The sequence below is a fragment of the Thalia democratica genome, chromosome 4, assembly GCF_965202585.1.
Source record: "Thalia democratica chromosome 4, ktThaDemo2.hap1.1, whole genome shotgun sequence".
Taxonomy (NCBI): Eukaryota; Metazoa; Chordata; class Thaliacea; order Salpida; family Salpidae; genus Thalia; species Thalia democratica.
Genome location: NC_139168.1, coordinates 60,094,839 through 60,166,927, shown reverse-complemented (window position 1 = coordinate 60,166,927; position 72,089 = coordinate 60,094,839). Strand labels below are relative to the sequence as shown.

Below are 72,089 nucleotides of genomic sequence, written 5' to 3'. Positions count from 1 at the left end.
CTAAGCATATCTCGAAAAATGCATATATTTTTTACTAAGATTTTAATATTCTTTAGTGAATTAACTTAAATAGCCAGTTTCTTTGTTTTTTTATATTAACTTAATATTTTTTTTGATATTGGCCATTTTCAATATTTTCTTAAGTTTTGGTCTTTTATTTAGGTCTTCTTGCTTAATAATATTTTATAACCTAAATTTACTGACAAAAAACAATATTTTTGTTAAAAAAAAAAAGTTATTTATTTTTTAATTTGTTAAGCAAACTAAAAACTACAAAAAGGTCTATAAATGTTTCTTAGTTTGCGTAGCTTAAAAAAAACATAGCATTTTATTTTTATTTTTAATGTTTACCAAAATATCTTTATTCGTCAGTGAATTTAGATTTTCTTAAAGAAAATATGTTTTACTCAATAAGAAGACCCTAATTAAAAACCAAAACCGAAAAAAACAAAAATGGCCAATAGTTCAAAAAAAAAGTTTGTATAAAAACAATAATACTGACTCACTAGTTAACTCACTTTAAAATATTAAAAAGAAAAATAGTAAAATATTATATGTATTTTTCGATATATGCTATGCAAACTAAAAAAAAAAGGCCAAAATATCCAATTTCTTATGGGCACTAGCACTGACCCAATAAACCCAAGCTCAAAAAGAAAAAAAATCATTACGCATTTTAGCTGTACGATTTAGCTTTCAAGTTCTGTAAAAAATGTTCTATACAAAAAATAAATTGTTGTGTATTAAGATTTTTAAGCCAAGATAAATGATTTAACTCTCTGCTTATTTTTGAATGATTTTAATCTTTACTAAACTGTTTAAGAACTTTTTAAAATTCTGCTAGGTAGGATTTTTAAAGTAAGCTGTTATAACAATTTCTAAGTTAATTTTTTTTTCTTATTTACGTAGTTAGAACATTCTTAGTGTGAAACGTATTTTTTTTTAAGTAAGCCTTTAAAAATACGATATTCAGACACAAAAATTTTCATACAACAGTTTTTAAGCTAGTGCTAGGCTGTAGGTCTAGCACAAGCGTTGTACAGTTGTTTACTAATATATTACTACTTTAAGTCGGTTAGTTTCCATTTTCAACATAAAAACTTGCACAGATTGTTTTATAAATTACACAGACCTACCTAGATAATGGAATAAAAGTAAACATTAGCTGAACTTGAATACTTTTCTTTATTTATAAAAAGATCATAATTTTCAGATATAACATTATAAAATAAAATGGTTATGTTATTCAACAAACCGCAAAAGCATGTAATTTCGACTGACTGCTTAACTTTAATTTTATTAATAAATTTCTACCTAGAGTAAAAAGATAAATGACAGTTAAACAGACTTGTTTGTTAATACAACAAATGTAAGGATGTTCAAATATCTTTCAGTTATTCTTTTTTTTTAATTTTCAGTTTAATAAATTTATATAATACATGAAAAGTATTATAATTTGATGATTTTTTCTGAACAACCAAATAAAAATTTATGTTGATATATATATATATATAATTTATCAAAATGACGATTTTAAAAATTTTGGAACATATGTTTTATAAAGACAAAAAAGATTGTCTCTAATTTTCAGGCAGTTCAAATTTAAAATAAAAAGCAATTTGGTAAACAAAGATGCAAGAGTTTATAAAAAAACAAAAACAATATGACGTAAGAATTGAACATTGTACATTACAAATATTTAGTACAAAAATCGATCTACCATCTAACTAATCAAACAACTAAAATTAACGAAAACAACAGTTAATTGACTATAAAATACTTCAAAAATTTTTGTATTTTAAGAGGAGCTTTTTCATATGTCGACAAGACGATATAAATTCGCTCCTCTTATTTAAAAAACCTTCCTTTTTTAACGCATACATAACGGCTGTTGATTCTTTTAAGTATATCCTACAAACAGGGTTGTTATCATCTGCTATTGGCTGTGCTCTTTTTATCACCTCCTAAGTTAATTTAAAATCAATGTTTTTGCGCTTAAGGCCGCAAACGTATGTTTTGGTTAAGGCAAAGTAAATTATATCCTAGTATAATAAGAATTTTGTTAATATTAGTTTGTTTTTGAAATAAATACTGTTTAAAATCAATCTAGAAATCAGTAAATTTTTACTGATCGGGCTAGAAACGATCGGGTTAGATATGATCGGGTTATAAATGATCGAGTTAGAAGTGATCAGGTTAGAAATGAAAGTAAACCTTTATAACCTTATTAACTAATTAATATTTTGTTAGCTTTTGTCTTTTTTATGTAAATTTTTAGGTCTCAAAAGTTATTTGAGAATTATGATCGGGTTAGAAATAATTGGGTTAGATATTAAAACTAAAGAAAATAGATTTATATAATATAAACACTAGTAAAATACAGTGATTATTAATTAAAAATTCATTATAATGATGGTTTGAAGTAATTTTTGTTTACATATTCTAAAGTTTTTAAAAAAATATAAATAAGACTCAAATTTTCAGAACAATATATATTTTCTGCTTATTTCATCAGTTGTATACTAAGCAATAAAAATAAAATTTCAAATCTAGCTTATATAGTAAAAGTGTAATCAACGTAAAATTAATTATAATAAAGCAAAGGGTAATTAATAATGGGAGCCGATCATTTCTAACCCGCTATCATTTCTAACCAGTTCACTTCTAACCCGATCATTTCTAACCCGATCATTTCTAACCCGATCATTTCTAACCCGATCACTTCTAACTCGATCACTTCTAACCCGATCATTTCTAACCCGATCACTTGTAACCCGATCACTTCTAACTCGATCACTTCTAACCCGATCATTTCTAACCCGATCATTTCTAACCCGATTATTTCTAACCCGATCACTTCTAACCCGATCATTTCTAACCCGATCACTTCTCACCCGATCACTTCTAACCCGATCATTTCTAACCCGATCACTTCTTACCCGATCATATCTAACCCGATCATATTTAACCCGATCACTTCTAACCCGATCATTTCAAACAAGATCATTTCTAACCCGATTATTTCTAACCCGATTTAACCCAATCATTTCTAACCCGATCATTTCTAACCCGATCATTTCTAACCTGATCATTTCTAACCCGATCACTTCTAACCCGATCACTTCTAACCCGATCACTTCTAACCCATTCTACTTGTTTATTTTATTTCTTAATTTTAATCTAGATTTCTTCAAAAACTAACTAGTCTTTATAAAATTATTAAAGAATTTTTTTTAGTTTCTTTAAAACATTATAATTTTAGTATGTTACGTAAAAAACATTTTGAGTATAAAATTTAACTTAAGTTTTAACTAAACATAAGTTTAATTTATTTTTATAACCTTATTTTTTGATATTTCATTCTACACATAGTTTCAAACTTTTTAATTTTTTTATATATTTTTGTTCTTTCAATCTACTTTAAGAGACGTTTTTCTTTAATCATATAAAATTAACTAATTCGTTAACTTTACGATATTTTGAACTATTCTGTGTAGGATTTTAAAGTAAGCAGTTATAATTATATTTAAGTTGGATCTTATAATAATTCACGTGACTATAATAATTTTAACATACGCAAATTTTAAAAAGTAAACCTTTACAATTGTAATATTCAGATACAAAAACCGTTATGTTACGGTCTAAAAACTACACTGTAAGTCTGTTATAAATGTTGCAATATTGCTGACTAATGTATTAGCGCTTTATAGTAGGTTATTTTTAAGTTTCATTCTACTTTTACAAATTGTTATACAACTTGCATAGGCCTACTAACATAACGCAATTCAAACAACCACTAGTAGAAATTAAATACTTTTGTTATATTAAGTGAAAAAGCCTGATTTTCAGGTATAACCTAGATATTAAAACAGTTATGTCGTATAACAAACTGCAAAAGTATATTACGTCGATTGACCGTCTTGATTTCACTTCATTAAAAATTCTTACTTAGTCCTAGAGCAAAAAAAGTCACTAACAATTAAACAGACATGTTTATTTGTATACCTAGTCCGAGGTTAATCGAATCTAGCCCAGGTTATCTTCTTTTAAAGCTTCATTTATATCTATATAATATACAAAATGTTTTTACGATTTAAATTAGTACTTTAGTAGACAAAAATTTCATTAAAACTTATTTTATTATGAACAATTGAAATAACGTAAGTATAAACTAAATAAGTACTGAAAAACATTTTGAAATAGAGTATTAAATTAATTATAGTTAAACAAAGTATAACTAGAAGCAGAAGTTTATAAAAACTACATCAAATTTTTTGTTTCCTTTAGTCAACTATTTTTTCAAACGATTAATACACGCAACATATTTACTTTTTATTCATTACAGTAAAGCCAGCTTAAAGTCTATTGACTTTATTCACGGGGTTTCTTTGCACCTCAAAATTTCTTAAAACGATTTTTGCACCTCTATTTTTCTATAAACCTATATTAGAGTTTCACAATACAATTAAATTTTATTATTTTATTATAAGTTTTAAAAATATTTAAATTAATCAAGTAACTTATACTCATATTTCATATTTTATTTTCGCTGAATAATTTTAAGTTCTTGTGTTTTTAGAAACCTGTAATACAATAACTTTTAAAAGATATCAAGAAATTTTTTAAAGAAGTTTCTATTGTTAATCGTGAGAAACAGTTTTTGCAATTTTAAATTTTTAAAATTATTAAATTTTCATGATTAATGTAAATTTGTTTTTCTCTATATACATCATATTTTGAGAAAAAATAACGCAAAATAATAAGTTTTCGATACTTAACTTTTATAGTTAAGTTTATTGTGTAATATATCTTATTTAGTTTTTGAATATATTTTACCATTGGCTAAAAGAAAAAAAAATTAAGTTCTAGTAAATGACGGGTTCTAAATATTCAAAAAACGTCTACCTCTACTTTTGACTTTTTAAACAGTATAAACTTTCGTTTTAAAAACTTAGAATTTATGATGATAATTTCAAATTAAACCACCATACTAATTACGATTACTAAATTTTGTTAACTGTATTATTTCGAGTTTCATATATACTGAGATTAATATTCTTAAAAAGTTGTAATTTATATAAATTAGCCTTAAAATTGAATGCAATTTTTCAATCTGTTCTTCATACTTATGAAATGTATATTAACCATATAGAATCTTTTCAAAGAAAAAGTACGGAGTAGACTTTAACGGCTGCGAAACTCATTAAATTTCTTACATTGACGACTATCAAAACTTAATACTTAATCTTTATAATATAGAAGACTTATAATTGTAATAATGCTTTTTAAAACTAATTAACTACAGTTAATTAATAGTCCATTTTTAACTATGTTTAAATAATTAATTATCAGAAACTAAACCATTGATTTATAAACCTAACGAAAAAAAACTATTATAAACCATTGGTATAATATGTAGAGTTTGGGTAACTCTAAAGTTTGATTTTTTTAGCAGCGCCTTTCCTTTGTAAATAATATAAGGTTTTTCAGTATTTTCGGTAGATATTTTTTCAAATATCCTGTATTCCTAATGTGCTTTGGACTTTAAATTTAGTAGTTAGTCAATAAACTCAATTTTTTTTTTTCAATTGTCTGTACCTTAATTCCAATAATGTTTATTTTAACTGTATCGATTATGCTTTGGCAAAGCGACAAAAACAATTGATAAAAAAACAATAAAATACCAAACGGTTGCACAAATGTACAGAACTTAACTCTAAAAGTCAGAATGTGTATATCCGGTTGATTTTTGAACAAGAATAGATTTTATTCATGAAATTATGTAGTTTGTTTGAATTCTGACATTCTAGTATGTTCTAAAAGAAATTTTATAAAAGTAACAATGAACCTTTTTTTAATAAAGAAGCGCGCAATTTAGACTATTATACTAATTGCCGCACTAAAATCATTAAAATAATTTACTAAATCGTCTCAATAAGTGTTGGTGAAAATTTAAAAGAATGTTTTTTGTTTTGTTGAAAAGAAATCGGAAATTAATTCTAAATTTAAAAATTGTGCAACTGTTTAGTTTTATTTGAACTCACTGATCGATGAAAGAATTGATGTTAAACTTGCTTGTTATGGAGTTAAAACCAAATTTGTTAACATTCTCCTTCAAATCATAAATAAGTCAATTAGTATTATACTAAAGTGTTAAATTATTTTGCTGTTAATCTATAAATATTAGACAAAACTATAGTTTCTGATTTTAAGGTAATTAAATTTGCGTCTCTTTGTTAAGTTTCATTCAGTTTAAATGGCTCAGATTTTGATGCCTGGGTCTAACGTAGGATAACAAACTTCCAATAGCAATGAATATCAAAAATCAAATTTTAACAAAAGCTATTTGAACATTAAGTTTTATTTTAAACAAAACTAACTAAATTTCATAAAAAAAGACAGCTTTGTTGAAATTAATTTGTTTTAAAAACAAATCCTTAATTTTAAACAATAATAAACAAATATATTAATACAGATCAGGTTAATAATTGTCGGGTTAGAAATGATCAGGTTAGAAATGATCGGGTTAGATATGATCGGGTTAGAAGTAATCGGGTTAGAAATGATCGGGTTAAATCGGGTTATAAATGATCGGGTTAGAAATGATCTTGTTAGAAATGATCGGGTTAGAAATGATCGGGTTAGAAATGATCGGGTTAGAAGTGATCGTGTTAGAAGTGATCGTGTTAGAAATGATCGGGTTAGAAGTGATCGAGTTAGAAGTGATCGGGTGAGAAGTGATCGGGTTAGAAGTAATCGAGTTAGAAGTGATCGGGTTAAAAATGATCGGGTTAGAAGTGATCGGGTTACAAATGATCAGGTTAGAAGTGATCGGGTTAGAAATGATCAGGTTAGAAATGATCAGGTTAGAAGTGATCGAGTTAGAAGTGATCGGGTTAGAAGTGATCGGGTAAGAAATGATCGGGTTAGAAGTGATCGGGTTAGAAGTGATCGGGTTAGAAATGATAGCTAGTTAGAAATGATTGTAAACCATTAATAATACATAAGTACTTATAATTACAATGCAATTAGAAAATTAATAAAACATAGTAACAACTTATAAAACAATTTAAGAAAACAACGAAACAGTATAATCAAAATCTTTATGTTTACATAATTTAGGTTCTCTTAACAAAATACAAATAGCCTCAAGTTTAATTAGATCAGAAATGTGAAAACAATTTATAATAATTTTAAATCTTTTCAAGTTATAATTACTTGCACAATTAAAGTTATTTACTGGTGTTCTGCAATAGCAGACCTTTTTGTAGCATTTACTACTCTAATAGATTTACTTTTCTTATTACTCATAAAAAATTCATCGATACTTTTTGGAATATGCTCCTTTATCCTTTTGCCAAATAGTCTTGAGGTCATTCCGACATAACTAGCTTCACAGAAGCAGTTAAACTCGGTAAACTGCCATACAATCGTATGGTAATTGAGTAAACCTTTTTAACCTTACTAAGTAGTAAATATTTTTTTAGCTTTAGTTTTGTTTTGAAAATTAAATAATATAAGTATAAATTTTTATGTCTCAAAAATTGTTTGAGAATTATAATTTCTTCTTGCAGTACTAAATATATTTGGAAATTGCAGCAAAAACTAGTCAAGTACTTAGACAGATCTTTTTAACACTAAATATTTTATCTAAAAGACCAAAAACACAACAGTGTAAACTGTAAATTTCAATATCTGTATTGTAAAGTTGTTATTTGGCATTATTTAACTACATAAGGTGACGTTTTTAAAAACAAGTTCTAATGATTTAGGCATCTTAATTTTTTTTTTCAATAAGCTCGTCAAAACCATGACATGTCATTTAAACTTTTGATTTTTTATTTATTTATTAAGATTTTTCAAGATATTTTAAAATAGCTTGAAAAAACTTAATAATTGTTATTTCTCCTCTAAAAGTTGAGATTTTTTATTAGTTTTCGAAAAATCAAAACTTATTATTAACTTATCTGATTTTTTTTGCATTGTTTAAAAGTGTCTAAAATTTTTTTTAAGTATGTGGTTTATATAAGCATTAATACTTAAAAAAGATATTCTTTTTCGTTGTAGACAAGTTAAATATTTAAAGTTAGACTTGCAAAATACTAGTGAATAAACAAATTTCACTAAACATTTTACATGTTCTTCTAACTAGATAGTTTATAAAGTTTAAAGTTTACTATAAAATACTTAAATAGCAGATGTTTTTTAATTACCATGACTTAAATAATAATTACTTTTTTTTGATCACCTACTTTTCTTATAAAAACATAAGTGTCGTTATTTTAGTGAAGTTCCAAACACAATAAAAAGTAGTTTTATCAATAGAATATTTTTTCCTTAAATTTCTTTTTCATATTATATAAAGACTAATACTGAAAATATTTTTATGAGCAGAAACCAGGGTTGTAAGAATTCTAAAGATAATAAAATTAAAAAACTTAGTAACTGTTTGTTCGTTTTTAATTAAATGCTACGCTCGAGTATTTGTATTGCGATTTTTTTATAAAAATCTTGCAACTAGGCCAAAAAAAGAAACAATTTAACTTATGTTTTGGTAGTGTTTTTTTTTTGTGTACGACTCGATAACCGAAAGGTTTCTTTGTACACCAGGTCCTTAGACCAAAGTTTTTGAGCGCTTTTTTTTATCGTTCAATTAACAAACAAAATAAAGTTAATGTTCTCAATTTTTTAACGTAGTTTTATCACATGATTTTTAGTTTCAATCGAATAACAAAACCTTTTGTTCCAAAATTACAGACATGAAATCCAAAAACTGTTTTAGTAAGCACATTAGCCTGTAGAAATTTGAGTGATAATTTTATGTGCTAAATTTATGAAATTTTTCAAGCTGTAAATTTTATTGTGAAAAAATCAGACATTGCTAATAAATTGCTTCGCACAACAAGTTTTGATACTTCAATCTGAAATATATTAGAAACACCAACTTTTAGAAAACTGAGAACTGGAATTTGTCTGCATTGGACCTTATTCAAAGTTGTAATTTAAGAAACCTGTAGACCAGGGTTTCCCAAACTTTTTATCAAATGGCCCCCTTTAAAGAAACTAAAAGGGCTATGGCCCCTTTCAACAAGACTACTCACAAAACTACCATTTAAAAACACCTAAGACCTTTTTTTTGCTCTTCATCTGCTATTCAAGAACTGCCACTTTGAGAAACCCTGCTGTAGACTGTAGTTTAAATGTCAGTAATATACAGGCTGTACGTTTGACCACGAGGTTTTTGTTTGCAGGTATAGTATATGCTAGACTCTAGTCTGGCATATACTATACCTTTACTATACCTTTGCAGGCATGGTAAATTTTGAAAACCACTAATTACAGCTGTTTAATTGCTATAGTAACTAGAAAGCTAAAGTAACAAAATTTAGCTAATTTTCTTCTCTTATACTTTACATTGAATAAAATTTCATAAGTTATTCTTTATTACTTTTCTTATTACAAACTTACTATAGTGTTAAATTACTTAAGTTTCAATTTACAATGTACTATAACAATTTTAACACCTTGGTTGTAAAACTAAAACAGGTTAAAATAGTATTTTTACATACTACCTTAATTTTTTTTTTTAAACAAAAAATTAAGTTCTTCTCAAATTATTTTTAGCTTGAAGTTTAAAAAATCAAACAGAATAAAAAAACTTTTAAATATAAATAATTTTTATTTGTAACTTTATCTTTTATTCAACATTATCATTTATTAACTTTTTTTTTTGTATAAATTTATTGTAAAGTTAAATACATAAGTTCTCCAAGGTACATTAGACCGTCGATGTTAAAAAATTGTTTTAAATGTTAATAGTTGTATTTTTTTTATTGTTTGACTTAATAAATAAAGTAAATCATTCATTTTAAATCATTTCAAATTCAATAAATTTTATGTCCGTACTTCCTTTTGTATGTCCTTTTCTTTTAATTATATGTAAACTATTTAAGCTATGTTATATGTAATAAATACAATAAAAAATAAAAACAAACGTGAGAAAAGAAAATTAAATACTAAAAAACTTTAAAATTGTAACTATTGAAATAATTAAGTAAATCGTTAGTTGTTTTAGTGGAAAAATCTAAATAAAAAGTGGAGTTAAAAAAACAATGATAAAATAACATTCAACTTTAAGATTGCGCTGCGGTTTTTGTTAATGCTCGATAAATTAAGCTTATTTGTAACTTAAGATTAATGAATGGCTACAAAGCTTTTTAAATTTAAAATACTTATTATTTAAAACCTACAGAACTATCACTTCAAGATATTTAATTTGAAAAATTAAATTTGAATAAAAAACCTATCTTTATTTTGTATAAAAACAAATACGTTGTATAATAAAGTATTTTGTTAATTTTTATATAGCTAACAGAATAATCTTTTTATCGTGATATAAAGTTTAAAAAATGTCAGTAAAGTATTATAAACTACTGATTATTAGGCTTTAAACTTCAACTATGGTTTTGCTTTCGTTTTATTATTCAATTTCTAGTAAATTCTGGAAGTTTAAAATTAAACTTTCTCATCACTTTCTTTGTTTAGCACTTTTACTATATATTTTGATTTTTTTTTGTAAAGTCATATGATTGGAAGTTCTACTTATCACATGACCTGGTCGTTCATCATGTTTTTCAGTTCATAGTGATGTTATTATGTTAAATGCATGACAATAATATGTAAACAACAAGTTACTTTAATTTGTAAATAGTATATTTGATTCTATGACAAACATAAACATTTGTTATCAAGTTTTTACTAAACTTCAAAAAATGTTCAAGCTATATAGAAAGCATCTTATATATCATCTAAAAAACATTGATATTTGTACCATCATACTGTCAAAACTTTTTAGTGATCTGATCATAGACTAGTAATATTTAAAATCAATAAAGTGTTTGAGTAATTACTAGTAAAATTAAATAAGTTTGCTACTTGAATAAAAATTATGTTGTAACATAACTAAATAATATTTTGGAATTAATGTTTAAAACCATTTATTTTTCATAATTTTTAGGTAAGTTCAACATTTATCTCACTTTTCACTTTAAAATGTAATTTTTTTTGCTAAAAGCCAGTGATAAGCATCATGATTAATATTACTTGACTGTTAAAACTATTAAGTAAGTAATTTAGTTTGAAATTAATAATTTTGACATATGAAAGCTTAAAGAAAGTGTTTTCAAACTTTTTTTTCTAAAACTTTTTTACAATTTTGTTATCAATAATATTTTTTTATTACTATCATTCTTTTTTTTATTGTGAAATCATTTTTGAAACTAGTTTGTATAACAAAAGACTTTTTTCTCAAAAAATACAACCCATCATGGGTTTTTTAAAGAATATTAGAATGCTAATTTTAGAGGCTGCAAAACTTCTTATATAAAGTTTGACCTTTAAGTCACTTTGTATAAATATTATATAAATTAAATTTTTAAATAATAGTATAAGAAGATAATCTTGTTAACTTTTGAGGTATAAAAATACAGGTGATGACAAATGTATGCTTGACCTTTAAAAAACGTTTATTGTTGTAGAGGGAAGAGTAAGTCTGATCTTTTTCTGCAAAAAAAAAGACAGCTTCAGAATAGATTTTGCTGAACAAAAATATGAATTGAACTTATTTATTATCATTTTCTCTAAATTTCATTAAACATTTCTTTTATTTTGGTTTTTGAGCTAGAGATATATACTAGTTTTTTTAAATTTTAAAGCTTTCACAACTTGAAATTTTAAAAATATTTGTGTATAGGTATTTTTTATTAAAAAGACTATTTTTTCAATAAAAACAACTTAAATTTTTATTAGGAAAGTTCCTCTGTTGAATTATCACTTATATTAAAAAATATTTTTGTATGCCTTTAAATTCATATTTTTGTAGAGATATTAAAAAAAAAAATTTTTTAACTATTTTAGTGCCTCTTTCCAGCAACAAGATACAGTTACATAACAATGCAAATTTTAACAATTCAAACTGTTTAAAGGACCACATCTCAAAAACAAGTATATATTTGAAAAAAAAGCGGTTCTTGGTCTAATTCAGAGGTTGGCAGCCCTATGTAACTTGCAGGCCAATTTTCCTAGGAAAAATTGCTTGAGGGCCGCACTATTTAGAAGATAAACCTTTGAGGGCGCACTTATTCAAAAAATCTCTAGTAGTCAGTAAAAAAATATTATTTAAGTTCAAATATAAGATAAATGAAGCAATATTAGAGCACAAATAAAGAGTGCTCTAATATTAAGAGAATGAGTTAAGAGCCTAACTCTAAGTTTTTATTACAAAAAATATACTTTTTACAATATAAAATGTTTATTTAGGCTGAAAAGGAGCTTGCTGGCTGCAGATTTGACTTTGAAGGTTGCAGTTTGCTGTCCTGGTCTAATTGATAAGATTATGATAGTAAAAAAAATATATAAAGAAACTATGATAGAAATTTTTTTAAATTACTAAAGATTTCTAAATTTTAAAGCTTTTTTAGATAATATCTCAAAAAGTAGTTTAATTAAAACAAACAAAAAATGTGCATTAAGATCTAATTAATAATTCTAAAATGTTAAAATATTTTGGTATTTTAAGAATTATTTAAAGAAATATGAACAATAACATAGAATTATTAAAATTTGAACAGCCTGAATTTAAATTTTTCAAATTTGAATAGTTTTCACCCACAAGATACATGTAGCAAAAATAAAAAGATCAACAAAAAGAGATTTGACAATATCGGTTCATCAAAATTTCAAGTTTTAAAACTTATATTTTTACTAGAAACTTATGTTGTCATTTCAACTATTTTTTTCTAAACCTGTCATTTAAACCAAAAATCAATGTTCTTTCATTTATAATAGCTAATTAAGGCATATGGGGTGTCTAAAAATTTAATTTCACAAAAAGGAACATTTGTTAATGAATGAAAGCTTTAAGTATGAACAATAAGTCAATTATTATACAAAAAAAAGTTTTAATTTTCTCAGAGCTCCTGCGTATCACGCTAAATGTGGTCAAATCAGGCTAAACCAGTGTTTTAGGAAAAAGTTTAAAAAAAAGCTAAATCTGTTTTTTTATTTAAAAAATTGAGAATCTCAGTTTTTTTTAGTTCAAATGGTTGAAAATTCTTGATTAAAAAAAATGATATTTAATTTTGACCAAGTTGAGATGTGAACTTATTTCTAAATATAAATTTAGTTATTAAAAATAAACTTAGTTTTTGAGTTTCTAATAGAAATTTAAGTATCTTTTTTATCTTGTATTGAGTAGATTATATATGTCATAATTATGAAAGTTAATTAAGAATTATACAGTTTAAACATTACAGTTGGGGTGCACAACGATGCAAGTTTGGACAATTTAAATTCCAAATATCTAAAACTGATTTTTAAAGATAAACTCAATTACTTATTTACTTTTTTTTTTCTGAATTTTTTTATTGTTCATTTTTACTATTTTCAACTTCAAACTATTTGTTATAATATAGTTTTAAAACTTAGAAAAAAAAAATTTCAGTATTCTCTTTATAAAATTTTCATTATAAAAATTCTTTAAATTTTTTTTTCATAATTATATTATTTTCTAATCAGATCTAGGTACCTATTTTGTTTTTATTTTCTAATCAGATCTAGGTACCTATTTTGTTTTTCTTAACTTCAGTTTATATTTAGAGATATAGCTTATTTAAATAAAATTTAGGAATTTGAATTGTAGGAATTTGAGTTAACCTAATTTGAATTGTTATTTAACCCAACACTAAAATTAAAACAATTAAGCTCTAGGTTTGAATTTGTTTACACTAGCTATGTTTTTTAAAGCTTAGATAATTTAAGGGCAATGGGGGGCCACCTTGATTTTTACAAGCTGATCTTATTTTCTATAACTTTATCAGAACTATCAGACATTTTGACCACTTAAAAAAATTTAAACTAGTAAAAAATATTTAAGCAATCAAAGTCAGTGACCTCAATACAGGGTTCGTGCGCGTCAGGCTAAATCAGGCTAAGTCAGGCTAAATCAGTTTTTTTGAAAAAAGTTGAAAAACGTCAGGCTAAATCAGTTTTTTTTATTTAAAAATTTGAGAATCTCAGTTTTTCTCAGCTCAAATGCTTGAAAATTTTTTATAAAAAGAAAAGGAGAAATCTTTTTAAGATCAATTTGAGATGTGAATTTATTCCTAAATAAAGATTTAGTTATTAAAGACAAAGTCAGTCAGTATTTGTAAAAATAAATGCTTAAAACCTTTTGTTGAATCTTTAAAAAAAATATTTTAATTTTCATTATTTTGTTTTGAGTAGATTATATACTTCATAAATATGAAAATTCATAAAAAAATACAGTTTAAACATTACAGTTTAGTTCAACAACTTAGCTGTTTGTTTGAATTTGTTTACATTAGCTATGTTTTTCAGAGCTTAGTTGGTTGAACTGTTTTAATTTCTAATTTAAAGGATTTATACCAAATATTTTTTAGATTAAAATTTTAGCAATTCATTCATATATTTTACTGTTTTTTTAAAGTTAATAGAGATATTCAAAACACTAAAACTTTGTGGGAGTACAAATTTTAGGTATAATTCATTTTTTTCACAAGAACAAAATATAAAAGGTTTTTTTTTAAGTCTGATACGATATCAACAATCACTGTATTTGTTTAGAGTTTAGGATTTATATTTATGTATCAATTTTAAGTATTAGTCAAAATACTATAATAATTTTTTTTTACTTATTTTGATATTTGTGTAAGCGTTTCATTTTAAGTTTTAATAAAACAGAACAATGCACGTTGTTTTATTATAAATCTGGTTTTAATGGTTTTACTTAGTGCTTAATTGAATTAAACAATTGTGTTAAGTAATGTATATTAAATTTTTACACTAATATTAGTAATACATTAGATATAACACTTATTTTAAAACTTATCACTGAATTTGTTATGTTTAGGGCATAGGGGGGTCAATCACCTTTTTCACAATTTAGTCTTATTTTATTGAACTGTAACTAAGCTCTGAGGTGCTTTTTGCAGATTTTTAATTCTCAAAATAGTTTTGAGATAAAGCTGGTTGAAGTAGGAGACTACAATAGTACTAATCAAGACCCCCCAATACCAAAAATGACTTCTATATGGGATTTTCCTTACTTTGAAAAAATGTCAGGCTAAATTGGTCTCAGTCAGGCTAAATGAAAAAAATTTTGCGCACAAACCCTGTCAATAGGTTCTTAATAGAAGACGCAAACTAAAAACGGAAAAATGGACTGTTTCACTAAAAATCTATCTCCTACTTCATTTTTTAAGCAGTTTTCTTCAAACTTTCACACAAAGTCTATGATTAAATTTTCAAAAGATTGAATGCAGGATTTTCTTCAATATAAGAAAATAATTTAAAACCTTATTTTTTTATTTTTTTTAAATTACAACATTCAAAGTCTTCTAAAAGCAACGTTTCCTGAAAGTTTGAGATCTCTAGCTCAAAAATGAAGGAGAAGATAGATTTTTAGTGAATTTTTAAGTTTCCAAGTAAATTTACCCCAAAAAGTTTGCTATTATATTTCCTAAATTAGAAACTCAATACCAAATACACTTTAGACTAAAACTCAAAGCAGTCTATCAAAATATTTTTTTACTGTTTGTTTATTAAAGGTTATTGAAGTTATTAACAAGGCTAACACATTCTAATATTTAAGTTAGAATTTTTAGTCTTAGTAAGAAAGAATACTGACAGAAATTTTTATTATGGTTCAAAAATTTGTAACTAATATAAGATGCGTACTAAAATGTGTACTTAATGAAAGTGCTTAGCATAAATGCGTACTTTTCAAAACATGCATTTCAGAATTTTGCACTCATAATGCGTATTTAATGAGAAGTGCGTACTCAAAACAAATATATAAGAGGAAGGTGAACATCAAGCCAAATCGGTCAAATTGTGAAATATCAGGCTAAATTTTTAAAAATTTGCGCACCAACTCTGGTTTTCTTTTAAAATATAAATGTTCTAAGATTATTAATTGATAATAATTTTTGATAATTGATATTTAAATAAAATAAGCTTGTTGGAATATACAGTAACAATTTACAAAATACAGAATTTATTGATAGCTTATGCAAGTTGTTGTACTCAAAAAGTTAAATTTTACTTAAAGACAACACTTTTTTCAGCAAACATAGACTATTTCACTAAAAATTTATCTTCTACGTATCTTGAGATAACTACTTCAAAATTTTAAGAAGTCTCCTTGATATACTCAGAAAATTATGTTTTTTAAATAAACAAAAAAAATTTTTTTTTTTAATTTTGTACCAACAGAATTTTCTAAATATTGTAAGGAACATTTCCTGAAAATTTGAGGTAGTTATCTCAAAAAACGTAGGAGGAGATAGACTTTTAGTGATTTCTAGTTATTTGCTGTTGTAGTTTGCGCCTCCCATAAGTAACCTTTTGTTGCCTCCGACTTTGACTGGCTATATCTCTAAAATTATTTTGAATTTTTTAAATCTGTAAAAAGCATCTTGTAGCTTAGTAAAAACTATATAAAATAAAATAAAATCGTGAAAAAATGTTTATCCCTCCCCCTATGCCCTTAACTTTAATCAGTTTTTGTTCTTATAGCTATTTTTTACTATTTTCTTATATCTTTGCTCTTTCTATACAAGTAAACTCAGGCTATTTTTGGTCACTTAAGCTGACTTTTATGCTTCAAAAATTAGTACTCTGTTTTGTTTAAAAGTTACAGTACTAAAATTTTTCAAAGAATTGTAAATTATATAACAAATTTACTGCAAAAAGTAAACAAATTATTTGAAAGTTTTAGGAAAATTTTTTGCTTAATTTAAAGTAGTGCTTTATCATATTTTGCAAACCACCTTTAATAAAAATCTTGGTTTTAATTTAAAATCCTTTTGTTTTAATATAGACCAGTAGTCATTAAAAAGTACAAGAAAGCTTTTTTTTAATTTACAGGATAAGTTATGTAGAAAAAAGTTCAGCCCATTCCCTACTTGTAGTAAGCTCTTATATCTAATGACAAGATCTAAGGAAACATGAAAGATTTATCTTGTAGGTCTACAAAGTAAATATAACCTATTATATAGTATATTTAAAAATGTTTACTTATAACCTAATGCAGAAGTTTTAAGTAAAAAATAAAATAAAAAGTAGTTTGTGTTTGTTTGTCTCAACTGTAAATATGTCTGACAACAACCGCTCTCAACCTCCAGCAGAAGCCACTAAAAACACTACCACCACATCAAAGGTAATGTATACACTTATTTAGTTTAGTTGTTAATGTGTCAGAATTGGTTTAAATAACCATTTGCACATGTAACTATTAAGGAGTTACTGTTTAGTCTTAAAGGTTAGAGCTAAAGTCTATAGTTTTAGTAAACTTTTAGATTTATCAGTGGAATTGTGTCACTCTGATCAAGTCTTAAACACATTTGTTAAATTTAATTAATTCTAAAAGAAAATTACTGAAATTACAATATTTTAACTTCTTAACATATAGCAACATTTTAAAGTTTAATAATTATGATATAATATGTGATTAAGGCATTAACTAATTTTAAGTCTTTACTTTATTTATTTAATTTTTTTTAATTCTTGAACAACTGTTTTCATATATACAATTTTACATGCTTATGCTATAATTACTTATATTAAAAAGTAGGTCTAAATTTGTAGTTCCTTTTTTTTTTTAATAATAAACCCTACAAAAAGGGTCAAGACGTTCTTATAAAAATAAGTTTGAGCTAAAAAAAAGAATTTTTACGAAATTTAACAAATTAATTAAGTTTTAAGATATATTAAGTATATTGAAAATTTATGTACACTTGTGTATAAAAAATGTTTTTTGTTAGCTTTCTTGAGAAATTAGTAACTTACTAAATTTCTACCAGCTTTTTGATTTCTGATTTTAATCTTTTTGAAATATTATTTAAACAGTCTCAAGCACTCACATATCAAATTTATTAAAAAACGATTTTGGACCAATGATCTTAAATTTTTGTTTTTTTTTAACGTTTCCTAATATATTTTGGAAACAAATTACCAGAGAATTAATAAGAATAATTTAAAAAGAAACTGGTTATAGATGTAGGAAAATATATGTTTCTAATTAAATAGTCTTTGTTAACTTTTTTAGTTTAGACTTTAAAACAAAACTTCTCGAACTTTTATCTCAAAAAAAAAAATTAATATTTTTTATTTGTAAAATATATACATATAAATGGTAGCTAAAATAAAAATATATTGAATAAGACCAACTCAAAAAAGTAAAACTTGCCTTATTCTCTTGATTATTATTGAGTGTTATATAAAGTTTTGTTGTACTATTAATTTTTTATAATACTTTTTTGATCTGATCAAATTATATTATTTATTTCTATTTTATTTCTATATTTACTTCTATTATTTATACAAAAAGTTATTTCAAAACTATTTATTACTACAACTTTTGTAATTAGTTAGTTTTGTTTTTATAAAGGCTAAAAGTACAATGCTTTTCTAAGCTATTGATTTAATTTTTGATAACCTTCATTTTTTATTATTTAAAAACACAGGTGAGCAATGAAGACCTCAACAAGCTTTTGAAGACCAACATGAACGCACAAATTGCTCATGAAATTCGAGCTAATCCAAACTTCCAAATTCCTTACGATGACCCACAACAAGACAACCCAATGTACAAAATGGTAAGAGATACTGTTGAAAGAGCATTTTGGGACAAACTGAGGCATGACCTGACACAGCAGCCACCGCAGTACCAACATGCCTTTAAAATTGTAGACGAAATTAAGCAAATGTTGATGGAACTTGCGGGACTAAAGAGAAATCATTTTCATAGCCAAGTTAGTTTTTTATACTGTTTTAAATGATTAAATAACGATTTAAATTAGTTATCATTCATACATACATTTAAAGATATTAACTAATATATATTCTAAACATTAATTTTTTGTTTTCTTAATCTAGTTGACTTACTTATTTAATTCTTAAATTGAAACAAATTTCAAACATTAAAAAATTAAATTTATTGTAGAGCTACTTTAAATAAACTAATTAAATTCAAAGTTCTATTTTATAAATGTTCTGACTTTTTACAATAACAATCCTAATTGTACTTGGTAAATAAGTTTAAATTGTATAAACTACATATTGTATAAGCTTTGTTGATTTGATCATTTTTAATGTACAAAGAACCGTTTGAATTTAAACAAGATTTAGCATACTAAATTAGTTTTATTTTTAGCAAGTTTACCTGGTACTATTTTCTCTTTAGTGTATTTGCAAACACATTGAAAAATGTTTATAATTTGTTAAGTGATCATTTAGAAAAAGTCAAAGAAGTCAGAATATGTATAATTTTAAAACTATACTAAATACTAATGTTTGTTTTTTTCAGATTGAAGAAACTTTAGATTTTGAGTTGTTCCAACAACAAGCTGAAGCAGGTATAAAATGTTTATAATTATATATGTAAAAAAAAGGCCTGTTTAGATAAAATATCATTTATGTTAGTTAATTATAAATATATAAAAATAATTAGATTCGAACAACAGATAAATTTATAATCAAAACAAACTATCTTAAATGGTATAATTTAAAGTAAATTTATTTTGAATATTCATTAGAATATTATGTTTACCAAATAAAACATTAAGCAATTAAACAAAATAAACCAAAATCTTTCAATTAAGCTATACTTCAAGCTATACTTTTATTGTCTTAACAGACAATAAAAGCAATGTTAAAATTGTTTAAATAAGTATGGAAACTAAAAAAGTGCAGAAATTTATAATTATTAGATCTAACCCCTGTTCTACTAGATAAGATTTAGATCATAGATCATTTAGAAATATTGCGCAGAATGATACAAGTTTATAAATTAGTAAAAGAAAATATAGTATAAATAACTTTGTTGGAGAACTGTTGCAGGTGTAAAATTATACTTTAACTTTAATTAAATCATAATTTTTGTCATGAACTAAATAGGGAACAACAGTAATCAAATTTTAAAGTTTATATTTCTTATATTAAATTTACCAATCTTGTAATAATAAGTAAAGTTTAGTACTTTGTAGCCAGCACAGCTTATCAAAAAAGTTTATTAGACTTGATATCTAATTTTAAGTATGTGAGGTAGATAAATAAATAAGTTGTTAAAGCTATGAAATCCATATCAAAAAATTGAGAAATTTTTTTATAATAATATTTGTTATGACCATGTTTATTATTTCAATTAACATGTTTGTTTTCTGTGATCGTTTTTTTTTGTGTTTCAGCTTTGTTAGTTGAATAAGACTTTCTTTAAAGAAACATTGTGATGATGACTTAAGTTTAGCGTTTACCAGTGGGGCGATAAGTAATGACGTGGTAAGGGGTGCAAAGCAATACAATATACCTTTGATGTAGCTGTTTCTCATATTAATATGTTTCGTTTTAAGTACTTTAATTTTAATCTAAAGAATGTTGATAAAATGATAAAATAAATGCGTTTGAGCTAGTTTATGTTGCTCTGCACCCAATATGACCTCATCACGCCTCTAGTGTCAAGTGGTTAAAAACTTACTGAACTTAGAAGTAAGTTAACATTATTTCTTATTTTTTTCTGCGGTTTTTGTATAGAACAATTATAAACATCTTGTTTCTCACAAATATATTCCTTATACAAGTTTATTAGACTTTTTTTCACATTCAATAATTTTAAGTTTATTTTAAAAAGATTCTAATTAAATTTTCACTTTTTTTAAATTTGATAGATAATAATTTTTTTTAGTAATTTTATTTATTCCTACTTATATTGATCTAAAATTTAAACTAATACACTCTACTATTAAAGGAAACTACTTTTTTAGTTTGTGGTTTTTCTAAACTAAGTTTTCAGACAAACAAACCGTAATTTTTTATGTCCAACATCATTTATAAACAACAAGCTATGGCATAACTTCTTTATTTGCACAGAAACGTTCGACATAGCAGAAGTTGCCGCTTTCATAATCTCCATCATGGCGAAAATATGCGCTCCTGCGAGGGATGACCAAATAAGAAGCCTTCAGCAAATCGAAGACCTGACGCAGCTGTTTAAGCAGATATTCGCCGTGCTCCACCTCATGAACAAGGACATGACCAACACCCTCATCAAGGCGTACCGACCGCTTATTGGCCAAAGGTGTGTGCAAACAGAGCGTGAAAATTTTGCCGCCGTCCTGCAAAAGGTGCCCGACATAATGAAAAAGACCACTGTTTGGCTGCGTGACGCCTTGAAAAATTCTCTCAAGCCGAATGTTGTTGTGAGGCCGGCCATGATTTATCGGCAGGCCTACCAATCTCTGCTGGAAGTTGAGTACCGCAGGCTGTCTGAAATTTTCCCGGAGACGCTGGTGGCTGACGCGGAGAGGATTTTTGTCCACAAAAATCAGTTAGAGCAATTGAACTTGGTTGTTGCTGTGTATTTGTCCAGTCAAGGATTTTTCGACAAGAATGTAAGAGATGACAAGTTGCTATGGAACAACGTCAAAATCGAACTCATGAGCATAATTAAAAGTCAAACGGTCGACACCGAAGTAAGAATAAAATCCAATGTTAAATCTTTGTTCTCTCACGTGGCTACTCTGACAAGAAGTAAGGTGAGCGAAAGTGCCCAATTAGAAACGAGACTCTCCGACCACGCCGACAGGTTCTGTCCAATTGAAAACCAGCCTGTATACAAGCTGATACGGTCGCGTGCTCTCGCCTACGTCAGTGACGTCACAGAGACATTACGCATCAGCTCCTCCTCGTCAGAAAATGACGTCGTCAAAAGGGTTCCGGTTCCTTCCGGATTCGGCGATTTCGAATTGGAGTTGAAAGAGCTGGCCGTGAGCTTTGCCAAAATTGTCAACTTCCACCACGAGGTCTTTCACCCGTTCCATCATCCGATAATCGTTGAACTTTTTAATGAGCAAGGACTGGAGCTGTGAGCTAAAGTTAAAACTTGTTTTTGTGAAAACTGTGATTTTATTGCTTGTTGAATTACTTTAAAACTTATTCTTTTTGATATCTTTGTTTTATAAATTGTATTGTATATGACAAAATATCAATTGAGAACTTGTTCTTGTTATAGCTTTTTTAATTTTTAAAGCTAACAAAATTAATTTTTCTATTTACTGTGCTTTGATAAATTGTTATACAATAGCAATAATTTCTTTTTGATCACACTAAGAATTGTTTGCTTTATTGAGCACTTAAGTCCATTTAAAAAAACAATAGTTTTTATATGTAATCTTGTGCTGCATTGATTTAAGTTTCAAAAATTCTACTGCCGTATCGTTTTTACAACACTTTGATTTATTCTAAACAATATTTACCATGAAATTTTCAATATACAAAATTAGATTTAAAGGTTAAAAATAAATTTATTAACATTTTAATAAACTTGATCAATGTTTGATTTACGTTAAGCATAAAATGTAATTAATTTGTTAGTCATTTAACGGAAATTTGTAATCTATTACGTAGTTTGTTATACGTATTAGTTTTAGTTTGTACAACAGTTTGCAGTTTTTGTATAAAAAATTATTTAAAAAACCTTTTTTTTTATAAATTTTGTACTAAATAATTTTAATACATCCACAATGCTTAGTTTTAGATTTCAATAAATTTATAGGATGTTTAATAAATAAAAATGTACTAGTTGTATAAAACTAACCTTAAGTAGATTAGTTAATGAAGTTTATAACTTGACTGCATTTGATAGAAAAAAGTTATTCAAAGAAAAATAATGAGTTTAATTTTAATTAGAATAACTTTCAACAGAGAGGGTTGCCAAAAAACTTGGAAACCTGGAAAAAACTGGAATTTGAGAATTTAGGTTAAAAAACCTGGAATTTGAGAAATTTTGAAAATAAAAACCTGGAGTTTTTAATCAATTTTTACATATTAAGTAGAAAAACTTTGATTTGACACAAAAAGTCTATCATATAAATAAAAGTTTTTTGTCATCATCATTTTTTTATTGAAAAATACATTTAAAGTAGCTTTACAGTATCTTTTCAATTTCTTTATACTATTTAACACAATTTATTACCTTAGACTTAATTTTAAAGTAAAAATAGACCCAAAAATGTGTAATTTTATAAACCTGTGGAAATTTTGAAAACTTTGAGAAAATTTGCCAAAAACATTTGGCAACCCTGAATAGAACATTAGTTAAAAATATTTTAATTGTTCAGCCACAAAGCGAAACTAAAAGAAAGCATTATAAAAACATTAGTTTAAAAGTGTTTTTTGTTCAATTAATTTAAACTAAGAAACGGGTGCACGATATCAAATTGGGACAATTAAAACTCCAGCAATTCTAATTAACTTGTTTTTAAAGGGCCACTACTCCAAAAATAAAATATATTGAAATAAAGTAAAAAAAGTTTTTAGTTCTATTTAATTACTACAAAAACTTTTTTTCTAAGAAATTATTTTAATGTTTTTAGAGATTAGCTAAGTTATGTTTTGAATTTTTTTTTTTCAAAAACAATAAAAGTGTTTGAGGTATTAGTTAGTCATACATGCGCATTTTTTTAAAAGTATACATTAATTTTCAGTCTTGGTTCTTCAAACAATTTTAAGAGTTTGAATAATTATTTAACCCTAAAATACAAAGATCAACATTGCTTTTAGTATGTCTTGACATCAAAGACAGTCGAGTTTTTTAAGTCTGTGTGAACGGTATATAAGACAACCATTAAAAAACGGCTATTTGGAACTTCAATGTAGGTAAAACTACTTTTCATTTTAAATAAACGGTAAGTAAAATATTTTTTGATAAATAAATTGTTTTTTGGCAGCGAAAATCAACTGTAAGTTTTATTTTACGGTAAAACTTATATATCAAAAATCTGAAGGATAAATAAGAAAGAAGGTTCACCAGCTTTTTAGTGAAAGTTAACAGCCTACAATATGTAACTATTTCTAATTCACAATCTGTTTGTAAGATATAAATTATAAAGAAAACATAAACTTAAGAAAATTTTTCTCTATTCAAAATAACACATTTTTTTAAGTATAGGCAGCTATATTTTACATCCATGGGTCAAATATGCACAAAGGGTCATTTTTGCACGAGAGTAAAAAAAAATTAAAAATAAAACAGTAAATAAAAAAAATTACTGACCAAGGATTAGGGGTAACTGTAATATATTAATTATTAATACAGATTATTAATCATGAAAACATAAAATTAATAAAAAAAATCAAAAATAAAAGCTGACTTAAGGGTAATAGTGACAGTAAAAAAAAATCAAAAGTGACCCCTCGTGCAAAAGTGTCTTTGTGCAAAAATGTCCCTTCGTGCAAAAACGTCTTCATGCATATTTGAACCTTTGTGTAAACGTGTTTCTTCGTGCATATTAGATAGCTACCCATATTTTACATATCTAAAAGTGTTTTCTATCTTTATGTAAAAATATTGAAATTAAATAATTTTAAATTTTGTAAACAATTAAATAATTTGACTTTTTTTGCACGGCTAAATCAAGAAAAACTAAGCTAATATCTAGGTCAGAAATGTTTTAAAAATAAAAGTAGTCAAATCCTTCATAAATGTTTATTATACTTAAAAAACCAATTATTAAATAATATAACTAAGAACCTGGCCAAATTTTTATGAATTCAAATTTATTGTCTTAAATTTGAACTGGATTATAATTGGAGACTCAAGTTATAAAAAGCCTTCAAGGTGACTTAAAACATATCTTACCTTAATTTAGATCATTATTTATCTTTTTTACAGAAAAAATTTTTAATGATGATATTGTATTACAGTTTTTAGTAGAAAATGAAACGCACAGCACCAATTGAAATGTTAGAAAATAAATGTCAATGTCAAATAATTTGTTAGATTACTAACTTACAAGGATTTGTTAGTTAAAATGCTGCAATACATAGCCTGTTTTTTTAACTAATTTCAGTTATCACATAGTTGAAATTATAAGTATTCGACTAAGTTTGTTAACAAATAAACTACCAGTAGACATAAATATAGTGTTTTTTTTTTTTGAAATGAAAAGTTTAACGGAATAAAACACCCAGTTGAATGTAAAATTTCAGTACTAAATTCAAATTAGTTTAATTTTGGAGTTTTTACACCAGGGTTTCCCAAAGTGGGCCAAGTGGCCCCCTAGGGGGCCATGACAGATACTCAGGGGGCCATGAGCAGCAAAGGGGGAAGAGGGGGGGGGGGCCATGAGGCCATAGCTTGAAATTTACACTAGACACTCTTGAGTTGCAGATGAAGAGCAAAAAAAAAAAAAAATAAAGGTCTTATGTGTATTTTATGGCAGTTTAGAAACTTACACTAGATATTCTCGAGTTTCAGATGAAGAGCAAAAAAAAAAAAAAAAAAAGTCTTATGTGTATTTTATAGTAGTTTATGAGTAATCTATATGTTGAAGGGGGCCATTACTTTTTCAAACTCTTTAAAGGGGGCCATCAGCAAAAAAGTTTGGGAAACCCTGTTTTACACAGATAAAAAAAAGAATTATAATATTCCATTTAAAAAACAAAATAAACTTTTGAAAGTAAGCTTAATCTTAAAAACAATGACATTGAACACCTTTATTTTTTAAACAATTTTAGCAATAAATTTTTAGCTCAATTAAAGGTCGTACATTACTTATCTGCCACTGAGTCTCTTCGCGTCGGTTGCAAATCTAAGGCGCTTCTGATTACCTAATATTAACATATTTTTATTACATGTTTTAAGTAATAAAATTTAGTTTTTCCGTTTATAATTTATATATATATATAGGTACGGTGGGTAAATTATAAGGGTATATATTTGAAATTTTTAGTATGGTGGGTTAGGGGATAGGGTAAACATGCTCTAAATATACTGCTGTATTCTCACTTTACGTCATTTGCAAAACGTTATAAAAATATAACTTCTTAAACCTTACAATTGTAACCGACCCCATCTCTTCATGCCTTGCAGTTTTCACTAACTTTTTTGGCCTGCTTATTTTCTCCTTTTCGGCTCCGGTCTTCTTTTGATATTTCTTTTTGCGTTTCGCTGCATACGTGATTTAACTTCACTTCTATATTAGAAGAACCAGTAGAAAAAAATCTTTATAGTATTTATACATTTTTTTTTGCAAAGAAACTTTGTGTTACGAGTACCACACGAAAACATTTAAAAAAAAAAATATTTTTGCGTTTTTTTTCTATGAGCGTTTTGTCACGTCCATAGATGCTTTGTAATTAATTTTTGTTTAGTAATTATTTCATCTAAATCTACCTGACAGTAACTTAAATATTTTCGATCTCAAAGCACTGAATTGCAGTTGATAAGATTTTCTGAAGTAATCTAGCACTTATTTATTGTTGCTCATGCGATCTCAACAAAACGCATCGGCAACTACAAATTTGCCAACAACAAGTAATCTGCTCACCATATCATTGAAGTCTGTTTTCATGACTGTTTAAAAAACTTCTACCAATAAAATTGGTTTACAAACTATACTACGTATCATAATAAATTACAAGTTTAAATAAAGTAGTAGAACTTTGTAGTAAGTATAGTTTTAAAGCTCACTAATGATAAATTTTAACTTATTTCTATGTAAGTCCTAATGAATTTAGTTGAAAAACATAAATTATCATATTCTAAAAACAAACTAACTAGCTGAAATATCAAATAATTTAAGTGTCTACTTACACTTGCTAAAATTAGTAAAAATAAACAAAAGTGAATTACAAACTATATAAATGGTTAACTTAATGACATTAAATATATTTTGTATATTTTTTAAAACAAATAAGCTTTCAAAAATAAATTGCGCACTGCAACTTTGAGTTTATTTAGTGAGAGTATAAATAGTTAAAATTAACTTACCGATATTTCAATATTTTTCTCGTCTAAAATACGAATTTCAATGTTAAAACCAATCATTTATCAATTATGGTAAACAGCCCTGAATTTTTGTATAAAAAAATCATTTGTCGATAAATTATCTAAACAGAATTAAAAAAATATAGGTTACAGAATGTAATTAAAAAACAGACAATGAATAACAGATACGTATCTTCAAATCGTATTACAATACATATTTTAAATTTTTTGTTATTATATTTTACAAAATTTTTACTAAAATATCATAACTTGCTTAAGAGGTATAAGTTCTTTAAAGTTTCAAAGTTTTTGAGTATAAAAATGAATTTTCTAAATTTAAATAAAAGTACTTTTTTTTTTATTAAAAAAATAAAACAGTAAACGAATAAATAGTTTCCTAGTTTACTTTTTTTCATAAAAGAACATTAAATGTTATTCACTGAAAAAACTTCAACAACCTTGCAACTGCATCCAGCCCGTTTTGTAAAGCTATGTAAAGTAAAAACACCAAAATGTTAAATGAGTAATATTATAAAACATCAACAGTTTAATCAAGTTTTTCAATAGAAAGCATGTTGATCAAACTAGTTGAATCCATACTAATCAGATATTTTTGTGCTTATTACAAAATATATTAGACATCTACTCTTTCTATCTTGTTCCTTAATGTATTTATTAATTTTGTCATGATTTGTTTATTAAATGAAATAATAAAATTACAAATTTTATTTTGTTTTGGGTGTTAGTTTTTATCATCAAATTTTGTTAGGCAGATTTTTTGGTCTTTTGTTTTAAAAAATGAGATTTAACTCTATTTTACGGATTATTTTAGTATTTGGTTATCTTTTTTTTGTACTAAACGAAGATTAAACCTTTTATTTTCTTGTATAGAAATTAATAACATTTTGATCATTCCAGAATTTTAAAGATTATTTGGACTTTTTAAGTTTGTTTTAACAAAGTATGAATTTATATTACTTTTTTTACTTTTACTTGAGAAACATGTATATATTTTGTGCTTCGAGTGAAGTTATAGTTTAATTTTTTTACAGCAATTAATTGTTAGTTTACTATAATAGCAGAGGTAACACAGTTGAAATTGTAAAGATATTGTTCAATAAGTGCTTTGGTGTTATACCTTCAAAATTACCATGTAGTTTTTTATGTTGACTTTCTAATCTATAAGTAATTTACAAATGATGTACCAAAAAATGAAAAATAAGATTTATTCAAGATTTTATACTAATTTACATTACATAGTTTTCAGTAGGAAATTTACACTAGACTAATACAGGTTAACTTGATTAACCTCTGTAAAACGATACAAAAATAACTAATGCTTGGTACTATTTTTATATTAAGTTGAATCTTTCTGTTTCGTCTTAATCAGAGTTGCCACAAAACCTGGAATCATGTAAAAACCTAGAATTTGAAAATTTAGGCTAAAAAAAACAGGGAAAGTCTGGAATTTTGAACCAAATTAAGTAAAAAACTGGAATCTTAAACAATTTTTACATGTAAATAGTAAAATTTGATTTAATACGAAAATTCTATCATATACATAAAACATTTTTGTCAAAATCCATAAAACTTTAAATTAAAAAACACATTTAAAGTAGCTTTACAGTGTCTGTTCAATGTTGTTCTACTACTAACACAGTTTTTAATCTAAAACTAAAAATAGACCCAAAAACGTGTAATTTCAAAAACGTTGAAGAAATTTCTCAAAAACCAGTGGCAGCTCATTTTTAATTTTAATTCACTTTATTATTTTGTTTTTACTTTCATATAGTTAATTTATTTTATTAAAGCTCCTTTATATATCTTCTTCATATTAGTTATAAAATTTCAATAATAACTTATTTTTAATTTATTTGCTGTCTTAAATCAGCTGGTTTGCAGTGACTGAAACTCGAAACTCTTTTTTTTTAATGTCATTCATATTAACCTTTTCCTTAAATGAGAATTTGTTTAAAAAAATATGCTATTATTTGTAAATTAATTTAATTAGCTATATTAATTGACTTTTACAATAAGTTTTACTATATTAAAGCAATCAATTTACAATTTTCATTGAAAACTTGAATTTTTTTTAAAAGTTTAAAGTTAAAATCTTGATTTAAAAATGGAATTATTTTTATTAGGTTTCTTTAAATTTTTTTGAACAAAGTACTATAGTTTTTTTTTTACCAGGTATTTTAAACGTTTTAGTTAAGTGTTTTTCCTTCTTTAATATAATTATTTTCAAAATTACAGCTATGTTTTAAAACAAATCATACTTAGATAACTAAACAAAATCTAAAAACAATTTTCTAAGTTTATACTATATTAGTTATACATACTCACATATTTTTAGCTAGATTTTTTTTCAAACTTTTGACATTTCTTGCAATAGTAGTTGTTTTTTTTTTAGTGTAAAAAAAATTATTTTTTTTAATTAATTATCTTTTTTTATGTGTAGAATATGATTTAGAAATATAAAAAAACTTTATTTTTTTTTAATGGTTTTGTGTTACATACAATAAAACTGAAGGTTTACTTAAAAGAATAAAAAAGAGGAATTTTAGATAACAGTTCTATAGGCAAACTATCTAACAACTTAAAAATATCTTGTTTTATAGTGTGTTGTTTAAAGTATAAAGTTCTTTCTAAATTATAAGGGTAACTTTTTAAAATTAAAAATGGCATATAATAAAAGTCGTAATAGTAAGCTCAAAAACACTCCTTTAGTTGCAATAAAATCTGAAAAAGATAACTTGGAAAAAGAAGAAAATAATAAAACATCAGGTATACTTTATAAAAAAAAGTTACTAGTATTTGTATTAACATGTAATATAATTAACCATTAAGTTTTAAGATTAAATGGTTATTTTTTTACTGTTTTGCAAGCTAAACTATATTAAAAGCCTGAAAACTTAAGTATTTCTAAACTACATAGTAGAAAAAAAAATACTAAGCATATTATAAACGTTTGTTTTTAGTCAGTTGAGAATTTTAAAAATTTTATTTATTTATTTAGAATTGTATTGTTATTTCTAAATAGATAATTTTTTGTAGATATTTCAAGTGCTCCTCTACCAATAAAATTAGCTATCACAAAGGAAAAAGATGGTAAATGGACATCAAACATAAATTCAGAAAAGCCCAAAATAAAGTAAGTAATTAAAACAGGGTTGCCACAAAACTTCGAAACCTGGAAAAATATAGGTTTTATTTTTTGAATTTTTTACATTTTGATGTAATAAATAGTGAATTTCAGAATTTTTAGACTTAAAAAATGTATGTTTAAAACATTATTGTTGTTATGGCTAAAAACATAAATTAGAATGTTAGTACAGGTTGCAATAGAAAGAAACAAAAAAAATATGTTATTCTTTAAGGAATTAAAATGTATCGAAAAACATTTTTTAAATTTAAGATCCACTAACTAGTTAATATGGTCAAAAAAAGTACTTTCGAAAACCTGAAAAACAATCTAAAAAACCTAGAAAGTTTTTCAAAAAACTCATGGCAACCCTGTTAAAATCATAATAACTTATACTGGTATTGAATTATAGTACAAGTAAAAATAACAGTTAGGAAACATGTTTTTTGTAGGACAGTAGAAATGTGAATTGCCTTTTACCACAAACTTAGGTTACTCCAGCTAATTCAGACTAATTTTTAAGATTAGAAAATAATCTTCCTTTCCTAGAAGTTAAGTTTATAATTCTTGTAATCAAGCCTGTTTATCATTTTTAAATATTTTTTAAAGTAATTAAGCTTGATTAAAAATAATATTTTCAGTATTTTAATTTCACTTGTTTTTAAACTTTATACGAAACTATAGTTTTCTGAGTCTAGTTTAATGTAACTTAAACTGGCTTTTTTTGCTTCAAAGATCAACAACCCTGATATATGTATAAATGAACATAAGTGTATAATTATATATGATTATAGATGTATATTTGTATATTGGAAAAAGATGTTTAAATACCAATTTATATTTTCTTATTTTGATACTAAAATTTAAACTAAACATTTAAAAAAATTTACACCTTAAAGTACTATTTTAGTGTTAATCTGTTATTTATTAAAAACCAAAAAGTACATATTTTACTTAACACTAAATGTTCTATTATGCATATATTCAAATCCGTTTTATGTATTATAGATGTTAAAATCACAACTAATAAACATAGTTTGTGTTAATATGCTTAAGTATATTCAAAATCTTTGAATAAAGTTTTAACAAACAGGAAAAAAGCTACAAGTCTTAAAAAAGGAAGCAAAAAGCTACAAATTCAAGTGAGAATTATAAGTAAAAGTTTAAGAATAAAACAAAGAGTATAAGTACAAAATATTATTAGAGTTCTGAGTAACTCTGTGATATAACTATCTATGTTCTATTTATAAAAAAAATATATATTATATATATATTTGACTAAAATAATGAAAAAATAGTTTTTTTAATAAAAATTGCTTGCTAAAGAATAGATAAAAAATAGATTAATTTTTCTAGGTGTATGTTTTTTTTAATCTGTATCTTAAACGTTTATTCATTTTAATTTATATACTAAAAACTATGTCAAGCAATAAATTGTCATGTTTTTGTAAGATCAATGACATATATCATTAGTAAAACTTTGAACAAAACAAAATAAATGTTTGAATATTTTATCTATCATTTTAATTTATATACTAACAACTATGTCAAGCAATAAATTTTCATGTTTTTGTAAGATCAATGACATATATCATTAGTAAAACTTTGAACAAAACAAAATAAATGTTTGAATAGTTTATCAAATTATTTTTGGTCAGAAATTGATTTTTTTTTCAGATTTTACTTAAACTATAAATTCTTTCCAAAAATTTCTTAATCTTTATTTTGTTGTTATATTACAACTTAAATTATTTTTAGAATCAGACAGAATTACGTAAATTAAAACCAGATAAATTTTCTACTGGCAAAATTACAAAGTCTCTGAAGGAAAATAAAAAACCAGACTTTTCTAGCAAAATATCTTCTGTTACAACACTTGCTAAGGAAGTGAAACAATTGAACATCATCAATACAGCAAACAGCTGTGGAAGGGTTGATGTAAAAACTGAGGTAAAACTTTATTTGAGAAAAATTTAGTTTTTGTTGTTAAATATTTTACTTGTACTTTTATACATTCGGGTTTATTTTAGGAAAATTCGTTAGTCAGTTTTATAATTTCAACTTAAGATATACCAAAGTAAAACTAAGTTAAGTTTACATAAAGTACCGAGCCAGTTGATAGTTGATAAAAGGAGTAAAAGAATAAGTTAATGAGAAAAATAAGCTAATCAGTCAGAATATTTGATTACAAAAACTCTTTAATTTTTTTAACATAAATTGTTTCTACTTTCATGTTTTAAAGAGTATTAAACAGTTTATCTACATATATATATATATATATATATATATAAAATAAGGTTAATCTTTAAACGTAAACACTTTCAACTGAGCCCACTTGAAGGGCTTTTAAATAATTTATTCAAATGGCGATTTTAAAAATTCTGGAACATATGTTTCACAAAGCTTTAATTTTTCATAAAGCTTTGATCATCAGCCAGTTAAATTCAAAATACAAAGCACTGTACTAAACAAAGATACAAAAGTTATGCAAAAAAACAAAAAACAGTATGACGTAATATTGTACATTACAAATATTCAGCACAAAAATCGATCTACCTTCTAACTAATTAAACAACTAAAATTAACGAAAACAACAGTTAATTGACTATAAAATGCTTCAAAATTTGTTGTGTTTTAAAAGAAGCTTTTTTATATGTCGACAAGACGATATAAATTCGCTTCGCTTATTTAAACAACCTTCCTTTTTTAACGCATACATAACGGCTGTTGATTCTTTTAAGCACAGCCTACAAACAGGGTTGTTACCATCTGCTATTGGCTGTGCTCTTTTTATCACCTCCCAAGTTAATTTAAAATCAATGTTTTTGCGCTTAAGGCCGCAAACATACTTCGAAAGCTCAGTTTCATTTTCGTATACACCACCTTTAAAGGATTTTTTATGGTTGGCATACCGAAATCTGAATTGAGTGGAGCATTGGCCGATGTAGAACTTCTTTTCAAGGTCAGAGTTAACTGTTGCCTTGTAAATAATGTTCTCTGACCGGCAATTGCCCCCCTTCAAATTGTTTTTACAGCCACCGGTTCAATTACACTGATTTTTGATTGAATTACTTTTGTTTAAAATCCTTTGATTATGTGACTTGATTAATCTCTCCAAATTCGCCATACATGAATAACTGATTCGCATATTATGTTTGTTAAATATCTTTGATAATGGGTTATTTTTGTTGAAATGTTTCTTTACTAGATTTATAAATTCTCTGCCGATGTTTGTTTTAACTGAAGTACAGAATGGGGGATTATACCAAATTATATTTCGCTTTCTTTTACTTTTATTGGTCGTTTTGTTTTTTTGCTCCGTTGTTTCAAAATTAAGTTTATCATTGTAACCGCATTTTTTCATTATTAGTTCGTAATCTTGTTTTGTCAAATGCGGTTACAATGATAAACTTAATTTTGAAACAACGGAGCAAAAAAACAAAACGACCAATAAAAGTAAAAGAAAGCGAAATATAATTTGGTATAATCCCCCATTCTGTACTTCAGTTAAAACAAACATCGGCAGAGAATTTATAAATCTAGTAAAGAAACATTTCAACAAAAATAACCCATTATCAAAGATATTTAACAAACATAATATGCGAATCAGTTATTCATGTATGGCGAATTTGGAGAGATTAATCAAGTCACATAATCAAAGGATTTTAAACAAAAGTAATTCAATCAAAAATCAGTGTAATTGAACCGGTGGCTGTAAATACAATTTGAAGGGGGGCAATTGCCGGTCAGAGAACATTATTTACAAGGCAACAGTTAACTCTGACCTTGAAAAGAAGTTCTACATCGGCCTATGCTCCACTCAATTCAGATTTCGGTATGCCAACCATAAAAAATCCTTTAAAGGTGGTGTATACGAAAATGAAACTGAGCTTTCGAAGTATGTTTGCGGCCTTAAGCGCAAAAACATTGATTTTAAATTAACTTGGGAGGTGATAAAAAGAGCACAGCCAATAGCAGATGGTAACAACCCTGTTTGTAGGCTGTGCTTAAAAGAATCAACAGCCGTTATGTATGCATTAAAAAAGGAAGGTTGTTTAAATAAGCGAAGCGAATTTATATCGTCTTGTCGACATATAAAAAAGCTTCTTTTAAAACACAACAAATTTTGAAGCATTTTATAGTCAATTAACTGTTGTTTTCGTTAATTTTAGTTGTTTAATTAGTTAGAAGGTAGATCGATTTTTGTGCTGAATATTTGTAATGTACAATATTACGTCATACTGTTTTTTGTTTTTTTGCATAACTTTTGTATCTTTGTTTAGTACAGTGCTTTGTATTTTGAATTTAACTGGCTGATGATCAAAGCTTTATGAAAAATTAAAGCTTTGTGAAACATATGTTCCAGAATTTTTAAAATCGCCATTTGAATAAATTATATATATATATATATTAGATTTGTTTTACTACACTGGAAAACAAAGTAAATCAATTGTGTAGCTGGTTTTTTTTAATCGTGATTTTTTTAAGGTTATTAGTCAGGAAAACCAAGATAAAAATAAAAAACAAACAATGTTACCAAAGATTTCAAAAAAAAGTACTAGAGAAATAGATGAAGAACACACAAGGATCATTAACAAAGCATTGAGTTATAAAAGTTCTACTACTAATGATAAAGTATGAGAATTTTGTTTATTCAAAAAAAAAATTTATTTGGCTCTTGTTAAAACAAAAACTATTTGAAGCATATAAACAGTTTATCTTGATATATATATACCACAGATGTTTTTGTGTTAAAACTTCATTGCGACTAACGGCGTTTCACTGCTCTCAAATAAACTTAAGAACAGATCTACGGAGTCTCAAAAAGCTCTAAGAATATTTGAGACTCCGTAGATCTGAGATCTGTTCTTAAATTTATTTGAGAGCAGTGAAACGCCGTTAGTCGGAATAAAGTTTTTACACAAAAACATCTGTGGTATATATTCCAATAAGCTTAGCATATCAGGATCTCCAAAATTTAACGCCTTTTAACGTTACATCTTATATATATTAGATTTGTTTTACTACACTGGAAAACAAAATAAATCAATTGTGTAGCTAGTTTTTTTAAATCTTTATTTTTTTTTGAAGGTTATTTGTCAGGAAAACCAAGATAAAAATAAAAATCGAACAATGTTACCAAAGATTTCAAAAAAAAGTACTAGAGAAATAGAAGAAGAACACACAAGGATCATTAACAAAGCATTGAGTTATAAAAGTTCTACTACTAATGATAAAGTATGAGAATTTTGTTTATGCAAAAAAAAAATTTTAATTGGCTCTTGTTAAAACAAAAACTATTTGAAGCATATAAACAGTTTATCTTGATATATATATACCACAGATGTTTTTGTGTTAAAACTTTATTGCGACTAACGGCGTTTCACTGCTCTCAAATAAACTTAAGAACAGATCTACGGAGTCTCAAAAAGCTCTAAGAATATTTGAGACTCCGTAGATCTGAGATCTGTTCTTAAATTTATTTGAGAGCAGTGAAACGCCGTTAGTCGGAATAAAGTTTTTACCCAAAAACAGCTGTGGTATATATTCCAATAAGCTTAGCATATCAGGATCTCCAAAATTTAACGCCTTTTAACGTTACATCTTATATATATTAGATTTGTTTTACTACACTGGAAAACAAAATAAATCAATTGTGTAGCTAGTTTTTTTAAATCTTTATTTTTTTTTGAAGGTTATTAGTCAGGAAAACCAAGATAAAAATAAAAATCGAACAATGTTACCAAAGATTTCAAAAAAAAGTACTAGAGAAATAGAAGAAGAACACACAAGGATCATTAACAAAGCATTGAGTTATAAAAGTTCTACTACTAATGATAAAGTATGAGAATTTTGTTTATTAAAAAAAAAAATTTTAATTGGCTCTTGTTAAAACAAAAAATATTTGAACCTAATCCTCTTTTTTTTTCTTTTCAGTATTATTGTTTACCTTTAAGTATTGTAATAAAGTACTTTAATACATAATATAACAAAAATTATATAAGATTCTCTATATATGATAGGCAAGACCTAATAATAGTGTTGGGTTTTTATGATTCTTTAGAACAGTTTTAATTGTGTCTAAAATATATTTTTAGTCAGAAATACTTTTGTGGTAGAACAGTTGTTATTTATCTACTTTCTTTGGCAATAAACTAATATGTCAAGTTAAAAAAAGCTTCCTAGGAACTGTTATCTGCCTATACTAATTAGAAAAAAAATTTAAACATTAAAATATGATATAACCTAATTGTATATTTTGTTTGTAACAGTCAAAAAAAAAATAACGAAATCAGGAGAAAGTCATAATGACATAAGCCAAAAGTCTCTGCGAAATAATACAAAAACACAGCCTGAAGAAATCTATTCAACTACAAAGCTGAGACAAAGTAGAGAACATGCGAACACTAGAAATAAATCCATGCATTGTCAAAAGGTTGTTTTTAAACTTGAGGTTGTTTGTCATAGACTGCTGTTAGTCTATTAAAAAAAAACAATTACTACGACAAATTTGCTGTAAATTTTGATAGTCAAGCTATACAGGATAGTTCATAAGTGAACGGTCAAAATTATTAAAAAAAAAAAAGCGAGTTGCATAACTAAAAAACATTTTACTAGAAATATCTAAAGCAAAAATTTTTTTAAAAGACATTTTATCAAACACCACTTTTAATGATATCAGAACTAAATCCTATTTAAATTTTTATATGTTTTAATTTTATTAGTTTTAAGAAATTTGTTTTCAAGTGAAAAAAAACATCATCAACTGGAAGTTTATGTTTGGCGGCCTAGTTATGACCTACAGGTTGTAATTTGCCCACCTATAGGTAAAAATAAAAATCAAATTAATTTTATTTAACCTTTTTGTACTAAATTTTTTAAGTGATAATTACAAAGTAAAACGTTTTAAAAGAATAGAGATGTAATTCAAAGTCAGGCTGCAGTTGATGAAAGGGGGCAAAGTGGACAATTATTAGCTAAAGTTCCAAAACGTAAAATTAGTTTACTTAAAAGAAAAGTAAGTATTTAAAAGTTTAACAAGTATAGTAGTGTTCACTGAAAGAAAATGGTTTTGTAAAATGTAATACAAATGCATATAATAAAGTGAGATGGTCTTAAAACATTAAATTAAACATACACTATAAAACTAAACTAAGGAACTTTACAACCTGTTTTCAAATTAAAATAAAATATGACGAGAAAATTTTTACTGATAAAAATGTATTATAGGCACAATTAACATTTTTTTTTAAATAATTGTTTTTTGAATTAATTTTCTAAGAAATACTAAGACAAAATTATATTTACTAAAACAGTTTTATTGAATTTAAAAATTGAATAAACTTAAACTTAAACATCAACAACGTATAACTATAATATAGTATAAAAACAAATACCAATCAGCTAAAACAGAACGCGTCAGCTTATACGATTTCCACTAACGATTCAGAAGAGCACACAAAAATTATAAACAAAGCATTGAAACTGAAACGACCCAATCATAGAACTGACTTAACTGATGAAGAACTGACAGCCAATGGAGTGAGTGTTGCTGTAAAATGTCTACTATGCAATAAAAACTTTCGCTTTGAAAAGCACTTCACAGAACATCAATGTTCAAAGGGCGGTAGGTTTAATACAAAATTTAGTTACATATGAGCAGTTTTCCAAAAATTTGTATAAATTTTAGTAGCAACTATTAATAAAAATAGAAAATGTTTGAAATAATAAAAGCTGTTCCAAGTAAGAACCGTTTTTTTTAGAATTTTCCAAATAAATAATTCAATATTTTGCGATAAAACGTATGTAAAAATAGTTCGATTTATTTCTATTTAAATAACTACTTATCAATTTCCATAACCTAAAATATTCCTTACAACTAAAAACCTGAATGTAGATACGTCTAATTGTATTATAACAATTTAATAACAGAGTGTAAAGGGGTAGAAAGAAACTTTAAAATAATATACCGCGATGATGCACCTTGAGAAGAAAGTAATACATTAAAAAAATATAGTAACTTTTATTATATTAAAGTTTCTATAGCTTATATGTTTTTAAAAGTTTAGTATATTTAATTTAAAAGTGAACTGCTAGTTACTTTTTTAATTTAAGACACTTTGTATTTATTGTACTTATAATGCTACATTTTTTATATGTTAGACAATTTTTTCTTACGTACCATTAACATTTTACAATAATTGCATCTTAGAAAATTTTATAGGAAAAGCAAAATATTTTTTTAAGTGTGCAAATTTTATAAATAGCAGTCGAAGAACAAAAAATTATAGTTTAGATTTTAAGAAGCATTTTGAAAAAAAAAGTACTTTTAATTTTGTAAGCAAAAAAAAATATTAATTACTTCTTTGAACATTATCATATTATCCCTTGTATGTATAATTTTTTTTTCATAAAAAAATGTAAAGCCATTTCAAACAGTTTTACTCGATTTTAGTAAATATAAAATCAATTTATCTACAAAATGTCTATAAAACACAATTTAAATATATATATTTTGCAATTTGAAACATACGAAAAATGAAACAGACTGATTTCTTGACTTATTTAAACCTCTATGTTTATAGCTTATTTAAAGATATATAAGATATACACGACTAAAGCAAAAAATAAACTATAAGCAATTTATGTTCTTACAATTATGTATATTAGTTTTATTCTAAAGCATTGCTTAAAACATTAAATGTAAGTTAAATATAAATTATATATAATGTTTTTAAAAGGCTGATTGCTTATCTGTCTGTTTGTTTATAGTGTAGTATAGTTTTGAAACAAAATGATTATATCTCGTCTACGATAAGTCAGGAATTAACTGTAAGGGTCAGTTAATTGAGAACTTAAAACACATTAAGAAAAACTTTTTTTAAGCCAAATTTTAACAAAACATAACCATAAGTTCAATTATTTGAGATTTACAATAAACTTATATAATAGTCGATAAAATAAATTAGGAACTGTTCAGTTCCAACCCGGAATCAATTCCCATCCGCGAACAATTTCTACTTGATCAAACCAGAGAACCATTAACCGACCCAAGGTTTAACAGTGATAGTAAAAAATTATAGTTAAAAATAATGATAAATAATTTAGGGTGGAAATTGTGCGCGGGTGGTTATAGTAATAATACCGAAATAACTTAAACATAAGCTGCAAAAAAATAATTCTTATCATTGGTTAAAAACTTTTAGATTTTAACATCTCCTATAAAAATTTACCACACTAAGCATCTTAAAAAAAAAGGCGGTTAGTAAATTCAAGTTTCATATAAAATTCTGTTTATAACAAAAAAGTTTTTAAACGTTTTATTGATCAGATTATGTAACAGATAAAACTAATATATAGTTTTTTTTTACATAATGATTGTTCTTGAAATATTTAACTTTTAAGAGATTGAAAACAAAAATTACACTACAACTAATTATTTTGAATTAGTTAACAAACAAACATCATTCATTTTACAGATATAAACAAATAAGTTTTTAAGTTTAAAAGATATGTATAAACATTTTTTTAAAGCGGAGTAATGTGCAAAAGTTACATTGTAATGCAGATTTCTGTTAACGTCATAAGCAAATTTTTCGATAACTTTTGAACGATTTATTAAATTTTTATTTGAAAATAATACTATTACTAACCAAAATTTAATTTTAAATTTTTGAAAAAATCGTCTTTACCTAAAAAGTAAAGAGTTTAAAAAAAATTCCAATGTCTTTTATGTTGTACATTTTGAAAGTTAAAGTTAGCAAGAAACAAATTTGAAGTAGTTAAAGAATGTTTTAATAAATTTCATAGGCCAATTGTTATTTAAATTTATCCATCTTAGTTTTTTAGTTAATGTAGAGTTTTTTTTAATGAAAACTAGCTGTTTTGAATTTGACATAAGTACTATGAAAAAAAGTATAGTTTTTGTAAAATAAGATTAATTAAAATAAAATATTTTGTTAGTTTCGTTTCAAAGATTTATGTTTTAAAAATGTTCATAGAGAATAAAGATGAATTATATTAAACTCGCTTTAATTGTTTTAATACCAAAGAATGACAATTTACTTTTCCTACGTTTTATGATACAAACTAAAGTTTAATCAGTAAAAGTATAATACATTTTTATATATGAATACTTGACTTACGGTATTATTATTCTATGCATTTATGTTTTAGTTTATGTCATTAAAACTTAAATGTTTTTGAAAAAACGCAGAATGACTTATTTACGAAATAGAAAAAATCTGTAATACTGAGAATAAGTTATCGTCAAAAATATTTAACTAGCTATGAGTAAACAATTGACCGAACTAAAATTTTTCACAACACTATTTTTTACAGGGGTGTTACTGATTTGCAAAAGTCCTGTAAACAATTTTACTATTAAAAATATTAAATTACAATACTTAAGTTTTAATTTATGGTTTTGTTAAAACCCTTTTTTAAGTAAAATATCTTATATTTAAGTTTTTATAAGTTTGAAACTATTTAACTATCTAATTATAAAAATATTTTTATCCTATAAGTATAAACTAAGTGTATATTACATTTGTTATAACATGTAAAAACATAAAATAATGACAAGTTTTTAAACCAGACTAAATGTATAGGAAGGTTAATTGTTTTTGATTCGTATGAAAAAAAGTTTTATTGGAAGTTTCTTGTTGAAACTACTTGAGGCAATAGTTTTTTATGCAACCTACACTAATTTAAACTTATTTTGTTCGATGATTGTAGTTAATTCATTAAGTTAGAGATTTGAACTTAGTTGCAAAAATTATTATAATTAAGTATAGTGCTAATAAGCAATAATAACAAACGAAATGAAATAAATAGCTTATAGAATTTAAAAATTCTACTAATGTTACCAAGTTTTCGTTACATTAATAGAGTATTTCACTACATACTCTATAAATACTAATTATAATTTAGATGTTTTGTTTTAGTTTAAAACTTTCTTTCAAAGATAATTTTATTCTATATAGAAGTTAAATTACCTAGCTTAAAATCCTACAAGTCAAATAAAATGTTATTTTTGTTAACGTTTGAGAAGTATTTATACGACAGCAATTTTTTAATCTCTAAACTCTAATTAATTATAATGTCAAAAGCGCAATAAAAACCAAACGTAAATAAACAAGAACGAATTTTTTTTTAAAGGAAAAAAGATTCATTTCTAATAAAAATAAAAACACAACTTGCGTAAAAAAATACTTAGAAAACGTTCTACAACAAAAAATGTACTGATCGACTTAAAGTATCCACTCAAGATATTAATTTAGTTTTACTTTCTAAGTTTGAAAAATAATAATGCAACAATAAGGAAAATAGATCCAATAATTATACCCGATCTTACAGCATTACTTGTTGGTTTTTCAGTGTTTTTGTATGTTGTGGAAGTCGTAGTGAAGGCTTCAGTTTTAGTAGGAGTTGAACTAGTTTGCTCGTACCTTGTTTTAGCTGATTGTGTTTGTTCGACATAACTTTTAGTTGGAAGATCTAAAACTTCTTTTTCACACCCAGGACATTCTCCAGGTTCGCAAAGTGAACAAGGATCGGACTTTTCCAGTTGGTCAATTGAATACTCCATCATTAATGACCTCCCTAAATATTAATGAATTGTTTTTTTTTGATTAACATTTACTCATTTGTTTTTGCATTTTACATAGAGGTGTCCTTTTTTAGGATTTACAAAAAAGTTTTATTGAATCATAACTTTTTTTAATGGGCTTGTGTACACTAATCGTAGGATTTTTAAGAATTCGATAACTTTTTAAGAGTAAAATCATAATAATAAAGAAATAAATACTTTAAATTTCAGACAAATGTAAGAAAAACAACTTTTTCAAAACAACATTTTGTTACTTTTTAAATAATTTTATTTAACATAATTTTTTTTTCAGAAAACAAAAAAAATATAGCACAACTTGGGCGATAATAGTCCAAAACTTCAATAGTAGAAGGTTTTATTTCCGCAACTTTTTTCGTTTGAACTATTTGTACAGAGCTGCAAAGTTCTGCCTTGTCATCGAGCTAAACATTAATAAAATTAAGATTTAAAATATAAGGTGAAAAAAATTATCTTATAAGCTTGTCAATGGTACTTCAAAAAGTTTTGTATTTGAGGTTAATTAACGAGATATGCTTCAGTTTTATGCAATTGAATAATGTAAGTTTAAATTTTATCAACACTCAAATAGTTTATTAAATACTTTAACGTATTTTTTTTACTTGGTCGTAATAAAAGTTTGCAGTTCCTTTGTCGAACTCTACAATCTTTGCTGAGTTTTGATTTCTGTTGTCTTCAAGATCTATTGAATGTCCGCTTAGAGGTTTTATCTTATAAAGTAACATTCCAGTTGGTTCCGAACCAGGCTTTAAACTGTAAAAATATAAAGTTTCAAAAATAAAACAATAACCGTAAGAAAAGTTAAAAGTTCATACATTAAACTTCACTTGACAAAACTGATAAAAGCAAAATAAATAGCACGTCTTGACTAACTTTTCTCTTATATGAAACTTTACTTTAGAATCAGGTTAAAAACCCAAACAAATTTTTTGTGTCCCCCTTTTTAAAACCAATATCAATTTAATCATCAAATCCCGTTAAATTAAACCTTCTCATATGAAAAGTTTTTATGATTCTTTAAACGAAATACTTATTGAAGTAGTTTAAACCAAAGCTCCTACAACTATGGTCATGAAAAAAAAAACATTTATAACTCCTGATTAATTATAAGTATGCAGTATATGTCTTAATAGTACGTAGCTATGAAGAATAGAACAGTTCTCTGAGATATGCGGAATAGAATGAGAAAATACATTAGTTTATGATAATATAAATCGCGCTATAAATAAAAAATTATAAAAACTTCTTAATTGAATTTTAACTTAAAGAAAATCTTATTATAAAAGTTCGGTAATCTGTAAAACTTTACAGCCTTTGTGAAATATTTTCATATTGATGTGGTTTATAAAATATTGTATATATATATAGTAAAAACTTTTATTTTCGTTAACATGCAATTTTTAAAATCTTTTACCTTAAGCTTTTAACAGTTGTATCTACTAACTATTTTAAAGACAAAAACTAACCTGCAGCACAAGGAAATATTAGTAAAAAGTTTAGATTTTGGAGAAAATACTGTGTTGTTGCACACAAATGGTGTTTCTTCAAATGGTGTTTGTATAGTATTAAAGCAGACATTCAATTTTACTACAGCCATACCTGTTCCACTTGAAATTACTTCAATAAGACTTTCTTCTGGCTCCAACTAATAAAGCAAAAATTTTAAAAAGTCTGAAACAGGTTTTTAGCTGTGATAAAAGTATTAAAACTATTAAAATAGTATTAATATTTAAATTTCTCAAACCTTCCTGGTTTGTCAATCGTTTTTTGTGATTTTTTTATCTTTAAAGTTAAAGGTTTTTTTGTTTTTTATTAACGTATATTTTTTTGTATTTTTAGTTACTGTTATAACAGAAGTATACTTTAACAACATAATTTTTTAGGAGTTAAAAAATATGCGATATAGTTTTGCTTCAAATTTTTTGAACCAGTTAAAGTTCATTAAAAAAACGGTCGTTATAATTAAGTAAACACATTGGAACTAATGCAATAAGTATTAAAAAGTATATATTTGATCAACATGATCTAATCTAAGCCATTATGCTATTTAGTTTTATAAAGTAAAAATTACCTTTATTTGATTATAGACTTTGTAATTGTCTTCATTTATGTTGACTTGATCAGAAAAATTTGAAGACTTAAAAGTTATTGTCAAATTTTTATTATCGTTTTCCAACAAAGAAGCTGCCTCTGATAATGATTGTATAGCAAGAATAGTGTTCTGTAATTACATATTTATAGACATTGTATTATTCTTTTGTCAGTTTCTTACTTAAAAAACTTAGCAAAGTCTTTTAAACAACTGAATAAAAAGCCTAGCTAAAATTTCGTACAACAAAATGTTTTATTACTATAAGTCAGTAGTCGTCAAAGTGTGCACCTGTGCTCACTAGTATGCATAGAAGTTATTTTACTGTGCGCAAAAAATATACCAAGTTAAAAAATGTATTTTAGATGACATTTATTTTTTATTTTTCTATGGAAAAAAGCTTAATATAACACAAATTTTAAAGTTATTTAACCGCCATTTAAATATTAAGACACTCACAATATAAAAATAGTGTTTTTTGATAAGAATTATTAATTATTTATAGTCTAGTGTACACAGAACATATTTTCAAGTAATTTAGTGTGCATTGCTTTTAAAAAGGTTGACAGCCACTGCGTTAAGTAACTAAATTAATAATTTATGTAGCTATTTTATTTCAAAATATTTATATTTATACATTTCAAAAGACACTATTTTACCTGCGTGTTATCATAACCACCAAAAGAATTCTGCTGAGATGATAACCATCTTGTAATAGGAGCAATCAGTATGACATCTTTCCTATAGACATAAGTCAATAAAGCATAAGCAGTAATCTCCACATCCTTGCTGTTTGCCAGCTTGTTCATGAAGTACAGGTCATCATTAAATTTTGATGGCTTATCTACACTACTTTCATGCCAAAATACTTTGTTATCTGGAAAACATTGTATACTTCCAGTTTAATATTAAAAAACTTATTTTTTCAGTTTAATTGTGGTTTTACATTAGTTATTTTAGTACATAAAAGTAGCTTAAAATTATTTTTTATTCGGTAAACATCAACATACCGTCTTCTACTTTAAATTGTGACAAAGCATCAAGCGCCTCTTCTGACTTTGTGCTGTTCAACAAATGAAGCGCATACGTCACAATAGAAAGTTTGTATGGGGACTGTTTGACGTCATCTAGTTTGCTTTCTATATACATCTGAACTTTTGTCAACAGCTTTTCAATTTTTTTATCCGAATTCTGTTAAAAGTTTGCTTCTTTGAAAATAAGTTTTTCACAACGAAATAAATTGTTTATTGAACAAAAAAAATATCGCTCAAACATTTGGTCCAAGGACTTGGTGTACAAAAAAACCTTGCGGTTATCGAGTCATACACCAGAATACAGTTTAAAGCCATGTCCAGGACAACTTTATGATTAAATTTTATAACTTTTAATAATTTATAATTATTTTAATAAAAATGAAACTAGTTAAAACAAGCTAGAAGTTGACTTAAAGTAGAAAAATAAGTAGAAGTTGTACAAGAAAAATATCATTTCGTACCTCTTGTTTACTTTCAACTTCTGTCAATGCGATAACAACATAAGCAGCCAAAGAAACTCGATTGTTTACTCCACTCTAGAAAAAATTATAACCAGAACATAAGTAACAGCAAAAATTAAATATAAATAAACTATTGTAATTTCTTAAATTGTTTGACAGGTAAAGTACTATGTTTTTTTGCTGAAAACTTTGTGTTAGATGTCTAGTTTTCATTGAATGCAAACTAAAAGAGAATAAAAGATTAAAACTCATAGAAATTTCATTACGATTCATTTCAAGTTAAAACACAAACAAATAATATGTAGCAGAAAACTAAGAGATGAAAGAAAAAAAGTTTAGAAATTGTAAATTAATATACTAAAATGCTTTCAATAAAATGTCTAGTTTCTTTAGTTATTGAACAAAATGAAAAAGCTAAATTATTATAGATACATCAGTTTCGAAAGTTGATTGATGAATAAGAAAACTTTATAATGAGTTTTTTTATAACTATATTGATAAGATAACTTGTTGCTTTTACTTTGTTTTAAAAATTTTCATTACAAAATAAATTATTGAACTAAAGCTTGCTTTTATTTATTTTTGATAAAATATAGTTTTCTAGTTATGCAAAATAAAATGTAACTACGAAAATTTAAACAGTTTTTTTAATGGTTTAACTATACTGAAATATTTTTCTGGTCCTTAATTTAGTAATCAATTTGTTTAGTCATTATATTTGTTCCAGTGAATCTTTTAATAGACATTGATTAAGACAAACAAAAGTTTTAAATATCTAATGTAGTTTAAATTTTTTTTTTCTTTAATTTAAAAATAGTTCTAATACCTTTACTAAGACTTCAAAAATGAAAAATAGTTTTTTAGTAAAGTTCATTTTAGACAATATTCTATAATATGTTATAATTTTTTACATAAAAATTCAAAGTTTATTGTTTAACTTTAAAGTATAAAAGAGTTTTAAACTAAACTAAGCAACTTAATAATTCTAAATTTGGTTTCCCGTTTATAAAAAGCTATTTTTTAAGGTTTTAACCACAAACAAAAAGTTTATTTAATTATAATAATATACTGTAGAACTCTTTTAAGTTAAAAGATTGAAATTTTATTCATTATAATAAAAAGTATCATAAAACTTCTTTATAAAATTATCATTTACATTTAAAAAATTTTTGACGGCTTGGTACGATCAAAGTGTTTGGTAAATAAATGTATAAAAGTTTTTGATAAAAAACCTGCATTTCTCTATGAATGACTCTTCCAAGGTCCTGAAAACTTCCATCACTTTTCGAGTAGTTGCTGATGAATCTAGTAGCATCTTCAATATGAACTCTCAGTTGCTCTTTCATTCCACCTTCGAGTTTAGTGGCCTGCTTGAAGCATTTTAAAACAAACGCGGTAAGCCATAAGCTTCCGAATTCATCTCTTTCGCCAAAAGCACTGAATGAACCATCTTTTCGTTTGTAGCTGTTAAAAATGTAATAAAAATAAAAAAGTTCTGTCAGTTTTTTATAAAAGTTAAAAAAGTTGAAATTCTTAAGTTTTTTACTCACTTTAGTTGGTTTTGGTAGCCGGAGTTGTAAAACTTGTACGCTTTTTTTCTAAATGAAGCACTCAATTGTCCTTTTTGCTCCAAATACAAGGTAGTGAAAATTGCAGGTGCGAAATTTATCATGTTTTGTTCTCCACATCCACTAGGCTGTTTCACCAAGTTTTCCATGTTGTTGATAGCTCCGCCCATTAAGTCTCCTAATATAAATAGAAAAGGTAAAATAAATGCAGTAAAAATTACGTTTTGTTAGTTTTATAGATTAACATCAGTTTATTTTCAACTTTTTTAGTGAGAAATACTTGGAAATTACATTTTATTTCGTAAAACAGTTAAAATTTTTGCTAGAAATTACTCACAATAACTAATAAACACCATTTGAATTATTTCATAACTAACCAATTATATTTAAATTTGCATAAACAGATCCAGGTACAAATGTAGATGGCAAGTTTAGACCGAGATAGTTTTGACTGTCTTCTTGTTTTTGATGTGATATAAATACTGACTCTGAATAGCATTGCTTTATCCCTTCAGGCTGTTTGTCAATCATTATCAATAATTTTATAAGATATGAAATTTTCAAAAAGACACATTTTTTGGAAAAAAAAATTACTCTAGTTATCAGTTATGCTTAATAATATTATAACATAAATAAAATTTCTACTTATTCTTTTTTGTAAAGTGTATGTCGCTTCTTCGAAATCCTCAAAAACTTACTTCAACAATAACTGTGCGGATTAGAGAATCGTAGGCAAGACTGCTTAATGCTGTTACTTTAATATCTACGCTTCCAATAGATATCATTCGAACAGTGAACGATACTACACTTGTACCTTTAGATTTTACTACAACTTTATTTTCATTTCCTGACATGAGTTTGTAGTTGTTAGTTTCAGAAATTTGCACATTGCACTGAAATTTAAAAGTAAAATGTATAAACACTACGCTGTAAATTAATACTTTTTGAAACATTTGAAAAATTTATTAGAAACTTTTTTTTAAGAAAAAATCTTACAAATACCATACTTCAATAGGAACACTTATTTATCTTTTCAAAGAAACTGTAACCTCACTCTTTATCGTACAACATATTTTGTCATAACTTTAATTTCGATCAGCCAGCTGCTGTATCAATTTACACAACTATATAATAACGATTATACATATACATGTAAAGTATTTCTGAGACAAAAACTTAGTATAATGGATCTGTAGTAACATTAAGTAGTATAACTAATAAAATTTTAAAATAAACAACTGTTTGCGATTTAAAGTATGTCAGGCTTTTAAAAACATTTAATTTAAAAAATTTAGACTCTTTTTCATAATTTTTTGTAAAGTCTTTTAAATAAAGTAACATTAATCTATTTACTTCTAAATCTTCTTCAAAATAGTTGAAAACTATAGCTTGAACTAGAATAACTTCACCTCTTATTACTATCAATGGCAGATCTAAATTCACAAAGAAGTTTCTGAAGACCTTGACCTAAAGTTATGAACATGAGTTGTTAGATATCAAACATAAATAACCGTTATGGTTAGAAGAAAATTTAAATTTAAAAAATGTTACTCTTGTAACCAACTGACTTTTACAAATGACTGAATTAATTTAAAAAAAAAATAAGAACTAAAACTTTTGTGTACATTAGGTGTAGGGATTATTTTTCAACACAACTAATATTGAAATATACCATACTTAGTTGTTGTTTACACCAACTACATATTTAAAAGTGCTTGTGTAAAAATCTAAACAGTTAATAGTATGAAAAAAAAAGTCTAAACATTTTTTAAACTTTTTTATTTTGAGCAATTCCAAGTCCGCCTTGTTCTGAAAGAGAGAAAGCGCTCAATTGCCATGAGGTTATCGTGTCAGGCACCTTCGTTCTTATGTTGAATTCACCATTTTCTCTGTTTCGCATGATACCAATATTATAATAAATCTAGAAAACTAATAAAAAATAATTTTTAATGTACTGTAACCGTTTTTATTTCTAAATTACAAAATAAAATACAACTACAAGATAGATTTAATATATTTTAAAATTCTTGGTTCAGTCAACTGTTTGTAAAAGTCTAAACTAAGGGTCGTTAATGAACTTAAAGTAGATATTTTCAAAATTTCCATTAAAACATTAAAAGTCTTTTTCATTAAAACAAGTTTAATTTATTGTAAAATTTTTATTGGCACTATTGCTAATTAAATATTTAAATAATTGTTTCATTTATTTTTACGTAAAAGACCAAGCGCTTTTTTAGTTCGGAGAATAGAAGACTTTTCAAATAGTGAAATTGAAGTATATTTTTGACTAAATCTAGTCAATTGTTCATCAGTATAAAATTTTTGAAGTTATATATTCTAGTATGTACTATTTTCCTCATTACAAATTAACTACCATATTTCTTTAACAACAAGACATTGAAAGAAGAATTAATATTTCGCTTAATCATCTTATTAAATCATTAATAGCGTACATGAAAATCATTTTTGGGTGAACGAGAACAAAAGTGTCCCTAAATTATGAAGGGATGAACAGAATGCAGCTTTTGAATGCGCTAGATGTTCTAGATTTAATGACGAAGAGAAAAAAAGAGGTCGTCACAATGTAGGCACAATTGAGGAGAGTTTTGAAGCTAACAACAGATAATCTGGGAAGTTTTTGTAATTAGTCACTACATTTTTGGGAAGTATTGGGCTTTTGGTGCAAATATTTATTTTATTCTTGGATAATGTGTACAGATTTCAATACCTTAAATACCATTGGTTTAAAATATAACGTAAGAAAAAAAAAATTATAATAGTATAGCCTAAGTTATTGTTGCTGAAATATAAGTTATTATTTGAACAAAATGTTGTTTAATAGTAATTAACTATGCTTTACAGAAACAACTATGCTTTCATAAATATACGATTTTTTTATATCAGTTTCATATTGTACTGTATGTATTGTAATATACAAATTATACAAAGATTTGTTATTAAAAAATTAAACAGATTAGTTACGCGTCGGCTGCAGTTCAAATGTCGCTTCTGATTGGCTAATATTCTAGTTATTTTAATTCAAAGTTTTTATTGATAATTTTTTTTATTTTGGTTAATTTTTTATATATTTGGTTAGTGGGTTAGGGATAAAAGTTCCTAATATTCTACTGTATTATCACTTGACCTCATTTGCATAATGTTGTGAGTAATTTTTTTTTAAACCTTACAACTGCAGCCGACCCATTATTTACTGATGTAGTTTAGTTGGTTCAGTTATTCTAACTTTAGCTAGTTAGAGCATATTTTACAGTCAAAAAAAATTATTTCAATGATGTATATTCTTTACCAATTTTACTGTTTAAGCATGATTAGTTTTTAGTTAGTTAATTGATTGAATAAAATTTAAACTTAATCTAAAGTTACACCTTGACGTGAAGTTTACTTTAGTAAATTGTTTTGTAAAAATTGTTTATAACTTCAAACTTACGGTTTCTGTATAAGTAATCTATAAATTATTAATAAGCTATTTTAAAAACTAAGCAAAATGACATTAACCTCAAACAAATTAAAAAAAATAGTGATTTTAAGCAAACAACGCATTGCAATTAGAAACTCTTAATTTGAGTCGTTGCATTCATAAAGTAAAACCTAATAGTAAAGTTAATTTTCAAATAAAGTAAAATTAAGTTATTTTTTTTAATTTTTAATAAAATTCATACAGCTTAAAATATCTAAAAGAAACAATGTTGTAAAATATAAGTAAACATCTGTGTAAAATATTAAAGCAGTTTAAACTTCTAATCACTTAACTGAAAAAAAGTGCATTTAGTAAGTTAGTTGGATATGAACTTCAATCTGTTTTGAATATTCAATGTTTATTGTATTGAACTTATATAATCTCTAATAATGATGCTTCATAACCTTTGTTCTTTTTTCAGAATTTTTTTAGTTTAATGACATTGATATAAAACAATATCTTTTGAAGAAAGTTATCTCAAAGAACTTGTAAATAGCAGCCCTCAACACAGTTTTTGCTCAAATTTTATATAAAATAGCTTGCCAAGTAGAACTATGAGGTTTAATACAAAACGGAAAAACCGGATGCAGAAAAAAAAGCAGACTAAAAGAAGAAGTCATGAGCTTTTTAAACAGCAATAATCAGATCATGTTTCGTGGCAGTTGCTCTCTTAGAAACTATAAGTTCAATATTAAACATTTAGATGAAGGTGAGAAAGATTAAGAGCATCTGAAAAATGCACTCAAAGACGTACCAAATACAATAATGTATATCAATCAAAACAATGTTGTCAAAAGAGTTAAGCAAAAAAGAAAACTAAGTGACACTTCAAATTTACTTTTACTTCATGGAACTGATGCACAAAATTAAATGGGAATTTTAAAAGAAGGCTATCAACCGTCTAAAATGGTATATTTGGTCCTGGAGTGTACCATACAGACAGTTATAAGTATGCTTGTTTTTACAGTAAAAAATTAATGTACAAATGCCCAAGTATTTGAAAGTAAGGTATTTTTTGTAAATAAAGTAAAACAAATTAAAAAGTTAGAAACATCCAGGATTTCTGCCTATAAAGATAATAAGGAAAAACCATCAGTGTTGCAAGTTTTTGATAACAAAACAGGTAATGCAGTTGAACTTAATGAAAACTCACCATACAAAATTGACCAAAGCATAAGCAAGTTGTTGATGGTACTTTAATGTAGCTGATTGTAAAACAAACATTTTCTTGGCTCATCATGAGTTGGTAGTCCCAAAAATCTCGTAGAAATTAAAGTCAAAATATACATTCATGTTGTTGACGTACTTTACAAAACTTTAAAACTATGTAGGTTTATAGAATCAAAACGTACACAAACAGACGACAAATTAGCTATAAAACATATAATAACTACATTAGAAAGAACTGGCTGCAAACAATGCTGCAGAGCTTGAATTAAAGAAGAAAAAATTGAATATAAAATAAGATTGAGCTTAAAGCAAATAAATTCTAAACTCGACAATATTTATAAAATAGTAAACGACAACAGAAATAGATACACAATGGAAAAACTAGATGAGAAGAACAACTATAAGTTTATAGTTAACTCTATTACGTATGATGGTTATAAACCTAATGTTACTCAAATGCATCGAATTGAAAATGCCGAAAGTGAAAAAATTGAAAGTAACCGGCTATTTCACGAGTCAAGTCCGACGATATTCAAATAAATCTAATGTATGGATACGAGAGCGAAGCGTTGAAGTTTGATAAACTTCCGTGCAAAAAGACTGCATTACCTGCCGCTATGTTTCCTGCTTTCGCTTCTTCTTCTTCTTGAAAGTATAAAAGAGCACGACCAACTATTGGGATAAAAGAGAATCCAGAATAGAAAATCAGAGATTGATCAATAAAATAGGGCTCTCTTAAAATCAACATTTTTTTTAATTTTTGTCGTCGCGGCAGAAAAAAAAGGGAAGGCAGGATAATAGAAATCTGTGTTGTAAAAGGCGGAACTCTGATGGAGGTTGTACTGAAGGAAGAAAAATGAAGATAACAATTCCAAACATCATTGTGGATTGCACCAATCTGAATTCCAAATGCGTTTCGATTACTTCAAGAAAGATAATATGTTGTGTTTATATTTGACCGTGCTTTCAGGAGTTTTTTCGGTAATGATAATTCTTTTGTTTGAATTTTAAAATTGTGAGTATATTTTTAATTGATGAAAATGTTATGTTAAATATGGGCTCAAACCTATAGTGTTATTTTTTATGTAGCTTACAAATCAAACTTAATTAACTCTTTTTTTTCAATTAAGCAGAAAGTGATATTTTTCCTTATTTTATGTTCTTAAACAGTATTGACTTATATACAAAAGAAATAAATCTTGCTTATAAAATGTTTAAAGTAGTACATACTATTGAGGAATTAGAATTCTAACTCATTAAGTAAGCTTGTATCTACAAATATTTCATTAACTTGTTCTTGATTATGTTTTTGGGAAGTTTGTTCTGTACCTAACAATTTAAACTAAACGTTTAACATTTTATTAAATACTTCAAGAAAATACTGAATTAATTAGCAAACGTATATCCGTTAAAATTTACAACCAATTTTAATTTACAGTGTTTGTTTCCTATGTTTTTTATTTTATTTAACATGATATTATGATAAATGATAAAAAGCAGTTTCTTAATATTGACTTGCTTTAAGCCAGTGGTGGTCTTTATGATGTGAAAATTTTGAGATTTACCTTATATATTTTGAAGTATATATATATGTTAAAGAGCGAAAACATAGGGTGCACGAAGCTCGTTTTGAAACTTACACTTGATACCCTGTAGTTTACAATAAAGAAAAAAAGTTTTTGGTCTACCTGAGAGAATTTTAAAAATTACACTAGATACTACAGGAAAATTTTGTAAACATATACTAAATTTTTGGGGAATGCTTGGGGTGAAGTTTTTTTTTTAGCTTAGTGTGTACAAAAATTATTTATCGTGAAGACCACTAATTTAAACACATATGTGTAAAACACATTAACAAACGTAGTCTGATTTGTTAGCCAAATCCAAGTTTCGGGAAACTTTTTTCTAATTTTTGTAATTTTAACTGCTTCTTGATTTCTACTTGACATTAAAGGAGGAGGAGCATCAGCAAGAAACACAGGAAATCTATCTACAGGAGCAACATCAGGAGCAGCATCAGGAGCAACATCACCGGTAGCTTTAAAAGTTCCATATGGATTCATATAATCAGGATCTGTTAAATGTTTGACTGTCAAATTTAAAACCGTTAAACTTTTCTAACAACAAAGTGGTTTGTGATAAAATTTTGAACTGTTTTAAAGTGTTACATATATCTTCACTTTGCAAAGTAGTTAAAATATCTATGAATAAGTCCTTAGAAAAGAAATAAATATGGAATAACAATTGCACAAAAGTAAATTAGTAGTGGATAAACTATTGAATGCTTCTAACAGTATTTTGTATGATCTTCGTTTTAATTTTACTTTTTAACTCCCAAGAAGAAGAGTAGTTTAATGAACACGTTAAAAAATCAACGCTGAAACGTTTTGGTCAAAGGACCCGGTGTATAGAAAAAAATTTCGGTCATCGAGCTACTTTTTAAAGATCTTTCAAAAACTTTTTTATGACATAAGTGTAGCTTACTTAACACGAAAAAAAAGACTCTCATAACTATGGTCAATGGACCTAGAGTATAAAAAGTCATCTCGGTAAAAAACATGAAAATAAAATCCTTATTTATCGTTTGTTTGTTTGATTGGTTTTTAGTAAAATAACCCTCAACATTGAATAATTTAACACTACCTTGGTGCTTTAAGTTATTAGGTTTATTTGTCGTGATCTTACTACCCTAATGAGCTAGATATTTTTGCCTACGTTAATTCTTAAAATTAAGTAAGTTTCTCTTATTCAAACACCTTATAGAATGACTATGTCTTTCTCATTACTTAAAGAATAACACTTGAAGTTAACTGGTAAAAGTTCACCTTTGATTTTTTCATAAAAACTCTTGGGTCATTTTCATATAATTTAACAACGTTTAAATTTTTGTTACTTTTAAGCTTTTACCGCTATCAAATTTGAGTACATTTTGTTATGAATACTTCTAAATAGTTGTCTATTTATAATCACTTTTACTTCATTATTTCGACTATTTTTTGTTCTACCACAACATATAAATAGACTTATATGAATCACTTAAAGTAATTAATAATAAAACACAGAGACTTCTCATTAAAAACGTAACTTGTTTTATAACTTACTTAGGTTTAAATATGTGCTGAAAATATATTTAACAAAGAAATCAATCAAAGTTGACGAACCTTCTATACTTAGGTTTGTCAAAAATAAATCTTGTAAAAATTCTATTAATTTTAAAAATAAATATTAAATAAATAAAAAGTTTTATCAAAACTTTAACCCTTTTTAAAGTGTTATTTGTTTACTATGGTAACTTTAGTTTTTAAAAATTTTTATAAATCTAATTTAAAATGAGTTATATTTTGATATTTTAAATTAAGGTATACATTTTTAGAATTGAATAATTTGTAATGACTTTTTATTTAACTTCTTGTAATATTTTTAATTTAGCATTTTACTGAGAAAATAAATAAAGGTTAATAATAATATAAAAATTTTAAATAGCTTTAACTGATTGGTCTATATACTTATTTTTATTTTTAAGAAATACAAACTTACAAATGCACCAGTAATAATAAAAATTTAATTAAAATTTTTTAAAAAACTTTTTATAATCCAAAACGATATTTTTTTTTTATTTAAAGTGTTGCACTAATAGGTGTAAAAAAGTGATTTTTGAAGTATGTAATACATTTGTATTTTTGTTTTTATGCAAGCATAAGTAACAAATTAGTTATATACTACAACTGAAACGAAAAAATCAAAATTTCACCAAAAATATTTTAAACTCACAAATTTTTTTAATGTACTTTTCTCCATCTGTCAAACAAAATACGTTTGCTTTTTCAAACGCATCATAGTTTGAATTGTATTGCTTATAGTTTTTTAAGTCTTCGGAAAGCTAAAAATAAGTAAGTTCACAGTAATTTTAAATACGCTCGAATACTAAAGCATAACAAAATAATTACTATTAAATATAAAACATTTGATTTTAGAACTGGTGTTATACTCTAATAATAACTATAGACTATGATTATATAGTACCATACTATAAGCTTTTGAACTTTCAAAATAAAGTTTTTTAAAAGTATGAACAATTTTATAAATCAAACTATTGTTTATTACTAAAGCTCCAGTTGCATCAACTTATTATTTTAAACAAATAAAAATGTATTTATAAATGGAATAAGTTTTTATTAGGTTTTTTGAAAGTTCTTAATAACTGATTCATTTCTAGCGATAACTAAGTAAATCAACTATTTTATTTATTTATTAAATTTTTTTTTTCTACCGTTGAATGGCTGATGTCGTTTTGTTCTCCCATTAAAATGGAGCTAACGTCAACTGCTTTAACTCCGATTAAGCTTTGTCCATTTGTTGACGTCATACTAATGTTTATGTAGTCACCTGCGTCTAGAACCTCAGAACTTACTGACATATTAAGCTGCAAAATACCAATATGCATAGTCTGTTTTATTAACTAAATAAATTTCGCTAACTTTTCACAGATAAGCTAAATTTTATGTAAAGTTTTAATACAATTACAAATATAAATTGCTTTTTAATTAAAAATCTTAAAAATATTTTGAAAACATTCTAAAAAAATTTCTTTATAAATTATCACCTTTTTATTTTAGAATTTGTTTGCCTTATTTTCTCATCTGGGCAAAAAATTACAACAAATTTTTGTTGTTAAATTAAGTCTAGTATGGGTAAAAAATTTCTATAGAATTAAAAAAACTAAATTTGAAAAACAACTGTCAAAGCTACTTTGTGATACTAATGGTCAATATTTAGAATTAGCTGTACATTGCTAATACACAAAATCTATGCAAACCTTTTCATTTATTGAATTTCCAACAGTAATTTCCTTTGAATCAGCGATAACTTCACCATAAGCCTTGTCGTAATAAGCAAACAATACTAGTGATGGTCGCATATTTTCATTCACCTTTACTTTGTAATCAAAGTTTTCAGTTGCATTGTCAGATGTTAATGTCTCAACTGCATTAATAACACCTCTGCTTAAAACCTAAAATTATGGATTTCCAATGAATATTTCTTAATTAATGTATAAGAAAAACTTAGCGAAAACCAATATATTTAGACACTAGAAAAGTTAATAAATAAATTTTGTTTTACAAAGGAAAAACATACTTTAAAACTATTAAAAAAAATTTGCATATCAAAATTATATAGTTTATTGCCTTAACTAAAAAAGATTGCATCAATTTAATGAAATGTAAAGAGGTTATTTAAATAGAGTTGTGCTAATTAAATATATTATTCACGACCGGTTTCGGTGGCAATAAATTGCGACCTTTTCAAGCGAAATAAAATATTAAATTTTTAGAGCTAATTTTTTGCCACCGAAACCGGTCGTGAATAAAATATTTAATTAGCGTATCAAAATTAATTATTTCTTTTTGTAGTACTAATTAAAATAGGAAAAGTCTAACATAGCCTACGCTTGGACTTAATATGCCGTGAGAGACAAGCTCAAGGTATGATCAAGCCTTATATAAGATCCAAGTATTATGATAAAACCTTTTCATCAATTTGAGTATTTCACAAGTAATGGAATACTTTAATTAAAAATTTGTGTATTTGCTTTTTAAATATTCTATAGTTTTGAATAAAAAACTATTTCATAGCTTTGAAAAGTTTATAGCAAAATAGTTTTCAAAGGTTACGTTTGACTACTAACAAAAATAAGTTAGTTAGGCTTACCGCTTTAAAACTCTTTAATTTATTTTATTCAGATTTTTCAACATGCATACTTATTTTTTTATAAAAACTGTAGAAAGAAAAACATAAATAGATATTAAAGTCCTTCCAGAAACCTGTCAAATAGACTTTTGAAACTACAAATTTCTATAAATATTTTGTTTAAAAAAAATTTGTAGAACAATGTTTTACTCTATTAGAGTCCTTAAGTTATAATAAAGTTTTTATTTAAACAGAAAGTTCTTAAAACAAAGTTCTAACTGTTACCATTAAAACCAAAAATACACACTATAAACTTCTACTAAACTTAGTGTTAACAATTTTTATTATCACTAATCACAACATACTTAATGTTGTATAAAACTTGTTGTAAACTGTTTAATTTAGCTATAAGATGATAGATATCTATACTTCGCTAGAAATATAAATAGACATTTTTTTTCCCAAAATTTTTAAGTTTGTTAAATATGATCTTTTTTATGTATAAAACGACAAAATGCTTCTTTATAGCGTTTAAAGTGTTTAAGATATTACAAACACAGTTTTTATTTCATTGATAAAATGAAATTATTTACATGAAATGATACTATTAACATGAAATTATAAAACATGAAATTATTAACATTTTTTTAGCTAAGTATAAAAAATATCAAAATTTGTAAAAAAAATTCATAAATTTAAAATTTGATAATTTTAACAAGGCAAATTTTAACTTAGAAACAATAATTTTTATTATTCTTTCTACAAATAAAAATTTTAGGTTTTAATTGTTTTTAAATTTTAAATTCATGTTTAAAAAAATTAGGATTTGTTTTATAATTTAGAAAAATAAGTATAATAAGTATAAACTTTATTTTTAAATGATAAAAATTAATTTTGTTCATAATATTTATTTTGATACAGTTTCTTTTCAACGTGGTATAACATACATCTTTGAACAAACACCAAACATAAACTTGAACAAAATTCATAGCATTACAGTCTGCTTATGTTACATTTCTGTTTTTTTCAGTGTACAAATTCATTTTTAACTTTAAAATCGTAAAACTCTTCAAATTAAAGATTAATTTTTCTTAATACATAAAATAAAATAAAAACAAAAAATTAACTCAATTTTTAAAATTATACTCATACTTTTCAAGAAGATTTTTTTAAAGTTTTTTATTAAATACACAAACAATTGACCTTATAAGCTCTTAAAAATATACTATTTACCAATTATTTAAAAATTGAAACAGTAGTACGTCGTAGTAAATCTGTTAGAAAAATTACTCGATTTTATAACAATCTTATCCATTTTCATAGATCCATTATAAAAATATACAGTGTATTGCAATCATATGCCGATAACGGTATAATAAGTAATAAAGCTTAAATGTACTGTAGTATGAGAATTATACTTTTACACTACTTACCAAAACGTTAACACTGTTTATCGGTTCTGCAACTTTTATTGAGAAGTTTACGTACTCCCCTTGTCTTGCTGTATCACTAAGTGTGTACACAGTCATAGAAGAAATTGACTTAGACTCTGTTTTGTAAATGCTCCAGCGTTGATAATCAGACTTCACTGTCTGATTTTCGTCAGAAACAAGAAAAGCCTGCATATTTTTAATACATTGATTTCCTTTTAAATGACCTTGTTTGTTTCAAATTAACGAAAAGTCAGAGATTTTTAACAATTTAACAATAACTAATATAAGGTACTAAATAAAGTATGACAATTTTAACCTTTATAAAGTAACGCTTTATTTCCTCAGAAGTTTCAAAAACTATCTCGATTAAACCATTTGTAGTAATTCGATAAAATTTAGTTTCAATAGTTCTTCTCGAAGGAAAAAAATTCTCACTAATTTATTTTTGTAAATTTGTATATTGTATTTGTAATACTTTCTTAATTATTTAGAAACTTAAAAAATTTTAAAAAGCTTTTAAAAGCTCATTTATTGCAATATTTTACAATGCATTTTAAATATGAGAAACACGTTTAAAGTTGTTGATAATTATTAGACGTGTTATATAAGTTTCATTTCTCTACAATTTTAGAATAAAACAAATTTTAAATTAAAAAATGAATTTTATCATATAAAATTTTATGTGCAAAGTAAATTTGTTTTTATGCACACTACTTTACACACGTACAGATTTAACACACTACTGTTGTTACTAATAAAAATGAAGTTTTTATGTTTATGTTTTACTAAATAATGTATTATGCGATAACACGGCTAATAAAATTACGAAAATTCAAACTTATATAACATCTTTTAAGGGACTAAATCTCTAAAAATAGTAAAAGTTTTACAAAAGTATGAATTTTTTATGTAGGTCTAATTAATAAGAATATGTTCGTAAAAGTTTTTTTTATAACAAAAAGGAGAAAAATCATTAATAAATATTTCAATAAGTTGTATACTTATTTAGGCCATACCTTGCAAAATAAAACACTTTTGCGTAAAATAGAAAAATTTCATACAAGCCTTGTTTATAAGGTTATAATAACTAAAATAATTTTCCATTAATAGAGAAGTATAGAGAATTGAAAGACTTTAATATGCTAATTGTCGTAACTTGAATCGTCAAAACTCGAATTATGATGCACCCGCATCATGCATTGTACATGTGCATAGCATTTTTTCCTTAAATATACTGTGTGCACATTTTTTAAAGTTTTAGGTTTTTAGGTACTCTTAGACAATTTTTTTAAATGACTTTATAATTCAATTTTTTTAATCTTTACCAAAATTCAAAATTATTAAGAAGAATTAGTTTAAACTAAAATTTATGAAAAATTTAAGATAAGTATAAAGACACAATTATATATACACTTTTAACTGCATTTGTAAAACTTATTTCCATATAATCTAAGTTTTGTAATTAAAACATACTTTTTTATAATATTGTCAAACATATTTATTTATTTTTTTACAATACTACATAAGTTTTACAAAAAAAAAGTTGATATTTTTCTTAGGTACCTTAAAAGTGTATACGTATAGTAAATTTAAAGAGTAAGTCAGATTTACTGAACGATGTTGTTTTGTTACTCACTTTTAATTAAAAAATAATAGTTTAAACTATTACAAGTGCAACAAACATTAAAAATTCAAATTCCTGTTATTATAAATACTTTTTTTTAATAAAACAATCTTTATTTGGTCCTGTATTAACCGATTTCACAATTGAAACAAGACAACTAAATATTAAATATATAAAAACATACTAATTTTCTATTTCGACTTTTAATTTATACTTTGACCGTAGTTCTTCATTTATAAAGTTTCCATCTTGATCAGTAACTTTTACCTAAGACAAAAAATATTTTAATACTTTCAACAATAATCGAATCATTGCTGTAGAATTAAATAAGGTAGTAAAAATACTTGTTTGTTAATATCACTACTAACGTTATTGAAACAATAACTTACTATTGCTTTGTAATCTTTTAACGGCTTAAAACCATATGGACTTGAAATTTTTTCTACTTTGTACTCATAGCGCTTCAATTTAATGTCTTTAGCTTCACTCATTGTAGTATTTGTATTTGTATCAGTAACATTGCATTCAAGAGCAGCCGTTTTAGATCTACTGTCAAAACTGACACCCAAATCTTCAAATTCTACTTTTTTCATTGTCAACTCATAATTTCCATCAAAGTTCTAATAGAATTATTAGTTTGTATTATTTATGATATAAATTTCTGTTCACCGTTTTTTTGACTGGTGATTATACGCTGTGAAAGCTTTGTAAATCTATAGTATAATAATAAACTATACAAAAAAATAGTTAAAGTACAAAAAGACAATATTATAAGTTTTTTTTGTTTCGTTCAGCTTAATCTTGTGTACATTGAGTGTAAAGATTATTTTTTGTAATGTCAAATAAAAAAAATCAAATTTAAACTGCAAAAATAAAAAATAAAGTTTTAAAAAGCTAAACAACGTTTAACTAACAGGCACAATAAATCTTTTTTTAGTATTTGTCCGCCAATCAATTTTGTATGTTAATAAACAAATAAGCTTTCCTTTTATTGGCTTTCCAAAAGTATACCTAAACATTGTTATTAAAATTAATAAAAGTAAACCTATTAATAGTCATAAAACAATAACTGCTTGTTTAACTACCCGATAACTTCTATCTTTAAAACTGTTTTTTTTTCTAAAAGCATTATACGTTTATATTTCAAAAAAATCTAAACAAAAGTTATCAAAAAATTACACTATTATAAATTTGACACTAACTTAACTTATTTTTTGTCGTAAACTTTTTAGTTTGTAATTACTTACATATGGTTAGCAAAGTCATAAAAAAACAAATTTGATGTAAATTACACTACAGTTACTTTTATACTTAAACTTTCGAAACTAAAGGTTAAACATTTAAACTAAATTTGATAAATAACAAAACCCATCAGAACAATCAAAAACACCTTGATTTTATTTTGAAGGTGACATCTTGTTGATCGGAGCTATAATAACTCGGTCCTTGTATGTCTACACTAAATTTTGGAAGTTTGTATTTTTCAATTTTCACTGTTACCGTAGAGACTTCTAGCTAAAAATTTGTAAGTTTGTTGTATTTTTCTTATCTTTTAAGAAGCACCAAACTTTAATTATAAGAGTTTTAAAACGTTTATACAATTACCGATTTTTCATCTTTTACAAATATTTTCCACACTCCTTCTTTGGTTTTCGGGTGGATATCAATTTCATCGCTTATAAGTCCTTGTTCAGCAGTTTGACCTTTTTTCAGCATCAAAATGTTTCCGTCCGAATTGGTCACCTTGTACTCGACCGACGTGTTTTTCGGCTTTAAACTGCTTGTAAGCAAAACACTTCGAAACTTGACTGAAATTTTTTTATTATTAATTGTGTAAACAAATTTATATAGTAGGTAGTCTGTTGTATATTTTTGAATAAAAGTCATATTCAACTTTTTCTATTTTTACCTGTTTGTCCGGGTTTGTACACTCCACGATCTGTTTCTAATAGTAAGCTCGAGCTTTTTCTTTCGAACTTTAATTTTTCCCTCAGATCAATGGCAAAGGGTTGGTATTCGTTCGGAATTGGAATAAACGCTGAAAATACGATTTTAGTGCTACCGTTTGTACTAGTGGTGTTATCGAATGAAGTATTTTTATGCTGTCCTATTAAACTAAAAAACAGTTCGTCAGGTTCTGAGATTTCACTTGGTACCTATACAGATATAAAAATAAATTATTGGGTAGCGAGATTGTTAGAGTTTTTTTTTAGATTATTAATAAACTCTATAGAGGTTTTAACTGGTAGCCAAACTTTTTGTGTAAGTAAACTTGATAATTTCTTTAACTAATATCATACCAGTTTAAGTTGTATCTGTTTACCATTTCTATTTTTTTATAATTGCTTTATTTTTGGTTTAGGTATATTTCTAGCTAGAAAATTTCGACAATTTTTAACATATTTTGAAATCATAAACTTTACTTTTATAAATAAAAAAAAACTTAGTTTACGTTTTAAACAAGTTTTATATATATTTAATTTAATGCTTAAATATTGTTGAATTAAGAATATAATTATATAATGTTATGTTTATTTCGATTTTACTGTTATTACTTTCTAATACTTTCTGTTAAATTTTTTATTTTGTTTTCATAGCTTAAATAGTTAAAGTAAATGAATTGTATATATTTCGATAACCGAAAGCTTTCTTTACATCAAGATCTGTTGCTTGAGCGTTGTTTATCTTTCTTATTTTTGTTAAGAAAGATTTTGCTATTTCGTGTTCAGCAAACTAACTACTATGAACTTTTTTTTTTGGAATTTTTACTATTCATAATATTTTAGATCTTAGAGTTTAATATTTTCTATACTTTATTTTGTTCTAAAGCTTTAAAGTCTATTTTTGAGATACTTAAAATAAAATAAAATCGTCTAATCTAACATAAAAACTTACTTTTCCAAGACTTAAAACAGCATTCTTTCCTGTAAAAGCATTACTATATTAATAAAAAATCATTAGATTTATAATAAACAAGTAAATGGTTAACCAAAAACAAAAAAGCTCAAGCTTTAATAATAAACTTGCCCGAGAATTATTTATTAAATCATTTTACCTTTATTTGTTGTTAATTATTCACATTTAACTTCTAATTTATGCTATGTTTAATCAAGTTTGGTAGTTTTATCTATTATAATATATTTTGCAAGTGATCTTAAATATTTATGTTATAAAAAATAGATTAAGATAATTCTATTACATACTTAACAGCTTTACACAAGTTAAAATTTAAGACGTAAGTTATTAAGTTTAAATAGTCTTACATTAAAAAGAAAATTGAAACTATTATAAGTATTAGTTGTCTTACCTGGTTCTAATGTTTTTTTAGTTATTAGAGTGAAGCCAGGCTTTTTTCCGTAAAGTTTTGCTTCAACTTCAACTGCTTTTTCTAAATTTACCGGTTTAACCACTACCATAAAGTTGTGATTTCTACGGACAGTCTTCGGTACAAATGCGACATAAGTTCTGTAAAGTTTTTGTAACAGTTGTATATTAGCAACTAAAATATTTATTTTAAACAAGGTTTCTCTATTTTTTTGAAGGTTAAAAATTCATACAAACAACTATTATAAAAATTCAGTGTTTCTGTTTTGTTCATTTTTGGATTGAAAACCATAGAGCAAACAATCTCTCTTCCTCATATCATAACTTTACTTGCGATAACTTTTTTTGTGTGTCTTAAAAGTTTTCATTGCGATATCTATTATTTTGTATTACGCCTATTTTTTAATATTTTACAAAAACTGGTCTCGATTAATATGTTTTTAATGAACAGTTAATATGATATGCTATTTTTTAGAACTTTTTTACATCAGACATTTTTTACTGAAAGTTCATGTCTTTTTTGAGACATAGTTATAAATTAAGCTTCAGACAATAACATAATTTGTAATTTTAGAATTTATACTTAAAAATTTAGTTCAGTAAATAGATTAACTTAAAACTAGAAGGTAGTTTAGTTTAAGAAAAATTGAGAAACATATTTTGTTATACTTTTGTCTACAATTAATATTATATAAATAATTAGGTGTAATATAAATTTATTATACAACATATAAAATACAAATTTAATATCTTAATTAATAAAAAAGCTTTGTTTTAATTTCACAAATTATATACAAAAGTAAATCAAGTATGTAGACTTTGTTTTTTATTGCTTAATTAAAAAAGCTAAGTTATAATGTAGCTGTAAATAAGTTTAATTTCTGTTAATTAGACAAAATAAAAAAATTATAATTATCTTAAATAATGTAGTAAAAAATAAAAATAAGTAACTTAATTAAAAAATAGGTTGTACAGGTAAATACTATTTTTATAATTTATTTTAGAAAACTTACGCGTTTTTTCTTACAATTTTCTCGTTGATATGCAGAGTTTTACAGTATACAAATAAGCTTGCGAATAAACAAAAAAATTTCATCATGTAATACTGCTGAAATAAAGTTTTTGTCAAGTAAAATTAAGTTTAAATAGTTTGTGAACAATAATTATAAAGTTTAGCATCATGTGCCTAACTTCAAAGAATTTAATTCAAGTGAAATAAAACTCATTGTTACATTATGAGTCAAAACAATTTATCAATAACAATAATATCTAAATATAACTCTTGGTTAATGAAAAACAATGGACTAGCAGTAAATTTCAAAACAAAAAGTACACTAACTTAAAAAACTTTTAAATAAATTTCCAAATGAACGTATACCTTTTTCTAACTTCATTTATATTTTTTTAAAGTAGTTCTTGCTTCACAGAACAAAAAATAAGCTTGGTCATTTAAAATAAAATTTTGCTTTATTAAACAATTTTTTGCGTCAAAAACCACTTAAGTGCAAGTAAAGCTAAGCAAACAATGGATGTCTTCCTTTAAAAATACAACGAACAGTTTTGAAATGACCTCTTTACAGATTTGCGTTATACACCTCTCAAGTACTATTATACTACTAAACAAGATGTTATTTAAAACACTATGAACTTAAGTTAAAGGAAAGCATTTCAAGTTTCAAATGTCATTATAAATTTTTAATTAAGTAGATTTTAATGGAAAATTCAAAATATTTTTACATTTAAAAATATGTGTTTCAAAAAGCCAAAATTTGCCTTAGGTTAGAACTTAAATGTAGTTATTTTTAAGTTAAAGTTTATAATGAAAATTTAAAAAGTTTTATATAGCTAAAAGTTAAACACATTCTGTTATTCTGTTTTTTATTATTAGTAATTTTAGTTATTTAAGTCCCAAAAATTGTAACTAATAAATTTTAGATAAAGTATTAAAATAAAATATTTAAGAATAATACACTTTTATCAACAAGTTAGTTTTTTTAAGCAAGAAAAAACTGCATTATTTTGAGCTTTTAAAAAAATCTACAGCATTAGACAACATCGGACATGATCGTTTGAAAATAATTCAAAACATCGTGATTCCACAAATAAAAATGCGTATTTAGATAAATAAGTATTTAAAATCGATTATTAGCCATTTATTTAATTTTTTTTCAAAAAATAGCAAGCAGTTAAATATCTTATGTATATTTGCTTTTATGCAAATCTGACTTATTTAAATAAGGAAAAATTACTTTTTTTTAAAGCTTTATTTAGCTTTTTTTTTCTGTTTATTCACTGGCTCGGCATACTGTTAACTTTTTTTTTAGTTTACAACTTTAGCAAAATAACTGTCACTATAATATTAAAACTATGCGATAAAAAAACAAATGGTTTATTTCAATATCAAAATATAACATACCTTTTATTTATTAATGTAAGTTTTTTGATAAAATTTCATTTCATTTTGAAATATTTTATTGTCAATAATTCAAGAATGAAACTTAATTAGTATTTTAAGTAAAATTTAACCGTAGCAAACTTTTTAAAAACAATAATTAAAACCATCAAGCCATCATGTGTTATATCATTTCATCCAAAAGGGTTAACTTCTTACCTCCCTTGAAAAACTTTAATCTATTTTACTAAACATCAAAACTTATGTAAAAATAATAAGTTTCATTATAAAATAGGAACATTTAGTTAAAGTTTTTCGTGTAAACTTAGGTAGTATTTTTTAAAGGTTTGTACTGCCTTAAAAATATATAGTTTAAAAAATAGTTTATATAATTATTTGAAGTCAGTCCAATAGGCGTACTGTAGAAGCTCTAGTCTAAAGTTTTGTATTAAACAACTTCATTAGAATGTAATATACATAGACTATAAATGCTAATAAATTAAGTTTAGACTTAGCATTTAACGTATTTTGAAAGACCAACTAATTATGCAGAACTTAAGTTATAAAGAAAACTTAAATGATTCAGTAACTAAGCTCTAAGATTATTTTAGTAATGACTCTTTTAGTTATATAAAATGAAAAAAACAAAACTAATTTTTTTTTACTAAGTTTTTTGGCCAAGTTATATGTTTAGTGTTGTCATTAACAAATTTTTTACTTTATTTTTTACTGTAATAATTTGTTTTTAACATAACCTTTTAAACGTTTAACGATTTAACAAAAAGTTTTTTGTGATATCCTATACTTAACTATAATCTTAAGCTCTATGCTAGTTAAACATTATGGTAAAAACCGTTACAGTAACTTCTCGCGAATCTACGCACATTGTGTCCAAAGGAAAAGTGCGTAATTAAATGAGATAACATGGTTAAACAAAATTAAGAGGTTTTTCTATCAGAAATTACTAAACATATTAAAGGCCTTCAGATGTAACAATTATATTTTATAATTTTAAAATGAGTAACTTTACTAGTACATAGATTCGCGAGAGGTTAATGTAATGTTAAAATTGTTAAACAAACCCTTAAAACGAAGGTCGATGTTGACTACAAAGATTGTTTAATTAACTTTTAAAAAACATCGAGCAATAATGGATGATGACACATCAGATAAGAATGACCAAATCGAATTCTAACGAGTTTGTCGTGTTACAAGCAAACAATATTATCGATAACGTTAACGCAACGTCTATGTTTAAGAAAATAAATTGTCTTCAGCAGAAATGCAAGCTGCTGATGGTATTGATTATGGAAAACTATGATCTAGTCTTAGTAAATTTCAAGAATTTTTGAAAAAAAAAACTTGCTAAAAATAAAAAGTTCAAAAGACCAAAACTAAAGGCTACTCAGCAGACATATTTTCAACGATATTTAGTTCTAAGTAAATTTCAATTACATTGTTCCTAATTTTGTTTAATATAACTCAATGTGTTTTCATAAGTTTAATAATGAATATAAATAAAACTTGCACTCAACATTACTTTTATAAAACATATTATTAAATACATATTATGTGTTCATTACAATTTTTTATTTGTATATTTCTTTTTTTTTTTAAAGTATATAAAAGCGTCAATATATTTTTTTACTATTGATTATAAGTAGAATAGTTTATGTGAATATATAAAAATGCATATAAAAAAAAAGTTTTTTTTTTCTCAAAAGTTGCATTGGTAGGACGTAAGTACGTATTCAACTAAAAGATTACTGCTATTAAGTTCTTTTTTACTTTATAATATAATTTTTTTTTGAATAAAAATACTAAATAATTATATACTTAATTATACTTTACTGAACGATAAAAAAATACGCTCAAAATATTTGGTCTTATATTGTTTTGACTTGTGCTAAGTAAACAAAATGTTGAAAAATATTTATTACAAACTCAGACAGTTACTGAGTTTCACCGATGAGCGAATTATCAAACTCCGATTCTAAAAAAAAAAGAGAATCTACGCCAAAATGAATAAAATTTTCTTTAAATAACCGAAAATAATTAAAAAAACATCAACTTTTGCATAGTTTGTCATCCTATTAGAAAAAATAAAATTGCAGTTTGATAAACCGTTCAGCGGTAAAACTTAGTAACTGTCCGAGTTTGAAATAAATATTTTTCAATATATGAATCTTCTGGTTGAATTGATTCCTTTTCAAATTTGTTTCCACCGGATATATAAAGTTAGCACAATATTTATAAACTAGATAGTAACTTAAAGTCTTCTAGGAAAGCAATCTACTATTTTTCTACGAAATTACCTGTAACCTTTTCGTAAACAAAATGCACATGAAAAAGCAAAAATTTTCTGATACAAAAAATACGTTTTTCGTTTTCAGATAAAAAATCATTAAATAAATATTTTCAACATATAAAGCTAAAAAATAAAACCTAATACTAATGACAAAAGTGTTTGTTTTTGCAGATAAATTGATAAAAACATTTAGCAATCACTACAATTCGCAAAGTACTTGAACTGACTTGTACTACTGAGTTGACGTTTCTCTGTGTTAAACTAATGACAATAGTAATAAGAGCAACGTGCGTCAGTTCAATTAATTAAGTAGTTTGAAAATTGTTGTTATTGTTATACTCCGAAAAATTGTTTTGTTTGGATTAATAAATACCATAAAACATATTGATCTGTAACACAATAAGCTTTATTTATAACTTTATATAAAAAATAATTTAGGAATTTTAATTTATATCATTTAATTAGCTACGAAAAAGTATACGTAAAATAATTTTATAATTTGTCTTGTTCAATTCAAATTAAAAAAATTGTAACCTCAATATTCGATAATTTTCTGTTTCTTTGTAGGAAAACACTATCTAGGTTTAGATAAGGATTTTTCAAAGTGGGAAACAAGGGGAGATAAATAAATGGGTATTTGTACAGTTAAGAGGCGATATATAATAAGAGAGGGAAATTATATTTAGATTCTATAATATGGGCAATAATGAAAGTAAGTAAGTAAAATTTTTAAAGTAAACAAAATTTGTAAGAATAATTCTTCTATGCATGTACCACCTGCAAATATTAAACTTTAATATTTTGAGTGTTTTTACTTAATCTATAAGTGTAAGAAAGAGTTCTTATTTTAAAATCACAAAATAATTAAATTAATTCAAAACTTTAAATGTATATACTCTAAAGCTGAACAAAAACTTTTTAGGTCTTATAGGATTATTAAAAAATGTGAGTCTGCATTACTTAAAATATATTTTTAATAAAAAACATTTTACAAAATATTAACAACAGAACAGCAATAAGTAAATTAATTTCAAGGTTAGAAACTAAAGATCAAATACATATTTCCTTCATGGTTTTATTATCATTTTGTCACAAAAAAACATAAACACAATTGTCAAAAGATATAACGCAATTATGAATTAAATCCAAAAGATACAAACAAGCAGAGCCCATTCAAAAACTAAATTAACTGTTTCTTATTCAATTACTTTATTGACTTACGACGCTTCGCTAATTATAAAATATAATATTGTAACTTTTTTTTAATTTAACAATTTAAAGATCTCGACTTAAATGTCTTTTGTTTACAACAACTGAGGATCTCATATATGCAAATATAGGAGTGAAACATTGTTTTGTTAGTAGTAAACTGTTAAAATAAATATTAAAATTAAAAATATGAACAATTAACAAAGTCATATTTCCAAAAGTATACAAACTTTGAATATTTTCGGAAGTTGGACTCTGTAGAGTTCGTATTTTAATATTAGAAACGTTGTAAGTTTTTGCGTATAGTGGAGTAATTGCGTATAAATACAGTTGTCTATAAACATAAATATAAGCAGCAAATATTTTATGATTAAAAATTGAACTTTTAGCAAAAGAAATAACTATTCTTTTTAAAACGCTTTAAAACAAAACTGCTGTAATAAAATATTTGATATAATTTTACAAAATACATAAAAAGCTTGCCCTTTTATTACAAATTGAATAAATTTAGTTAAAGTTTCGTAAAGACAGTATTTTTTTGCATTTTATTTTAGAATGTAAAATATCATTCAATTTTTTTTTGTTGAATAAAATCAACTCTAAATAAATAATCAGTGCTGAATAATTCAATAAGTAAAAAGTTCTAACTCATTTTTATCAAACTTATGTATTTTTTAACACAATTCTGGTTATCTCAAGAAGAGCAAAGTTAATTAACAATCAATATAAAAAGCATTTATTAAACATAACAGTACTAAAACTTGACATTGTTAAGAAAATAAAATAACTATTGAACTTTGTTTTTAACTAATTTAGTTTTTTTTATTAAGTCAATAGTTAAAATTAAAGATTATTTAAACTTAATTTACATCAACAACACCTTTATCTGTCACTTTTAGAGTTATCTCTTTTGATATTGCTGAAAACAGACGAGGATTTTTGACAACTCTCGCTTTGATGTTGCTATCACTGTCTTGTTTGTTCAAAAATATCCTAATTTTACTAACGTTGTTCCACGTTATGCCAAGAGCTGGTTTTCTACCCTCTACAGTCGTGTAAGGACAGTGAGGACCTTTTCCAGCTCTATTTGAGACCATGTCATTAATAACTACAATTGATATTGAATAATTGTAAGCTAAAGAGTTTATTATTTGGCTGAATTCTTGGACTGCAGCGTTACCTTCCATGTAAGTATGAGAAAAAAACAGTGGCATCAAAATTGGTGTCACTGAATCTATAACAATGGCTTTCAGAGATGACATGAAAGGATCTTCTTTGCTTTGTATGTCTTTTTTCAGCTTCAACAACAAATTCTTGAGCTCTTCATAATCAAAACAGCTTGCTATACATATCCTTGAAAGCAGACTACTCAAAGAAAATGTCTTTTTTGACTGGTTGTTTTTGATAATGTCAGCAAATCTTCGTGGAGACGTGCTACCAGACGAGTCAATGTAGATTACATTTTGTTCGTACGTCATTGCTACATTACACGCCCATGACATGCACAGCTGGGTCTTTCCTGTGGAGGAAGCACCAACAATTTCAGTTACCTCACCAGTATAAATGCCACTGGATAGTAACTCATTTAAACGTGATGAAGAAGTAGCCAATACTGAAGTTGTGTTCAGGTACTCCTCATACAAGTCTTTACCATTGACTGGAAATGAAGAAAACTGTGATAACAAAAGTCGTCTAATAGCTAAAACCTTTTTATGAGGTAAACCAGACACTGCTGTTATTCTTGTTGGCTCTGCTGAAATAAAGTCAGCTACTCTCTGAAAACCTTTAGTTTTTAATTTTGCTAATATTTCTTCAGTAATTGCTGGAATATTTTCGACTTTTAGGGTGGCCATTTTAGGAAATAAAACTTTTTTTCTACCAGTTCTATATAAGCTCACTAAATAAAATTTATAAAATATCATTTCATTCAATATTATAAAATTTTAACTATAAAGCATCAAAATTTTGAAATGTATATTTAAAAACTTTGAAAACTGTTAAAAAATATTTTACAAGTTCACTTTAATTATCTTTGAATTAATAATACTGTTTTGTTTATATTTATTGTTGAATGTAGTTTGTTTATTCATTTTATTTCTAAAAAAACAATTCTGAATGATTTTTTGTGGTGCTACAAAAGTTATTGAAAATGCTTCTTTTTTTGATGTTGTGTGTTTATTGGTTTAGTGTGGTGTATGTGCTACACTACCTGGTTATAGATTTCAAAATATCTTAATGCTTAAAAAAAGTTGATTAGAAAGTGTGCACTGGTGTACACAAATTATAAATTGGGGTGCACAAAATTTACTTTGGGGTGCATCAATACTAATTTGAAAAATATCCTAAATGTTTAAACTTTTACTATATACTCTGGAGTTCATGATGAAGAAAAAAAAGGTCTCAGGCGTATTTTCAGGCTATTTTTAAAAATTTACACTAGATATTATGGTAAATTTTTGAAACTTTCACTAGATATTGAAACTAATACTAGATATTTTGGAGTTAGTGATAGTGCGCACTGGTGCACACTATAGTACATGAAATCTATTTTGAAGTGCATGAATCTTAAAAAACATCTTAAATTTTGAAACAGATATTCTGGAGTTAATGAGGAAGGACAATAAAAAGTCTGAGGTATATTTTAGACAAATTTTTAAACTTACACTAGATATTGCAAGGAATCTTTAAAAAT

At 25.3% G+C, this 72,089-nt stretch overlaps 3 protein-coding genes across 5 annotated transcripts; 1 reads left to right on the top strand and 2 right to left on the bottom strand.

Moving 5' to 3' along the window:
- The first annotated feature begins 17,111 nt into the window (after window positions 1–17,111).
- On the top strand, window positions 17,112–22,452 carry LOC145835110 (T-complex protein 11-like protein 2). The gene is made up of 4 exons (XM_082942652.1): window positions 17,112–17,239; window positions 18,546–18,833; window positions 19,388–19,436; window positions 20,947–22,452. The coding sequence occupies exons 1-4, from the start codon at window positions 17,174–17,176 to the stop codon at window positions 21,942–21,944; spliced, it is 1,401 nt and encodes a 466-aa protein (XP_082798778.1). The 5' UTR covers window positions 17,112–17,173; the 3' UTR covers window positions 21,945–22,452.
- Window positions 22,453–40,978: 18,526 nt separating this feature from the next.
- On the bottom strand, window positions 40,979–64,850 carry LOC145833951 (CD109 antigen-like). 3 transcript variants are annotated; one of them, XM_082941231.1, is made up of 30 exons: window positions 64,828–64,846; window positions 64,502–64,596; window positions 63,472–63,629; window positions 63,060–63,088; window positions 62,074–62,320; window positions 61,770–61,972; window positions 61,555–61,679; window positions 61,079–61,175; window positions 60,554–60,784; window positions 60,349–60,431; window positions 58,857–58,974; window positions 58,541–58,726; window positions 56,236–56,430; window positions 55,690–55,842; window positions 55,191–55,299; window positions 53,280–53,493; window positions 48,546–48,660; window positions 48,125–48,238; window positions 47,470–47,664; window positions 47,149–47,287; window positions 46,754–46,949; window positions 46,436–46,640; window positions 45,204–45,278; window positions 44,719–44,899; window positions 44,368–44,585; window positions 43,691–43,840; window positions 43,086–43,264; window positions 42,222–42,372; window positions 41,918–42,023; window positions 40,979–41,594 (listed from the first exon to the last, which is right to left on the bottom strand). In XM_082941231.1, exons 2-30 carry the CDS (start codon window positions 64,585–64,587, stop codon window positions 41,275–41,277), a joined length of 4,578 nt encoding a protein of 1,525 aa, XP_082797357.1. In that variant the 5' UTR covers window positions 64,588–64,596; window positions 64,828–64,846; the 3' UTR covers window positions 40,979–41,274. The 3 variants fall into 3 exon arrangements, with proteins under 3 accessions (XP_082797357.1, XP_082797356.1, XP_082797355.1); XM_082941230.1 differs by having other exon boundaries at window positions 40,998–41,594; window positions 46,436–46,667; window positions 64,502–64,593; window positions 64,828–64,850; XM_082941229.1 differs by having other exon boundaries at window positions 40,998–41,594; window positions 46,436–46,667.
- Window positions 64,851–70,024: 5,174 nt separating this feature from the next.
- Window positions 70,025–71,289, bottom strand: LOC145834459 (DNA repair protein RAD51 homolog 4-like). The gene has a single exon (XM_082941894.1). The coding sequence runs from the start codon at window positions 71,248–71,250 to the stop codon at window positions 70,258–70,260; it is 993 nt and encodes a 330-aa protein (XP_082798020.1). The 5' UTR covers window positions 71,251–71,289; the 3' UTR covers window positions 70,025–70,257.
- Window positions 71,290–72,089: the final 800 nt, after the last annotated feature.

Excerpts from the sequence above, each read along its gene's own strand:
- LOC145834459 (XM_082941894.1), bottom strand. The coding sequence starts at position 71,250 with ATGGCCACCCTAAAAGTCGAAAATATTCCAGCAATTACTGAAGAAATA.
- LOC145835110 (XM_082942652.1), top strand. The coding sequence starts at position 17,174 with ATGTCTGACAACAACCGCTCTCAACCTCCAGCAGAAGCCACTAAAAAC. Across the intron at positions 18,834-19,387 it reads GAAATCATTTTCATAGCCAA|ATTGAAGAAACTTTAGATTT; the intron begins GTTAGTTTTTTA and ends TGTTTTTTTCAG. Across the intron at positions 19,437-20,946 it reads CCAACAACAAGCTGAAGCAG|AAACGTTCGACATAGCAGAA; the intron begins GTATAAAATGTT and ends TTATTTGCACAG.
- LOC145833951 (XM_082941230.1), bottom strand. The coding sequence starts at position 64,587 with ATGATGAAATTTTTTTGTTTATTCGCAAGCTTATTTGTATACTGTAAA. Across the intron at positions 61,176-61,554 it reads ACCTTCAAAATAAAATCAAG|GTATACTTTTGGAAAGCCAA; the intron begins GTGTTTTTGATT and ends AACAATGTTTAG. Across the intron at positions 43,265-43,690 it reads AAGTCTATAATCAAATAAAG|TTGGAGCCAGAAGAAAGTCT; the intron begins GTAATTTTTACT and ends TTGCTTTATTAG.